At 33.6% G+C, this 72,089-nt stretch overlaps 1 pseudogene; it reads right to left on the reverse strand.

Moving 5' to 3' along the window:
- Positions 1-25,685: 25,685 nt before the first annotated feature.
- LOC140183269 (serine/threonine-protein kinase SAPK1-like) lies at positions 25,686-36,215 on the reverse strand (annotated as a pseudogene).
- Between the last annotated feature and the right edge of the window lie 35,874 nt (positions 36,216-72,089).

Here is a 72,089-nt window from a genome sequence, read left to right on the forward strand (position 1 = left end):
ATATATATTAAAAATAAATTAACTAATATATATTTATTTATAAATATATAATGACTAATTTTAAGATACATTTAATATTTTTATTCTAATTACAATAAAAATTACCGTTAAATATGCATGCAACGTTTCAATCTCACTTTTAGTTTTTCTATAGGAATCACTTATAGAAATTTAGTAGGAAACATATTATAAGAACATACTAGAGACATTACCAGAAAATAGGGGTTTAGTCACAAAAAGTTATCCACAAAATCATTAAACTAGCAAACTCATAAGTGAATCCTTCCAATTTGCTACCAACATTCATTCTGTGGCTAGGTTTTATTAGTTTGCCACATATAACGACTAATAGGACCTCTTAGACTATCAATTTCTTTATCAGCATCTCCTCTTCCCTATTTTTCATGTTTTTCTCTCTTCCTTTATCTGAGGTTGCACATTCAAATAGTGTGAACCAGATGATTAAAGAGAGAGATAGCTCTAACGAATACCCAAATCGAAGCTATTGTGAGTCCTTCTCCCTCTGCTTAGTTTCTATCTCTTTTTTTTGAATCTTTCTTGCTACTTGAATCTCAAACCTCCTTTTTTCTTCTCTGTTCAATTGATGATTAATTGTGAAGCTATCTTATTTCTTCCTTGCCACTACCTCGTATGAGTCTGCTGCTACAATCATCTCCTGGCAATCTCATTCTTTCTTCCCCTTTGGTGGTGCTAAAATTAGGGGGCAAATCTGATGAGCGGTTGAGACTCTCGACGACTCCTTGAGTTTGGATTTATTCACCGACGCTAAGCTCAGGACATGGATTGCTTCAGGGAGATATGTGTGACCTTTTTGGTGGCTGGGCTTCCAAAAGGCACTGTCTTTAGCCATGCAATGTTACTGATACAAAGTTGTTGCACAAATTGGGCAGAGATTTGTGACAAACTCATTTTTTCATGGCAAGAGTTCTATTGGGCTTTCACATTTCAGATTTTTCAATTCTGATTTTTTCCACGACCAACACTCATCGTAGCAAAGTTGGACACAATGAATATTTCTGGAATGCTTCCTACTATTTTCCCCCAATTTTTATTCAAATATTTTTCCTCTAATTTGGTTAAAAAGATTTTAATTTTTTTACTAATTAATTTGGTGTAGCACAAAATCACAAAGCTAGAGAATTGCGAAAATCTTTTTTCAGGTAAAACCTATCTATTTTCTTTTGTTATCCTCTTTCAATTCCTATGAGTATTATGTTTATTTATATTTTGTAATTACAATTTCTGCAAGGATTATACTCAATTTTGTGTCTTATACTTCTTTTCATTTTTCTAATTTTTGTTCCTGATTTATGGAATAGATTTTTCTCCATTTGTTGTTATTAGGTTGTAGAGTGTTTGCTCCTATTTGTGGATAGGTTGTTGGGAAGAACCCTGTTGTTTCTTGTTGGATTATTAATTATCCCTGTGTTGTGCTCTTGCAACGTGTGATTAAGGCCGTGTTGTGCTTCGGTATATCTCACTGCCTAGGGGTTATGGTGACTATTTGTCAAATATAATTTTAATAAGTTTTTCAGATGATTGTTGCACTTCCTATATATGTAAGCATTTGAGTAATTTTGCAAATATCTATATATAGCTGCACTAAATTCTCTCGAGTTCAAGCTTATTATTCGTATATATCTGTTACTAAAAATTCTTATTTCAACTCAATTTGTTGCAGTTTGAGTTGCTAGAGGGTGCAAGGTCACTGATGAGCGGATAATTTATACGCTTTTTGGCATTATTTTTAGGTAGTTTTTAGTATGATCTAGCTACTTTTAGGGATGTTTTCATTAGTTTTTGTGCTAAATTCACATTTTTGGACTTTACTATGAGTTTGTGTGTTTTACAGTGATTTCCGGTAATTTCTGGCTGAAATTGAGGGACCTGAGCAAAACTTTGATAAGGTGGCTGACAAAGGACTGCTGATGTTGTTGGATTCTGACCTCCTTGCACTCGAAATAGATTTTCTGGAGCTACAGAACTCCAAATGGTGTGCTCTCAACGGCGTTGGAAATTAGACATCCAGAGATTTCCAGTAATATATAATAGTCTATACTTTATTCGTGATTAGATAACGTAAACTGGCGCTCAACGCCAGTTCCATGCTGCATTCTGGAGTCAAACGCCAGAAACACGTCACGAACCAGAGTTGAATGCCAAAAACACGTTACAACTTGGCGTTCAACTCCAAAAGAAGCCTCAGCTCGTGTAAAGTTCAAGCTCAGCCCAAGCACACACCAAAGTGGGCCCCGGAAGTGGATTTCTGCACTTAGACTTATTTCTGTAAACCCTAGTAACTAGTTTAGTATAAATAGAACTTTTTACTATTGTATTTTCATCTTTGATCAGTTTATGCGATCTTAGACACTGGGGGCTGGCCATTTGGCCATGTCTGAACCTTCATCACTTATGTATTTTCAACGGTGGACTTTTTACACACCATAGATTAAGGGTGTGGAGCTCTGCTGTACCTCAAGTTTCAATACAATTACTACTATTTTCTATTCAATTCAGTTTATTCATATTCTAAGATATTCGTTACACTTCACCATGATGAATGTGATGATCCGTGACACTCATCATCATTCTCACCTATGAACGCGTGACTGACAACCACTTCCGTTCTACCCTAGATCGGGCGCATATCTCCTGAATTCCTTAATCAGAATCTTCGTGGTATAAGCTAGAATTGATGGCGGCATTCATGAGAATCCGGAAAGTCTAACCTTGTCTGTGGTATTCCGAGTAGGATTTCAGGATTGAATGACTGTGACGAGCTTCAAACTCGCGATTGCTGGGCGTGATGACAAACGCAAAAGAATCAAGGGATTCTATTCCAACATGATCGAGAACCGACAGATGATTAGCCGTGCTGTGACAGAGCATTTGGACCATTTTCACTGAAAGGATGGGATGTAGCCATTGACAACGGTGATGCCCTACATACAGCTTGCCATAGAAAGGAGTGACAAAGATTGGATAAAAGCAGTAGGAAAGCAGAGATTCAGAAAGAACACAGCACCTCCATACACTTAGAGGATGGGATGTAGCCATTGACAACAGTGATGCCCTACATACAGCTTGCCATAGAAAGGAGTGACAAAGATTGGATAAAAGCAGTAGGAAAGCAGAGATTCAGAAGGAACACAGCACCTCCATACACTTATCTGAAATTCCCACCATTGAATTACATGAGTAACTCTATCTTTATTTTCTGTTTATTATTTATTATTATTCGAAAACCCAATAATCATTTATTATACGCCTGACTGAGATTTACAAGGTGACCATAGCTTGCTTCATACCAACAATCTCTGTGGGATCGACCCAGTACACTTGCTGGTTAGTTGTGCGGAGTTGTGACTAAGTGTGATTCATGTTTGTGAGCACCAAGTCTTTGGAGCCATTGTTGATGATCACAATTCCGTGCACCAAGTTTTTGGCGCCGTTGCCAGGGATTGTTCGAGTATGGACAACTGACGGTTCGTCTTGTTGCTCAGATTAGGTAATTTTCTTTTTATTTTTCTTTTCAAAAAAGTTTTCAAAAATATTTTTCAAAATTTCTCACCTGTTTTCGAAAATTTTCAGAGTTTTCAAGAATGAATCCTAGAGTTTCATATAACATATTTTAGCTTGGCTGGCTATTAAGCCATGTCTAACTCATAGGATTTTGATTGAGGACTATGAATTCATTACTTCCTTTTTCCAAAATATGTTTTCGAAAAATTTATTAAGAAAATACAAAAAAATCATAAAATAAAAAAAACCAAAAATATTTTGTGTTTCTTGTTTGAGTCTTGAGTCAATTTTTAAGTTTGGTGTCAATTGCATGTTTTTAAAAATTTATGCACTATTTTTTGAAAATTCATGCATTCATGGTGTTCTTCATGATCTTCAAGTTGTTCTTGGTAAGTCGTCTTGTTTGATCTTGATGTTTTCTTGTTTTGTGTCTTTTGTTATTTTTCATGTGCATCTTTGCATTCATATTTTCTAAGCATTAAAGATTTCTAAGTTTGGTGTCTTGCATGTTTTCCTTGCATAAAATTTTTTTCAAAAATATGTTCTTGATGTTCATCATAATCTTCAAAGTGTTCTTGGTGTTCATCTTGACATTCATAATGTTCTTGCATGCATCATGTGTTTTGATTCATAATTTTCATGTTGTGAGTCATTTTTATGTTTTTCTCTCTCATAATTAAAAATTGAAAAATAAAAAATATCTTTTCCTTAATTTTCTCATAATTTTCAAATATTTGAGTTGACTTAGTCAAAAATTTTTAAAATTAGTTGTTTCTTACAAGTCGAGTCAAATTTTCAATTTTAAAAATCCCATCTTTTCAAAACTTTTTCAAAAATCAAATCTTTTTCATTTTTATCTTATGATTTTCGTAAATTTAAAAATATTTTTCAAAAATATTTTTCTTAATTTTATCTTTATTTTCGAAAATTATGCTAACAATTAATGTGATTGATTCAAAAATTTGAAGTTTGTTACTTTCTTGTTAAGAAAGGTTCAATCTTTAAATTCTAGAATCATATCTTTTAGTTTCTTGTTAGTCAAGTAATTAATTTTAATTTTAAAAATTAAATCTATCTTATCTTATCTTTTATATCATATATTTTTCAAAAATTTGATTTTAAAATATCTTTTCTAACTTCTTATCTTCTTATCTTTTCAAATTTGATTTTCAAATCTTTTTCAACTAACTATTTGACTTTTTATTTGTTTCTTATCTTTTTCAAAAACACCTAACAACTTTTCTCTCTTTAATTTTTGAAAATACCTCCCTCTTTTTCAAAAATTCTTTTTTAATTAATTAATTATTTTAAATTTTAATTTTAATTTTATTTCTTATCGTTATTTTTGAAAATCATTTAAATCCTTTTCAAAATTTAATTTCAAAAATTTCTCCCTCTCTCATATTTTCCTATTTATTTAATCATTTACTAACACCTCTCTTCACTTCTCTTCATCTCAAATCACTGCCCCTATCCTTACCCTTGTATTTGGATTCTTCTTTCTTTATTCCCTTCTTCTTCTACTAATAATAAGGAACCTCTTTACTGTGACATAGAGGATTCCTCTTCTTTCTCTGTTCTCTTCTTTTTCATATGAGCAGGAACAAGAAAAAAATGCATTCTTGTTGAAGCTGATCCAAAACCTGAAAGGACTCTGAAGAGAAAACTAAGAGAAGCTAAATTACAACAATCCAGAGACAACCTTGCTAAAATTTTCGAACAAGAAAAGGAGATGGCAGCCGAACCTAACAACAATAATGCAAGAAGGATGCTTGGTGATTATATCACACATACGTCCAAGTTTGATGGAAGACGCATCTCAATTCCTGTCATAGGAGCAAAAAATTTTGAGCTGAAACCTCAATTAGTTGCTCTAATGCAACAGAACTGCAAGTTTCATGGACTTCATTCAGAAGATCCTTACCAGTTCTTAATTGAGTTCTTGCAGATCTGCGAGTCTGTTAAGACTAGTGGAGTAGATCCTGAAGTCTACAGGCTCATGCTTTTTCCTTTTGCTGTAAGAGACAGAGCTAGAACATGGTTGGACTCTTAACCTAAAGATAGCCTGGACTCCTGGGATAAGCTGGTCACGGCCTTCTTGGCTAAGTTCTTTCCTCCTCAAAAGCTGAGTAAGCTTAGAGTGGATGTTCAGACCTTCAAGCAAAAAGATGGTGAATCCCTCTATGAAGCTTGGGAAAGATACAAGCAGATGACCAAAAGATGTCTTTCTGACATGTTTTCAGAATGGACTATGATAGATATATTCTATTATGGTCTATCTGAGTTCTCTAAGATGTCATTGGACCATTCTGTAGGTGGATCCATTCACCTAAAGAAAACGCCTGCAGAAGCTCAAGAACTTATTGACATGGTTGCAAATAACCAGTTCATGTACACTTCTGAGAGGAATTCCGTGAATAATGGGATGCCTCAGAGGAAGGGAGTTCTTGAAATTGATGCTTTGAATGCTATATTGGCTCAGAACAAAATGTTGAATCAGCAAGTCAAGATGATCTCCCAAAGTCTGAATGGATGGCAAAATGCATCCAACAGTACTAAAGAGGCATCTTCTGAAGAAGAAGCTTATGATCCTGAGAACCCTGCAATGGCAGAGGTAAATTATATGGGTGAACCTTATGGAATCACCTATAATTCATCATGGAGAAATCATCCAAATTTCTCATGGAAGGATCAACAAAAGCCTCAACAAGGCTTTAATAATGGTGGAAGAAATAGGCTCAGCAATATCAAGCCTTATCCATCATCTTCTCAGCAACAGATAGAGAATTATGAACAGAATACGTCTAACTTAGCAAATTTAGTCTCTGATCTGTCTAAGGCCACTTTAAGTTTCATGAATGAAACAAGGTCCTCCATCAGAAATCTGGAGGCACAAGTGGGCCAGCTGAGTAAAAAAATCACTGAAACTCCCCCTAGTACTCTCCCAAGCAATACTGAAGAGAATTCAAAAAGAGAGTGCAAGGCCATTGATATAATCAATATGGCCGAATGCAAGGAGGAGGGAGAAGACGCGAATCCCAATGAGGAAGATCTCATGGGACGTCTCTCAAGCAGGAAGGAGTTCCCTATTGAGGATCCAAAGGAATCTGAGGCTCATATAGAGACCATAGAGATTCCATTAAATCTCCTTCTGCCATTCATGAGCTCTGAAGACTATTCTTCCTCTGAAGAGGATGAAGATGTAACTGGAGAGCAAGTTGCTCAATATCTAGGAGCTATCATGAAACTGAATGCCAAGTTATTTGGTAATGAGACTTGGGAAGGTGAACCTCCCTTGCTCATTAGTGAACTAGATACCTGGGTTCAGCAAACTTTACTTCAACAGAGACAAGACCCTGGCAAATTCGTAATACCCTGTACCATAGGCACCATGACCTTTGAGAAAGCTCTGTGTGACCTAGGGTCAGGCATAAATCTTATGCCACTCTCTGTAATGGAGAAGCTGGGGATCATTTAGGTACAGCCTGCCATATTTTCATTGCAAATGGTAGACAAGTCAGTAAGACAAGCTTATGGATTGGTAGAGGACGTGTTGGTAAAGGTTAAAGGCCTTTACATCCCTGCTGATTTCATAATCTTAGACACTAGGAAGGAGGATGATGAATGCATCATCCTTGGAAGACCTTTCCTAGCCACAACAGGAGCTGTGATAGATGTTAACAGAGGAGAATTAGTCCTTCAATTGAATGGGGACTACCTTGTGTTTAAGGCTCAAGGGTCTTCTTCTTTAACAATGGAGAGGAAGCATGAAAAGCTTCTCTCAATACAGAGTCAAACAAAGCCCTCACAATCAAACTCTAAGTTTGGTGTTGAGAGGCCACAGCCAAACTCTAAGTTTGGTGTTGAATCCCCACAACCAAACTCTAAGTTTGGTGTTGGGAGTCTACAACATTGACTTGATCACCTGTGAGGCTCCATGAGAGCCCACTGTCAAGCTAATGACATTAAAGGAGCGCTTATTGGGAGGCAACCCAATTTTTATTTATCTAATTTTATTTTTATTTTATTGTTATTTTATGTTTTATTAGGTTCATGATCATGTGGAGTCACAAAAAAATACTAAAATTAAAAACAAGAATAAAAAACAGCAGAAGAAAAATCACACCCTGGAGGAAGGACTTACTGGCGTTTAAACGCCAGTAAGGAGCATTTGGCTGGCGTTCAACGCCAGAACAGAGAATAGATCTGGCGTTGAACGCCAAAAACAAGCAACATCCTGGTGTTTAAATGCCAGGAATACACCCTGAGAAAAGCTGGCACTGAACGCCAGAAACAAGCATAGAACTGGCGTTAAACGCCAGAAACATGCTACACATGGGCGTTGAACGCCCAAAACAAGCATCAATCTGGCGTTCAAACGCCAGAATTGCATGCAAAGGCATTTTACACGCCTCATTGGTGCAGGGATGTAAATCCTTGACACCTCAGGATCTGTGGACCTCACAGGATCCCCACCTACCTCACCTTCTCTCTCTCCATTCACGGTCATCCCTTCTGTTTTTCATTCACCACTCACATCCATCCACTCTTCCCCATACACCCCACCTACCTTCAAAATTCAAAATCTGTTTCCCACCCAATCCCACCCATATAGCCGAATACACACATCCCTCTATCTCCTCCATATCTTCTTCTTCTTCTTCTTCTATTCTTTCTTCTTTTGCTCGAGGGCAAGCGATATTCTAAGTTTGGTGTGGTAAAAACATAGCTTTTTTTATTTTTTCATAACCATTGATGGCACCTAAGGCTAGAGAAACCTCTAGAAAGAGGAAAGGGAAGACAAAAGCTTCCATCTCAAGGGTCCATAGCTCAGTAATAGAGCATTTGACTGCACATCAAGAGAGCCCACTCATGGACCTCATCAAGAAATCCCTGAGATGCTTCAAGGGATAAATTGTCCTCCACACAACTATTGGGAGCAACTAAGGATTGGAGCACCAAAATCACTAGGGATCATGCAACAAAACAAGGAAGAGATATAGAGGAGCTCAAAGAGCACCATTGGTTCTTCAAGAAGGCGCCACCCTCACTAAGGTGGACTCATTCCTTAACTTCCTTATTTTTAATTCTCTGTTTTTCGATTTTATGCTATATGTTTGTTTATGTTTTGTGTCTTTATTACATGATCATTAGTATATAGTAACTATGTCTTAAGGCTATGAATAATTCCATAAATCCTTCACCTCTCTTAAATGAAAAATGTTTTTAATTCAAAAGAACAAGAAGTACATGAATTTTGAAATTATCCTTGAATTTAGTTTAATTATATTGATGTGGTGACAATAATTTTTGTTTTCTGAATGAATGCTTGAACAGTGCATATTTTTTATCTTGTTGTTTATGAATGTTAAAATTGTTGGCTCTTGAAAGAATGATGAACAAAGAGAAATGATATTGATAATCTGAAAAATCATGAAATTGATTCTTGAAGTAAGAAAAAGTAGTGAAAAAGCAAAAGCTTGTGAAAAAAAAATTTGGCGAAAAAAAATTTAGAAAGAAGAAGAAAAAGCAAGCAGAAAAAGCCAATAGCCCTTAAAACCAAAAGGCAAGGGTAAAAAGGATCCAAGGCTTTGAGCATCAATGGATAGGAGGGCCCAAGGAAATAAAATCCAGGCCTAAACGGCTAAATCAAGCTGTCCCTAACCATGTGCTTGTGGCATGCAGGTCCAAGTGAAAAGCTTGAGACTGAGTGGTTAAAGTCGTGATCCAAAGCAAAAAGAGTGTGCTTAAGAACCCTGGACACCTCTAACTGGGGACTTTAGCAAAGCTGAGTCACAATCTGAAAAGGTTCACCCAGTCATGTGTCTGTGGCATTTATGTATCCGATGGTAATACTGGAAAACATAGTGCTTAGGGCCACGGCCAAGACTCATAAAAGTAGCTGTGTTCAAGAATCAACAAATTTAACTAGGAGAATCAATAACACTATCTGAAATTCGAAGTTCCTATAGATGCCAATCATTCTAAACTTCAAAGGAGAAAGTGAGATGCCAAAATTGTTCAGAAGCAAAAAGCTACAAGTCCCACTCATCTAATTAGAATTAATATTCATTGATATTTTGGGATTTATAGTATATTCTCTTTTTTTATCCTATTTTATTTTCAGTTGCTTGGGGACAAGCAACAATTTAAGTTTGGTGTTGTGATGAGCGGATAATTTATACGCTTTTTGGCATTGTTTTTAGGTAGTTTTTAGTAGGATCTAGCTACTTTTAGGGATGTTTTCATTAGTTTTTATGCTAAATTCACATTTCTGGACTTTACTATGAGTTTGTGTGTTTTTCTGTGATTTCAGGTAATTTCTGGCTGAAATTGAGGGACCTGAGCGAAACTCTGATAAGGAGGCTGACAAAGGACTGCTGATGCTGTTAGATTCTGACCTCTCTGCACTCGAAATAGATTTTCTGGAGCTATAGAACTCCAAATGATGCACTTTCAATGGCGTTGGAAAGTAGACATCCAGATCTTTCCCGCAATATATAATAGTCCATACTTTATTCGTGATTAGACGACGTAAACTGGCGCTCAACGCCAGTTCCATGCTGCATTCTAGAGTCAAACGCCAGAAACACGTCACGAACCAGAGTTGAATGCCAAAAACACGTTACAACTTGGTGTTCAACTCCAAAAGAAGCCTCATCTCGTGTAAAGTTCAAGCTCAGCCCAAGCACACACCAAAGTGGGCCCCGGAAATGGATTTCTGCACTTAGACTTATTTCTGTAAACCCTAGTAACTAGTTTAGTATAAATAGAACTTTTTACTATTGTATTTTCATCTTTGATCAGTTTATGCGATCTTAGACACTGGGGGCTGGCCATTCGGCCATGCCTGAACCTTCATCACTTATGTATTTTCAACGGTGGAGTTTTTACACACCATAGATTAAGGGTGTGGAGCTCTGTTGTACCTCAAGTTTCAATACAATTACTACTCTTTTCTATTCAATTCAGTTTATTCATATTCTAAGATAGTCATTGCACTTCACCATGATGAATGTGATGATCCGTGACACTCATCATCATTCTCACCTATGAACGCGTGACTGACAACTACTTCTGTTCTACCCTAGATCGGGCGCATATCTCTTGGATTCCTTAATCAGAATCTTCGTGGTATAAGGTAGAATTGATGGCGGCATTCATGGGAATCCGGAAAGTCTAACCTTGTCTGTGGTATTCCGAGTAGGATTCCGGGATTGAATGACTGTGACGAGCTTCAAACTCGCGATTGCTGGGCGTGATGACAAACGCAAAAGAATCAAGGGATTATATTCCAACATGATTGAGAACCGACAGATGATTAGCCGTGCTGTGATAGAGCATTTGGACCATTTTCACTGAGAGGATGGGATGTAGCCATTGACAACGGTGATGCCCTACATACAGCTTGCCATAGAAAGGAGTGACAAAGATTGGATAAAAGCAGTAGGAAAGCAGAGATTCAGAAAGAACACAGCACCTCCATACACTTATCTGAAATTCCCACCATTGAATTACATGAGTAACCCTATCTTTATTTTCTGTTTATTATTTATTATTATTCGAAAACCCAATAATCATTTATTATCCACTTGACTGAGATTTACAAGGTGACCATAGCTTGCTTCATACCAACAATCTCTGTGGGATCGACCTTTACTCACGTAAGGTTTATTACTTGGACGACCCAGTACACTTGCTGGTTAGTTATGCAGAGTTGTGACTAAGTGTGATTCATGTTTGAGAGCACCAAGTCTTTGGAGCCATTGTTGATGATCATAATTCCGTGCACCAGTCACGCTTAAAGAAAAGTTTCGTTCTACATAATTTCTGTTAGAAGGTAAGAGTACCTTTAGTGATGGTTCATTCAACTCATCGGGAAATTTTTCTTTTGTACATAACTTATGATAAATTTTCATTTATAATCTTTCAAGACTTCTAACACCATCAAGATTTTGAAAAATTGTTCCTTAAATCTTTCCTTTCAAGCTGTGTTTCTTTGGTGATGTTGCATTAATGAAAAGAAGGATATGATATGTAATGATATCTTTTCCTTCATGTTTTTTGAAAATAGTATTAGTTTATTATCAATTATGTACATTATTTTCATAAAGATATTATGTTCTTTCTATATTTGCTAAAAATCTGTAATGCATGGTTGCTGTTGAGGCTAATTTTATTTCAAAAAATGGTCAAATTCTAATTAAAGTCATAAAGACTAAATAGTATTTAAAATTTGAATAACTAAATATAAGAAAAAATTAAAGGCAACCTTTTAAGTTGCAGATTCAAGTTGCATGAATCAATTTTTAATGTTTAAACACATTAAAAACGCTAATAAAAAATATAAATGCCAAAAAACTCTAATACCTACTTATATTTTCTATTCATAATGCATTTTTTTAATATTTAGGTAATCCAAGATGGCAATTTTATCTAAGCATGGTGATACATCATTGTCTCAAGTATCACAATCTTGCAGCAAATCCTCAAATTGGATTGCTATGGAAGAAATTGAGTTTCTTGAATGTTGTGGAAGCATCAAATTTGCTAAGGAGATGGCTTCAGCCTCTCCTTTCTTCTTGTTACAACACGCACTCAATGTTGCCTCTGATGTCTGGTGTAACAAGATTAATGTCCACTCCTACCTGATAGCACTCAATACTCACATGAATATCTCGAAAAAATCACCCTTCTATCGTGCATCCTACAATAGTGCTTCATCAACTATTATGGATTCTAATCTTAAGGTTTGCCATGTTTACCATTCTTTTTGCATTTTGTTATTTAATTTAAGATAATCATTTAAATGTTAGCTGGTTAATGATTTGTTTGAAACTTATAGGAGATATATGCATTGAGCATGCAGTATTTGTCAAGGTTTGGTTCTCCATATTTTACGAATGATTCTGATTGGGATACTGATGTTATACTAATGGAGTTGAAGGTAATTTTCAAAAAGAATTTATTTGCTAAAACACTATAAATGACATTGTTAATTGAATTTGAATCATTACATTTTTCTTTGTAGATGAGTATTACAAACAAGCTAGTAAGTGAGTTCCACTTGGCATGTCGAAAGCAATTCAATATCATAGAATGACATATTGCAAAGTTTTTTTTTTCAAAAGAGAAGATACCTTCGCTCTACAATTGAATCGCCAATAATCCAAGCTGCTGTAAAAGATTTTGATTTGAATAAAAAGCCATATCCTATAGATGATTTGGATCCTATTGCGCATGAGAAAGCTCGGTGAATTTGTGAAATATGGTGTCCAAAAGAATACGATATTTGATGTACGTATGAATGACTTTTGTTGAACATAAGTCTAGCTATTTTATTTTCCAGTTTTATCTAGGCTTAGTATTTTCGTTTAATGTTATTTTTCGTTTTCGACTGAACATGTCTACTAGTAATTGCTTGTTATAACTCCTCTTAAAAATAAGTTCTTAAATTTACAACGTTCCATTAACACTATTCTTTGATAATTCCATGTCCAATAAGGATTCTATAAGATTGGATTTCATTTTATTTATGTGTAGGCAAAGCAACCATGCTCATGATACACACACGTATTCACTTGACTAACTCAACCACCCAATGGCTTACACCAAATCACTAGTAGATGCAAGAAACTACTACCCATGATTAATTTCAGAGTGCTTTTGACATCTAAACGAGTGTGGAAATGATTAATCGTCACTTCAAAGATTGAACTTAGAGATAGGATAAAACTAAAATTAGAGATCGTTCAATCCTATCATTTTCTTGAAAATTCAAATTAACATTTATTATAAAACAGGTAAAATTTTTGTGGAGGCTTAAATAATATACAAAGTATATTTAAGTTTTATTCCAATAACTAATTAAATATGTATTTAATTAAATTAAGTGTCAAAAGATTTAAGAACATTTAATTTAAGTACTTTGAGATTTTAAATTCAAAATTTGTCAAAAAAAATAAAATAAAAGTGTAACAGAGAGATAAGAGGAATGACCAAGAGATAAGATAGATGAAGATACTTCAAGCGATTCGTTACTTAGTCATATAGCTAACCCTTTGCTTAACTAATGCCTATAAACACATATCATATCAGCATTATATAAGAACTGATACTTCCTCTCATTTATTTGTATATTCTCACTATTTGTTCATTCATATTTTAATTAAAGAATTGCTTGTATTTCATTAATATTAGTTTGTTATCTTGCTACTGTGATAAAGAAAAAATAGGAGTGCGAAGAAGATTAGCAAGACCAGAGACAAAGGTAAATTATTTTACAAGGTTATACCTCACTTTATATGATTTAAGTATAATTAATATATTTTTTGACTTACGCATGGCATTTTCTCCCTTGTAGGACATTGAAAGTGAGATTGTTCAAGATAAATAAAGTGTGGAGCCAATCTTAAAATTTTTTGGGTTCCAAAGAGCCTAAAGATTATATTTTCTTAAATTTAATATTTTGTTCATTGTGCATCATTATTCTCAAATAGCTACCATACTTTTATATATATATATACATATATATATATATCAAAAAATTTTGAGTGGACCAAGAATCTTAACATAAAAATTAACTAAAAATTATTTATTATCAAAAATAAATTTATAAAAAAATTAATGTTTAGGTTTATTACTAGTACAATAATAAATAAATATCTACAAATAAAAATTATAAAGTATTATTTAATGGTACTCTTTAAATATTGAGAGATTTAAAATCTTCAATAACTGAATCAGAATTGATCCTTTTAACAATTTTTTTCTCATTGTAAATAACCAACAAACATAAAAAGAGGGATTTTTCTTGCAAATTCTTATATCCGCCTATAAAAATAGAATAATACTATTACTTATTAAACATTCTAATATAGTTATATAATATAAAAAATATATTAAATAAATAAAAAAAACCTAACTTAGATAAGAAAGTTATCGAATCTTTTTAGATTTGATTTTGTTTTTTTTATTACTTATTTTCTTCTTATAGAATAGATGATTTTAATGAGATTTAAGATGCTAACAGAGATCTACAATGAACAAGGTAACTTTGTAACTTTATATGAGTGTAACAAAATTAAGCCAACTTACATAATTATTAGTTTGCAAGAATCCTACTAATTTTTGTTATAAAAAGTTTGGGGTCATCACCCTCTTTTGTCAAACTAATGCTATTTACAACCTCAAATGCCCTTATACAGCATCATTTTGTAATAAAAATGATTTGATTTACTTGTAAATGGATCGGACTATCACTTTAGGTGAATTCTATGGTGTTTAAATTGCCTAACTTTTTTTTAATATATAACATATTTTTGGCAAACATATATAACATATTCTATTAAGGAATGTGTAAAATGTTTAAAATTTATTAATAAATATCTATTTGCCTTTTTTTCAAGTAAGTTAAGCGCCATGTTAAAAACACCATATCATTTACCATCTTTTGTATATTTTTACCTGAACATTACAGAAACTTATTTGTCTTATGATTTTCTACCTTATTAATTTATAATTTATTATGCATGATTGATTATTAAGGACAAGGTTCATTGGTTTTTCTGATGCAGATTGTGAAATTCTATAATACAATTATACCTACTCTCCAATTGATTAGTGAACAATATTAATTTGACGATCCATTTAGGTTGGTTCACTAACACTTCTTTTATACTTTATGGTACTACATTTCTGTATTTTTTTGTGTATATCAATTATTAAATAATAAACCATATGCTGATTTATTGTATCATTCATTGGTATGCGTTTCATACACTTACATTTTGGTACATTATTATATAAACAAAATCATTCAATTATGATTGATAAAAGTTAGATTGATTAATCAATTACATCAAGAGAGTATAAATGCGGGGTTGAAGGGTTTTTGGACTTTGCCTTTTCTAGAACTGTTATAGATGAAAAAATTATATGTCCATGTATCAAATATGGGTTTAACGATATGGGGACGACAGTTGGAGTATTAACTCATTTACTCCAAAAAGGATTTCTGAAAAAGTATACTTCTTATTATATGCATGGAGAAATTGTATTCTAGCTGGAAGAAGAATTATTGGGTTACGATCATCGAGAGCCTGTTGAAAAACCTCCATTGCATGATATATTAACTGAAGTTTTTGGTGCAGATAAACATAATTATGATGGCAAAGATGATGAGCCCTTTGCTCCGAAAACTGATTCCGTTCCAATGTCATCGGTATATGACACTAATGATGATTCAATGAAAATTAGAAAGTTGCTAAAGGATGGGAATCATAAATTATATCACAGGTGTGCAAAATATAGCAAGTTATCATTTATTGTTGAGTTGTATCATATCAAAGTGTTGTGCGGTGATATTGGCAAGACATTTTTCATGATACTTGACCTTTTGAATACTATTTTTTCCTATGCTAACCTGTCCAGTTTATTTTATGAAGCCAAAAAAGTGATTAAATTATTAGGTTTAAGATACGAAAAAATTCACGCATGTCCAAATAACTGTATGCTCTTTTGGGAAAAGGACAATGAGGAAAGAATAAATGTGTGGTCTGTAATGCATTTTGATATAAAGTAGAAGAGAACCCCAGCAACAACACAGAAGTTGTGAGAACAAGTAAAGATCAAAAGAAGAGGATACTAGCAAAGGTGTTGAGGTACTTTCCTCTTACTCCTAGATTAAGAAAGTTATACATGTACTCTAAAATAGCAAGACTAATGCGTTGGAATTCAGAGTTTCCTAACTCAGATGGAAAGTTATATCATCCTAAAGATACAAGGCATGGAAGGACTTTGATTTGTTACATCCAGAATTTGCTAAAGATCCTCGTAACATACAGCTTGTTTTAGCAACCAATGGCTTCAATCCGTTTGGGACTCTTAGTTCAGACATTAGCATATGGCCAGTGATGTTGTATATATACAATTATCCTCCATGGCATTATATGAAGCAAACTTCCCTTATGTCTATGATCATTTCTAGTCCAAAGATGCCTAGAAATAATATTAATATTTTTTTACAACCACTTATTAGTGAGTTGAAAGAATTATAGAGAGGTGTTGACGTTTATGATTCTGTTGATGGTAAAATGTTTCGTATGCATGCTGTATTACTTCAAACTATTAGTGATTTTTCAGGTCTTGATAATCTCTCTGGGTGGAATACACATACGAGCCTTACTTGTCCATCATGTAACTTTGATACAGTCTCTAGAAGGTTGACATTTGGCATGAAGTATAGTTTTATGGGACATTGTTGGTGGTTACCTAATGACCTCGAGTATAAGCACAATAAACACTCTTTTGATAGCCTTACAGAACTAAGAGGCCCACCTCCAACATTATCAGGCAGAAGGATTTTGTCCCAAATTGAGAGCAGTAAAAAAAGACATCAGGATGCCCTCAACGATGGCAACAACCCTCTACAATGAAAAAAGATGAGTATTTTCTAAGATTTACCATATTGAAAGGATAATCTTATTCGTCATTGTCATGACATGATGCAACATATACTGTGCTTTTTACTGTACTTGATGATAAGCAAAGGACTAAAGACAACTTACAAGCTCGTAAGGACTTGCAGTTGATGGGAATAAGAGAGCAACTCTATTCGTACTTAATTCTTCCAAGTATAACAAATACTAACAAGAATATTTTTATGGTGTTTTAAAGAGTGTACCTTTCTCAGATGGTTATTCTTCAAATATTTCTAGATTTTTCAATATTAAAAAATAAAAGGTAATCGGTCTAAAGAGCCATAATTCAAATATTCATATGGAACATATTTTGCCAATTGCTCTTAGAAGATCCTTGCCTAAGGAGGTTATACCTGTGCTTATCAAGCTATGCAACTATTTCAGAGATGTCTCAGACAAATCATTATCCTTTAAGAATTTAGATAGACTATAACAACAAATTGTTTTAACACTCTGTCACATGGAAATGATATTTCCTTAAGTATTTTTTCTGTTATAGTTCATCTAGTTATTCATCTCGTAGAGGAAGCAATGGTTGCGGGTCCAGTGTAATACAGATACATGTATCATGTTAAAAGGTAAATTTTGGAACTCTAATGAGTTTTAATTGAATATATTTATTTTGTTTATTTTTTACGGTTAACTAATTTTTTTCCTTGTTATTAGAGCCCGAGGACATTCAAAATCTTATGTCCATAACAAGGTTGCACCGAAAGGGTGTATGGCTGAAGGTTACATAATTGAGAAATGTCTAACTTTCTGCTCTAGATATTTAGAGGATGACAACATCAAGACAAGGTTCAACCAACCAAGGAGCAACAATGACGAAAATGACAACACTCCTAGTAGTTACTCTACTATCTTGTCTAAGATTTTTCCAGCCTTAGAAATATCTCGTGGAGCTCACATGATTTTTTCGTTAACACCAACTGATAAGTTGCAAGCTCATTGTTATGTGTTAATAAATTGTTCAGTAGTGGACAAATTCTGCGAGTGAGATTTCTTGTTATTTCTAACTTAGATTTCAATTCTTTTCTATAATTAATTCATAACCGTAGTCTACTTTACCGGAAAGTCTAGATGTGAGATTGTTAGAATATACCGTGGTAGAAAAAATGCAACCAAACTAGTTGAAGACTACATCTACGCCAAATTCCATGAGTGGTTTAGGGATTATGTGAGCTATTTATATTTAGTAAAACTTGTTCCTTCCTAAATAAAATTTTAGGATCACATTTTGGAATCCTAATCAATCTAACACATGTAGGTCGCAAAAAATAATGATCCAGATATCACTCCCAAAATCAAGTGGCTTGCAGAAGGGCCTAATGATGTTGTAAAGACGTTTGAGGAGTATAACGTTCATGGGTTCAAGTTTTGTACAATAGAAAAATATCAAGGATTTAAAACTCAAAATAGTGGCGTGATTATGTCTGCTATTACAAATAATGTTTCAAATGGCAGGAAACCTGTTATAGTAGTAAGCGACAATATATACTCTGGTAAAATGGTAAATATAATAGAGTTAGAGTACTTTGAAAAGTTGAAGGTTGTACTGTTCAAATGTATTTGGGTTGATACCACACTTAACAAGGAAATCAAGACAGATGATTTTGGGATCACAAGTGTAAATTTTTTCAACTTGATACATATTGGTAATAATGAAACAAATGATCCATTTATTCTTGCAATGGATGCAAGAATGGTTTACTATGTTGATGATCAAGTTGATGAAGGTTAGTATTCTATTTGTCATATGAAACCTAGAGATTTATATGATATGGGAGAATTAAATGAGTAGGAGTTAGGTGAATCTTTGGTGGAGGACATAACATTTTATGAGCAACAAGTAGATAACCTTGAAGAATTTCAATTGGCGAGGGATAAGGTTAACGAAGCAGAACAAGATGAAATGTATGTTGACGAAAATATTAATAATGATTGGGATGGTGATCATGAAATAGATGAGTTAGACGACATTGATGCATTCTAGATAACTTGTTACTCTAGAGTTTCTCTAGGTTTAAGAAAATTTAGATAGACATAAATATTGTTATAGTAGTATTATGAGATAATTTAATTTTATTATTTTGCAACTATTTACTTTGATGGTTCTATATATTTACGGTCCATTTATAGTGGTAGTGAGCAATATATCACGATATAACTATTAAAATGTCTAATAATAAGATAATCTTAAATGCTCAATTATTGCTTTTGACCAAACTTCTGAAAAATATAACAAAGTAAAAGACAATGCAAAAATTAAGGATAAAGAAAGATAAGAGGATAATTAGTTATTTTTTGACTAAACTTATGAGAAATTTATTGTATGCAGCTTATATTATAGGAGAAATTTTTTCTATTAATTCTTTAAAAAATTTATTATTGACAACTTAGATCAAATAAATTAAAAAAATAAATACTAATAATATTTGCTTAATGTGAGGCTGATTTTCACATAATAAAACTATAAAATTTAATATTAAATTAAAAATATAGTTATAGACTTGATTCTAACTAATTTAAATCAATTTTATTTGTAATTTGGTTAGTATGTAAAATGAAAAAAAAGGATTTCAAACTACTCTTAATTGACAATGTAATAATGTTCATGTTTATATCCATCGATTAAGCAAGTTCACTAGCTAGTCCAATATTAGTTGGCAGTATAGGATTATTTTTTGCATGGAACATAACCCTTAGTGCAATAAACTTATTGAACTAGTTTAACTTAAAATGCAAGATTATTCATCACATAAATTCATATATGAATTAAATTTCCAGTTTTAGTTATAAGAAAATTAATACTAATTAACTTATGAGTAATTATTCACTTATATAAAAGTTTGTAATTTTATTAAATAACAATAGAAAGTGTTTTGTAAAATTTTTTTGAACAATTTTGTGATAATTAATTTGTCTAACAAAATAAAATTTTTGTAATTGACTTAGTAATTAAAATTTATTAAAAATTAAAATTTTTAAGTAAAAACATTTACAAAACTAACTTAATGTATAACTCTTACTAGATAAATAATTAAATAATAGTGCATTGTTTGGATCATCAACGACATGAAGTGAGGAAATATTGGAGGTTCGTATATTTATTAAAGTGGTTTTGTGGTTATTTATTATTATTATAAGAAAAATTAAAGATAAAAATAATACATGCTCAAAAATTAAATTTCAATTTTTAATTGTATTAAACCGTTAAAAAACTAATTAATTATTGTATTAAAAATAAAATAATTTAAAATATATTTAATAAATAATAAATAGTAGAATAGAAAAAAAATATTTTTAGGATTAAAAAAAAATTAAAAGTTGACCTAAACAAAAATGACCAAACTGAATTTTTAAGATTTAAAAATTTAAAATATGTTTAACATTTAATGTATTTGTTGGCAAAAAATTAAAGTAACTACGAAAATGTCCAACATAACTTTCCATATCTTCTATTCACATCGTCTTTTGACTCTTAATTTCTGCAGCACCTGAATGCACTTTCTTTGACCACATTATATAAGCCCTATCATCATATGTTACAGTATTCTCCAAACCTAAACTATGACCTTTTTTTCTTCATTTTGGTATTATTTGTTGGTTTCTTCAGCAAATTTCTCATGAAGCAAAAACCTAATAGTTCACAAGAGGTACTTTTAGCAGAACTATGACAACCACAGAATATCGATAATAATAAAGAATTTGCATCGATAATAATAAAGAATTTTCAGAGTTTGGATGAAATAAGTTTCAACCAAGACAATGTTGGATCTATAGATATAAACATGACGAGTGAGCATAATAGAGTGATCATAGAACGACCAACCCAAAGAAGATCATAATGATCCTTTAGTTGTGAATGTCAAAGATATATGTAATTTCAATTTTTTTACCTGATTTTTTAAGTTCTAATATTTAGTTTATTTATTTTATTCAAGTTGGTATTCAGTTGTAGACACTTCTTCGGGAGAAATCATTACTTGCAAAATGACAGCAATTCAAGTTTGGCATTTGAAAAAGGATGAAAAAGTCATGTTGGAACTTGATGGCCATGGACAAGGTCAAGATAATGGTGCGAACTTATTGGTAAGCTTTCTAGATATAATGGCATGTAAAGCAACGTTGTGTCAAATTTCAATTGACAGATGGGATCAGATGCCTAACACCAAAAAGCAGTGAAATTACATTGAAGAGTATATAAATTTTAGATATTTTAAAATTTTTCTGTTGTATTAAATTTCTCATTATTTGTAGTTTTAAGTGGTTGGTATGTTACTTATATGTGGTACTGTATTTATTTATGGTTGTTTCCTCATATTATATAGTTTAAATTATAGATGTGCATTTAATATTTTTGTATCTATTATTTTCTCACAAAAAATAATTTTATTCTGCCGAATTTGTGTAAGATTCGCTTGCTTCTTCATTTGTTGGGTCTATTTTTTATTTTTTATTTTTTACTTAAAATACTTTATAACTTTAATTTTAATGACGGTTATAAATCATGTTAAAAAACAGTACTTTGAGAAAAACAAATGAATAGATGAACATACTATTTTAGAAATGTGAAAGGTGTCTCTTCATTTTTTAAAAAAGGGTTGGGTTGGATATATTGATGTATAAGATGCTGCAATTGAGGCTATTATCATGGTATATGTCAACCACTAGATATGTATGATCATATATTCATGTTCTATTTGCTTGTATAGTTATTGTTATGATTAATATCTACTAGATATATGTGATATGTATTCATATTTTATTTGTTTATTTGGTTATTATCATTATAGATGTGCACTAGATATGTGTGATTAAATGTTCATATCTTTTCTGTTTGTTTGACTTTGAATTTTTGTAATTCTCAACTCCTATATTGGATTTTATTATGTAACAACTATGAAAAAATCTATAAATGATAATATTTTCGATATGAATTTTAATCTTGTGTATAAATACTTTGAAGGAAAATTTCGAGTTTGATTATACTGATGGCATTAAATGGGCACTAAAGACATTAGGTGATCGATGAAAAATCTACAAATATTCATTACAGAATATTTACTTTTATCCTAATAAAACAAAAGAAGAAATTCTAACAACTAAGATTGATTCAGATATACCTCCTATTGAATGGGCGACTTTTGTGCATCCCAACACGAATCCTAAAACATAGGTAATTACTTAATTTTTTTTTAGTAGTACTGTTATATTAATTTTTTTGTTTTATTACTGTTATCTTTTATTCTTGTTATGTTTATAACAATATTATTTTTATTTTTATGTTTATAAATTTTAGAAATAGTGCTTACAAAATAGAAAGAATCGAAAGAAGCTTCAAGTATCACATGCTGGTAGTAATAAAAGCAATGCCAGAAGAGCAAGTGAAATACTAATTTAACTTTTTTTCTATTGTATTTGTGGTTATTCTAAAATAAGTGTTGACAATGCAATTGTATTATGATTAAAAAAAATTAGAAAGACCTTTATGTCGGAATGAAGTTATTCTGTCAACTCTGATGAAGAAGAATGTAAATTATATAAATGATGGGCACATTAGCTGTAAGTGCATTATGTTAATTTTAGGTTAGTGCATAATTTATTTTTATAAGTTAAAACCTTGTATACACTAATCTAATTTTTTTCTTCTATAGGAGAAAATATTAGAGCATTTACCTGAAGATCAAGAATGTACTCTTACTAAAAGAGTTCCTTTAAAAGTGTTGGTTCTTCTAAATGATGCAATTGGAAAGGTTTTTAGTGCTAAGAATGTAGGGTGTGTGTAGTTTCAGTAGTGCTATATTTTCAATAAGTTTTGACAAGTTTAAATGTATTTTTGGATTTGTAACTAGTAGAATCTTTAGCAATATATCTCAGCAACATGTCATAAATTTAGAGAAGTAGGTTGAAACTTTAAAGGAAAAGCTAAATATGCAGAAGCCAAAATCCAATTGGCACTTTTACCCAAATTTTCGTTATCAAAATATGGTGATAGAATGCCTAGTCTGTTCAGTGATATGCTAGACATTTAGTTGGTGTATTTAATAAGCTATAGTTAAAATTTTAAGTATTTTTACTCTAGAAGATGTTAAATGTTTTTTATTCTTGTTAGAATTTTTCTTATTTCTTATTATATACATGTTTAGATTTGACTTATTATTATTGTTGTTATTATTATTATTATTATTATTATTATTATTATTATTATTATTATTATTATTATTATTATTATTATTGTTATTTTTATTTTTATTATACTAAATTTTTAGTAGTATACTTTTTTACTGTAAAATGTTAAATATTATATTTTTAAAAAGTATGAATTTTGTTATTAATGTTATATATAAAAATATCATTTTAATTTAATAAAATTGTTCAATTAGTCATGGTCAAACTAAAATAAAGGCTACAAATTATAAAAAATAAAAAGAACAAGTTAGCTATGAAAAAAACATAGTAAACCAATACAAATTAGTCACGAATGGTATGTGAAAAAATAATACGAGTTAGCCACAAAAATAGTGTGATTAAATATTCGACGTTAGTCATAGAAAAAATTGTAGCTGAAAAATCCAGCCTGTATAAATTAACTACGGATGAAGTGTGGTAGAATTAACTGCAAGAAATTACCAAAAATTAGATTTCCACACACTCACCGGCAAGTGTACCGGGTCGCATCAAGTAGTAATAACTCACTTAGAGTGAGGTCGATCTCACAGGAATTGATGGATCAAGCAACTTTAGTGGGTGATTAGTCTAGTCAAGCTAACATTGGTGAATTGAAGTGAAATTGAAGCAACAGAATGTAAATAGCAGTGAATTTAAAGTTGCAGAAAGTAAATGAGCAGAATCTTAAAGAGCAAGAAATTTAAATTGACAGAATCTTAAATGACAAAAAATGTAAATTGCATCAAATGTAAAGGGGCTGGGTGCTGGAAATTTAAAGAAAGCAGTAAGCAGAACTTAGAACATTTTGCAGATGAATTAAATTGCATGAAAAGTAAAAGGAATTGGGTGTTGGGAATTAAAACAGAACTGAAAAAAAGTGAAGTGTAGTAAACTAGAGAGCTCTCAGATCAATTCAGTACCAAAACAGAAATGTAGAAATCTAGAAGAATTAAAAGCAGCAAGAAGACTTAGATCAATTCTAAAATCCTTAAGCGAAATCAACAATTTCCATGGAATAGCAAAAACAGAAAGAAATCCAAGAGCTCAATTGCTCTCTTGATCAAAACAGAAGAGAAAGTGCAAAGGAGAGAAAATGAAACAGAAAACAAAACTCAAATCTGATTTTCAATTCTTCAAATTCAACAAGGAAAATTAAAAGAGAGCTCTTTATTCTACTCCTACTCCTACTGCTTTTTAATGGAGCCAGCTTCCTTACAAAAATGAAAATGATGCCTTATATAGGCTTTTTACAAAATTCAAAATGAAATTGTAATTGAAAACAAATTACAATTAAAATAAAATTTTTAATCTAATTGTTTCTTGTGCCTTTAAGTCAATGGGCATTGCTTGCTTTGAATTTGAAGAAGAGTGGATCTAGTTGACTTTGGTTGAATTGGTTTGGAGCATGAGTCAAGGTTGCTTGATTCAAATTGGTTTGAGGTGTGAAAACCTTCCAGCGGAGTGCTCGGTCATGTAAGGCAACGTAACGCTCAATGCCTTGTGTCAAGTTTGTGGGTGTAGCGCTCAGTTAACCAAGTTGATGTATCGCCCTTATTTGCTTGCACAAGGTCCCCCTTTCGAGCCTTGGTGGCTTCAATTGTGTGTGTCATGCCTTAATTTTCTTTTGGTTGAGTCACGAAAATGCTCACTAAGCGAGCGCTGGCCTTGGTGCAAATTTGGTGCGCGCTTGTCTTGATTCAGCGCTCCCCCTTCGAGCCTTGGTGAGCGCTGCTTTGGCTAGCAATTTTTCCTCATGATGTAGCGCTCGGTCAAGAGAAACAACGCAGCGCCCTTGCTTGCTGCCCAACTTCTAATTAATGTGACGTTCATTGCCTAGTGAAAGCTAGTGTTCATTCAATTAGTTCATTGGCATTAACAATCAAGGATTTCATGCATGCTTTCATTAGATTTATTAATTAATGCCAATGCATTACGTTAAAGCAACTTGCTTTAATAATGTACTTCATGCATTCTCCCATTGGCTTTAATTAATAATGCATGCATTTCATTCATTCATCATTAATAATTAAATGCATGCACGAGCATTAACGTAACTTGATTTGCCTTATGGGCATTAGTAATGAAACTTTCATGCATGCATGCTTTAACTATTAATAATGCATGCATGAGGCATCATTAAATGCCACGGCTCCATGGTCATGGGCCACGCTTTTAAAAGCGTGGCCTAAAGCTCCAAAATGTGCTCAACTTCAAAATGTGCCCAAAATTTTTTTTTTTTTCTTTTTAGCTTATTTTGTGCTCTTTTTGATTCTTTTTTCACTTATTTCCTACAAAATTTATAAAATCAAAAGATCAAGGAAATATACCATTTAAACACAAAAGAATGCAATATTTAAGCACTAATTATCAACTTCTTGTATGAAAAAGCATAGAAAAACATGATATGATGACATGTCATCATTCACAACATTGACATTTTTAGCAGCACAAAATTTAATTCACATAGTAATTAATAATTATTGTATTGACTTATAAAACACAACCCTAAATCAAGAGAAATTAATGACAGTAACAAGTAATTTAAGGATAAAAGAGGTTCTATAGAGTCTCCACTAACATTAAGTTCCTCTTTAACTTTAGCATCTTTAGAATCCAATTTTAATCCTGGATATGGTTTTCTTGCCTTTTTGACTATACGCATGATTTCTTCAACACTCTGGCTTGGTCACTCCTCCTCTTCCTTCACACTTTTTTCACTAATTCTTCTATCAGCCTCAATTATCTCTCTAGGCAAGTTCTTCAAGAACTATGTGTGCTGTTTTATCTCTGGGATAGTAATCTTCTTTAAAAACCATCATATATAATTTATTCAAGGGATAAGTATTATCTTAGTCCCTAATGTTTAGGGTCAAAATCGAAACCGTCCCCAACGTAATTTTTTATTTAGAATCATCCTTAACATTTTATTTCGTATTAAAATCGTCCTTTTTAATCAGATTTTTAATTTTATTACTAAATTACCCCTATTCTAATAAAAGAAAAAGTTATCAAATAAAAAAAAACAAAAAAAATGCGAGGGGGAGGGGAGAAAGGAAAAGGGAAAGGCGCGGTGGTAGGGGGTGAGGGGGAGGGAAAAGGGGAAAGGGAGAGGGGGATGGGGAAGGATGGGGGGAGGAGGGACGGCACCGACGAAGCTTGGAGTTGCCATCGTCGTGGCCAAAAGAAAGAAGAAAGGAGAGAGGAGCTGCGACGGGGGAGAAGAGAAGAGTGAAAGGAGATGCGTCGGCGCGGCTTGGGCCCGCTGCAACCGTCACGTCGTCATCGGGACTTGGAGGGAGACCAGGCCGCAGAGCCGTCGCTGCTGATTCGCCCACGAGCTACCGTCGGGGAAGCGCTGGTGGTTCTGCTTTGGCTTCTCCGTCTGCTCCTTCTTCTGCATCTGCTTTCGATTCTGCCTCTGCATCTACAGCTGCTTCTTCTGCATTTGCTTCTTCTTCTGCATCTGCTTCTGATTCTACTTCTGCATCTGTATCTGCTTCTTCTTCTTCTTCTGCTTTTGCTTTTTCTTTGTTTCTATTTTGCTTCTGATTTTGGTTTATTATTTTCTGGTTTTATTATTGTTGTGTGTTGATTTTATTGTTCAATTTGATGTTTTGTTTCTGAATATCGATAATGTGTTATTATTAGTATTCTTGAATTTGATTATTAGTATTTGATGGGAGTAAGGGAGGTGGTGATGGTGAAGTAAGGGAGGTGGTGGTTGATGAGCGGATATTTTATACGCTTTTTGGCATTATTTTCATATAGTTTTTAGTATATTTTGTTTATTTTTTATTAAGTTTTTATAGGTTTTAGTGTTAAATTTACATTTTTGGATTCTACTATGATGAGTTTTTTGCTTTTGTACAATTCCAGGTAATTTCTGGCTAAAATTGAAGAGCTAGAGCAAAAGTCTGATTTAGAGACAGAGAAAGCACTGCAGATGCTGTCCGGATTTGACCTCCTTGAACTCGGAAGAATTTTTCTGGAGTTACAGAAGTCCAAATGAAGCGTTTTGAATGGCTATGGAAAGCTGACTTCCAGAGCTTTTCAGCAATGTGTAATAGTCTATACTTTCCTTCCCCCTTCTAGGCGTCCAGCAACCACAAAGCAGAGACCAGCGTCCAAATGCTTAGAGAGGACCCCCTAACTAGTGTTCAACACCCTAGAGACCTCCTAGCACGTGGATCTCATCAAAGCTCAGCCCAAACACTCACTAAGTGCCCCAAAAGTGGATTTTAGGACTAAAAAGACTATTTTACCCTTACTAGTCATTTGTTTAGTATTTAAGGGATTAAATTTATATTATAAAAAAACCTTTAGACAGAACTTTACACCATATTCGAGTTTTACATTGTATTTTCTTTCAGTATGAGTTTCTAAACCTCCTAGGTTGAGGGGAGGAGCCCTGCTGAGTCCTATGAATTAATAAAAGTATTAATATTTCTTCTTCGATCCGTGTTTGATTTAATTCTAAGATGTATACTCATTCTTCAACATGGTGAATTAGATGATCAGTGACAATCAGCTCTGTTCATCATACTAAGACAGCATGCTAGACAACCACCCGTGTCTACTTGGGTTTATGTGAATACGTGACTGGAAAGCGCAAAGCGCAAGCTTGATTATACATCTTTTAGACAGCTAATCGATGACTTCGTTGGGGACTTCTCGAGACACCAATTTAGCCGATTTTCGGGGAGATTAGGGTCTTTGTGGTAGAGGCTAGAACCCAAAGAAGCAGCATTCTCTGATCCGGAAGATTCGACCTTATCTGTGGCGTTTTGAGTAGGATTGCCAAGAGAATGAATTGCTAGAGCTTCACCCTCGTTCAGATTGGATGACCACGGCCAATGGCGTTTGATTTGAAAATAGAAGAGATTGATGACCACGGGCCATGACATTGATCAGATACAACCTGTCATAGAAGAAATCACTCACAAGCAAAGAAGAGAGTAATACCAGAGCTAATTCAGAAAGACAAAGAAACTCCAATTTTTAACCATACTCCTATTACTGATTGCCCTTGCATCAATCCAACTAACAACTTTCTGATTTTTCCTAACTAAGACCTGCAAGATAACCATAGCTTGTTTCAAATCCCAATCCTTGTGGATCAATGTAATACTCTAAATAGCCTAAACTTTACCTCGCGTCGTAAAGCAAAGGTTAATCAGAGATTACAATAGTTCTAAGATCATACATATAATTTATAGAAGAATTAATATAATCTAGAAGCCCGTTGAAGGATATAGCTCAAAAAATGGATTTCAAAAGCACAAAACGTACTAACGAAGCTACTAACTTAAGGCACAAGAAATAGATATAAGATAACAAAAGATAAGTATATAATATTATAAGAAACTAGCCACGGCTCACAGAGTTTGAGCCGGCTAGCCATATACAGACCATACAAGAAACCAGACAGTAAAGACAGCTTATACAAGTTTTGTTCTCTTAAATACAAGCTGCTAGGCAAACTAAATACAAAAGATGAGAGACATATACAAAATAAACCAAAAAACTCAAAAGATATCCGGATCCTCTGCTTCTGTCACCAACCAAACAACTCACCGGGGTGGGTTGTGACCTGCATCTGAAAAATACAACAGAAAAATGGTATGAGAATCGGAGGTTCTCAGTATAGTAATATTGCCTAGTGATGTAGGATATAAGACCCCGGGATGCCAAAGGCAATCCTAGACTCCATATCCATCACAAGATTCAATCTTAATGTATACTAAAACATTAAACATAACTTATAACCATAACATAATAACGGGGTAATCTAACTTAGGAGATTACTAACTAATCTAGTCACCGCTGTCCTCCGTGCGATCCCATCGCCACCGCCTACGTAACCTCCTCAGCACCAGACAAACACAGATAATGCAAGCAAAGAAAACACAAGTAATATTCAAATATGTAACATGTAATTCAAGAAGCAAGTAAGCATATTATACAATTAAGCAAACCCAAGTAATCAAAGCAAACAAGCACATAAGAGATGCATATGATAAATGTCTACCCTCTTGGCTCGTTATATCACTTGTCGGTCTGTAAATGCCAACCCAACACATTCTCTCAGATGTAGCCTTTTTTTCCACGCCATGGATATAGTGTCCTACACACTCATGCAACAACTCTTCTGCTATGCCAGAGATATAGTGCCCTGCACACTCATGTAGTAGGAAGTCTACTACACCAGGGATATAGGCCCTGCACACTTCCTGCTGCAGAGAAGGAACCAACCACAACAAAATCATGCAGTAGAACAATCTGCTACGCTGGGGATATAGGCCCCGTACACTCTCAATATTCAACAAGTCATACGACAGAAACATCTGCCACGCCGAAGATATAGGCTCTGCACACTCTCAACAACAATCCAGATCATCATTTCTTTTCGATTCCTCGACTCATCCCAACCACCATCAATTCATGATTTCCATTCCGAACTCATAGTTCCTCAGTTCTCAGCTCATATACCAATCCTTCTTTATGCTCCACCCAACCCATTCTCAGCACACCAGAAACCTAAGCCTCCGCTTTCTAATTTTTCATAATAATTGTCAACTAAAACCCTTTAGCTATATCTCATATCCTTCATACTTAAAATTAAGCCCAAAGGCCTTAAAATAGTGTTTTAAAAGCTTACAACTGTGTTGGGAAGGTGAAATAGTTGAAAATAAAGTTTAAATTTGTGAAACAAGGCATGTGCGTACGCACAGGTACCAAATCTTGTAAGGTTTGTTCGCTCACACAAGGTGTGCGAGCACCCCCAACAGACGACCTTTCCCAACTTGGGCATGGGCACAGGGCCGTGCGTACGCACAGGTTGCAATTCATCCTTGGTATGTGCACGCACAAGCTATGCTGCAAATAGGGAGCTTTCCCCTGCGTGTGCGTACACACAAGTCTGTGCATCCGCACAGATCAAGATTTTTACAGGGTTGTGCGTGTGCACATACCAGAAATCACAAAATTCCGCAACTTTGCAGAATTTCAGATTTTTAACACCAATTTTGAATGATCATAACTTCCTCTACAAAAACCCAAATCTTACAAACTTTATATCAAAATGAAGGGTTTTCAATAAGCTTTAATTCTAAACAAGTTTCAACGAATTTGGAAAACTGAGACAAAAGTTATGATCAGACAAAGTTTACCAAAAACTAACTTTTACCACAAGTCTCAAAACCTCAACATTACCAACATTTCCAACCAAAACCAAACCAAAATCACTCTAAACTCCAATTTCTATCATGATATATCCTTCATAGCATATTATACCATTCTCAACCATCAAAACCTCAATTATATGATACCAAAATCAATCCTCCACTGACACTTTCCTCAATCCTGATTCAATCATTACCAAACATCAAAATCAATGCCATTTCATTTCAATTTCAATCTCTCACACCATCTTTACCAATTTCAGCATCATGATTTATCAACATATTCCGAATATCATCAACTCATCATAATTCACATCATTTATCAACAATCTCAACACTCACCTTCAATATACCAACATCACTAACCATCATCAATCATCAACCATATCAACAACAATAAATCACATATCCAACATCAAACATCATAATCCTTAAATATCAACAATCATTATCAAATTCACATATTCCTCATCTCAAAACTCCATATCATCGTCATCTTCATACAAGTTATCTTCACACATCAAAATCTCATACAATCATTCATCCTCAACATATCAATATTATTCTTCATACATCAACATTCAACACCTCAACAGCCATTATAATTCATTCCTATCCTATGGGTCACTAGTCTAAGTGTCCATGAATATTATATACTACATAGAGGAAACGGAAACCATACCTTAGTCAATTTCCAATATGAACCAAAACCCCAAAGAGCACAAGTTGAGCTTCCAACCACAAGCAAGCTTCCAATATGACTCCAATAAGCACCAACAAGCTCCAAAAGCTTCCAAACTCACAACAAACAAGCTATATACACACCAAACATCACTAATCAAATTAGGGCTCAATATAAACATAATCTCACAAGAGTTTTCAAGAGTTCTTACCTTGTCCAATAGTTTTGGGTGCCAAAACCACCAACAATCAAGTGCTAGAGTGTACCTAAAATACCCAAGACACAAGATTTCCCTCAAAACCAAACCCTAAAACTCGAAATGTACAAGGGCACGAAAACTGGGCGGGAAAAGTCAAGAGACTTACCACAAAGCTTAGATAGAAACGATAGGGTTGGCGAGAGCTTCACGTAGCCGCTGACGGCATGCGAATCGGAGTACCGTAGCTCAAGATATGATGAAAAGAGTATGGAGGTGAATATTGCTTCTTCTCCCTTCTCCTTCTTCTCTCAAATCTGGTGTCTGTGTATGTGTTATGGCTGAAAGGTTCATTAATGAACTCTTATATATGTTGAACTTAGGTCCAACTTGGGCCCGTTAGTGTTTTTAGCCCGTCCAGCCCAACTTTGGGCCAAAGCTTTAACACTAGTGCCCGGTTTTTCATTTCTAATATTTTTCTAAGGTTTTCAACTATTTTCACTTTTTCTCGCGCAGTAGCAGGCAGACGTGAACCGGTTCAACTACCGATTCGCGATTTTTCACAGTATTTCGCAGAAAACACATTTTCTGACTCAGAAAAACCTACTGAGTCCAAAATTATATTTAAATCCCCAAATTCTCATCCTAACTTTCTAGAATCTAATTTGGCATTTAAATGATTTTATTCGTGAAAAATCCAGTTCTTACAATCGACCTTGACTCGCTCAGGTATTACTTGGATGACCCGGTACACTTGCTAGTACAGCTGAACGGAATGTGGAGATTCGTGCACCAGTGGTGGTGGTAAAGGTGCTGGTGGTGGTGGAGGGTATTTTTGTCTGTAAAAATTTAAAAGGACGATTTTAATACTAAATAAAACATTAAGGATGATTCTAAATAAAAAAGTTATGTTGGAGACGATTTCGATTCTAACCATTAACGTTAGGGACCAAAACAATACTTATCCATTTATTTAATGATTTGTATACAATACAATATAATAGAATCTAACTCTAAGCATTCTATCAAACATTTATAGAGTATAAAATCTCAAACTATAGTATCCAACATTTATAGACTAATATAATACTTGCCTTGGCAGGATTGGCAACAAAAATGTGAGTGAGAAGATGCCTACACTCTGAAGAAAGATGCACATAATCAGTTATAGAATATTGCACGCTCATTATTCTCTTCCAACAAAGCTAGACTTTAAACTTTACAACTACTTTGTGCTGTTAATCATCATGGAAGGAAAACTTGTAAGTTATGAATAAGACTGACCCCAATAGTCTTTTTGAAGTCTCTAGGATCTTCTGGATCTTCAAATGGGTATGCTCCAACTAATATTACATACAAAGTTACCCTACATGACCAAACATCTGCAATCTGCATAATTACCAAATAGTTATCAAGACTAAAAATAATTTTAAAACAATTGGATGATGCTAAAAAAAAGTTAATTTCCTAATATTACTCTTTTCGAATTCCAAATAACTTTGAATACCTCTCCATCATACTCTTTTCAAGACAAAACCTCTGGAGCAATATATGTTGGTGTTCCAACTGTTGACTTAGGCTGCAAATGCAGCAATGCAGACTGCAATTTTTTCATTCAATTTGCCATCGTCTAAGAAGTCAAGCATTGCCATAAAAGCTTCTGCCGGTACATCTATCTCTGGGGTCATGCTTTCACTCATTCTGATTGTGAACATCTGGAAAAGTGATGAAATACTTTATATAAGGAACATACCAAAATGTGAAACACTATCATGCAAAACATATCAGTACCAAGCATTAAATAAACATTGCATGCAGTAGAAGAAATTTAAATCCTATACAGATATAAGTTGAAATCCATGTTTTTGTACAGCATCCTACCTTGCACTGCAATGAATCAAGGCACAATACATTGCATGTTGAAACAATTTATAATTGTATTGAGGAATTAATTGGTTGTTCTTACAAGTAAAAAAGATCCGTCCAATGGCATCCTAGTATTATAACAACAGTGTATGTTGATTACCTCTCATCTCAATGTTAAACATGATAATTTTCTTGATTACCTAAAAATGTTGGTTGTTTATTCAATCTGAAAATGTAAAAGAAAATATAGTCAAGAGATTTCAGGTCCTGTTCATTGTAAAAATAATAAAATATTAAAAACTTAAAATGTAGGAAGAGTTTTGAAATTTTGCTAAAACTTCATTTGATCAAACTCTGTAATTTAATACTTTATTCATCTAAGTAGATCTTAGTGTTAGTCAGGGGCATAAATATTGCTGCATCAAATCTCCAAACTCCACCCTCATGAGTTTAATTCCCATGTCATGCCATTGGTAGCTTAAGTTCAATAAAAAAATATTGTGAAATCGGCTCACCTTGGTAAATGGGACACTCCATAAATTGAGTACAACTTTATGTGCTCGTGTAACAAGGTCGTAATTCTCAATGTAGACATTTACATCGCTGTATTGGCCAGTTAACTTAAATTGTCTAAGTTTCTCAGTGCTGATAGGAATGGAGGCCAAAGTCGATGAATGCAGCTGAATGCACGGGTATGTTAACTCCACTATCTTGCTAGGATAGACAACTTATCACCTTGCTTAAGTCACTTCATATTCTTTTCACATTGCTTCATCAGTGACATCACTTCAAATTGTAGGCTCAAAGCCCTCAGTGATCCAAGCTGATGCTGCGGAATCTACATGACACAGACGCAACACAACAACCTTGTGAATAGTAAAATACTAACAGTAGGAGTCTAGCAAGCATAGCACCCTGATGAGCGGATAATTTGTACGCTTTTTGGCATTGTTTTTAGTATGTTTTTAGTATGATCTAGTTAGTTTTTAGTATATTTTTATTAGTTTTTAGTTAAAATTCACTTTTCTGGGCTTTACTATGAGTTTGTGTATTTTTCTGTGATTTCAGGTATTTTCTGGCTGAAATTGAGGGACCTGAGCAAAAAATTTGATTCAGAGACTAAAACGGACTGCAGATGCTGTTGGATTCTGACCTCCCTGCACTCGAAGTGGATTTTCTGGAGCTACAGAAGCCCAATTGGCGCGCTCTCAACTGCGTTGGAAAGTAGACATCCTGGGCTTTCCAGCAATATATGATAGTCCATACTTTGCCCAAGATTTGATGGCCCAAACCGGCGTTCAAAGTCACCCTCAGAATTTCCAGCGTTAAACGCCGGAACTGGCACCAAAGTGGGAGTTAAACGCCCAAACTGGCATAAAAGCTGGCGTTTAACTCCAAGAAGAGTCTCTACACGAAAATGCTTCAATGCTCAGCCCAAGCACACACCAAGTGGGCCCGAAAGTGGATTTTTATGTCATTTACTCATCTCTGTAAATCCTAGGCTACTAGTTCTCTATAAGTAGGACCTTTTACTATTGTATTGATATATCTTGGTAGCTATCTTTGTTCTTATGCTATCTTAGATCATTTGGAGGCTGGCCTCACGGCCATGCCTAGACCTTGTTCTTATGTATTTTCAACGGTGGAGTTTCTACACACCATAGATTAAGGTGTGGAGCTCTGCTGTACCTCGCGTATTAATGCAATTACTATTGTTCTTCTATTCAATTCCGCTTGTTCTTGTTCTAAGATATCACTTGTTCTTCAACTTGATGAATGTGATGATCCGTGACACTCATCATCATTCTCACCTATGAACGTGTGACTGACAACCACCTCCGTTCTACCTTAGATTGGGTGAATATCTCTTGGATTCCTGATACACGACGCATGGTTGATCGCCTGACAACCGAGTGCTCGCCTGACAAACGAGCCAGCCATTCCGTGAGATCAGAGTCTTCGTGGTATAGGCTAGAACTGATGGCGGCATTCAAGAGAATCCGGAAGGTCTAACCTTGTCTGTGGTATTCTGAGTAGGATTCAATGACTGAATGACTGTGACGTGCTTCAAACTCCTGAAGGCGGGGCGTTAGTGACAGACGCAAAAGAATCACTGGATTCTATTCCGGCCTGATTGAGAACCGACAGATGGATAGCCGTGCCGTGACAGGGTGCGTTGAACATTTCCACTGAGAGGATGGGAGGTAGCCACTGACAACGGTGAAACCCTTGCATAAGCTTGCCATGGAAAGGAGTAAGAAGGATTGGATGAAGACAGTAGGAAAGCAGAGAGACGGAAGGGACCAAGCATCTTCATACGCTTATCTGAAATTCCTACCAATGAATTACATAAGTATCTCTATCTTTACCTTTATGTTTTATTCGTATATCACCCATATCCATTTGAGTTTGCCTGACTAAGATTTACAAGGTGACCATAGCTTGCTTCATACCAACAATCTCTGTGGGATCGACCCTTACTCGCGTAAGGTTTATTACTTGGACGACCCAGTACACTTGCTGGTTAGTTGTGCGAAGTTGTGTTTATGCCATGGTATTGAACACCAAGTTCTTGGATTCATTACCGGGGATTATTTGATTTGTGAAAAGTATTGATCACAATTTCGCGCTATCACGCCCCAACTCAAATAAAAGTTGCCCGAGCCAAATAATAGTAGAACAGTAGAATATAAACAACATATTTATCAGTGAAAAAAAATTAACTTTCACAAGCATGGATTATTCTTAGTACAATTAATTCTCACACCAAACAATTATTAGTAGAAATTGAAAAGATTAAAACACGTTAACAATTGGGATTTTAAAGACTATTTTACTGTTCGCAATCAACTTCTATAAAGTTTAACTCCATAATACATATTCTTTACCTAGTCAAAATATTTTTTCAAAGTAGCATATATACTTAACGTAGTCAACAAAACATTGAAAATGTGCATATTATATACTTTAATTATCTGAGGGATAACACCAATCTCCAAGAGAAAAAAGCCTAAAACAAATCTATCATCAGAACCAAGTAACCCTCCAACAGTTTCACCAATGATTTCACACAAAGCACAAAATGCAAGGTTCATAGGTGTCCATGCTATTGAGGCCTTCCATATGTAATCCAATCACCCTGTTGTGATTCTTTTCTTCTGATCCTTGTACAACTTCACTGTTTCATACCAAAACACCACAAATGCAATTGGAAACCGAAAATACAAAATGCATATATAAGATATAGAGCAGCAGATTTTATACCAAAGCCAACAAGGAGAGTAAGCATGGGAATAAAAATGCCACTATCACCAACCACCAACAGTTCTAAAAGCAAACCCAAGAAAATCAATCATTGTGGCCAACACAACCCTCTAATTCAGCTCTAATTCCTGCAACAACCAACCATTGCTCTTGTTACATTCACATACAAAATTAATAAAGTGCAATTCTGTAATGCACAACTCCAAATAAATTGTACAAACTAGAAAAACACATAGTTAAGAGCTAAGGCATTGAATCTAGGATAGTAAAACAAGAAAAGAAGAAGTTTTAAAATACAGAAATTTCAAAAGCACAATTTTGACTACAAGACCCTAAACATCTATAATCAAAGGAACAAAAAAACAGCTCTTACAATGTAAGAGAGATCAACATCAGGATCGATGCTAGCATCATCAAGCTCCTCCTCATGGTTTTGGAATGAGCATGCCTCTCCTCTTCAAGTTTAAACTCCTCCATTCTACTCCTTCCACCACCACCAAACCCTAACCCTTACCCTAACCCGAACCCTAACCCCTTCCTCGCATCACTAATTTCCACAAAATTCATCAAAAAATAATATTAAAATTACATAGAAAACAATCCTTACAACTTAAAACCTTCGCATTCAAAAGTCCCAAATTCCACCACACCATTCAAATATTTGATCAAGATCCAAATGGAGAAATTGACGTACCTAAAATCTGAATCAAACAAGGAGAAGGCGAGATATCAGAAAGAAACAAAGAATTACAAGATCAGTTGCATCTGGAATTCGAAGCCGAGATTGCTCATTTGCGAGAAGGTAGACTATGTTCTCGCACTGATTAGATACATTATCCTTCTAACAGCAACAAATGAGCATTATTTGAGGATTTAGAATATCAAATAAGTTAGTTTGAGAAGAAGTTACCTAAGAGACTGTTGTTGTTGTTGTTGTTACCTAAAAAGAAGTTACTAGAGGAGGTGGCGATGAAAAATGAACTACGCGAAAAGGAGCAATGGCGGATCAGGACGGCAAGGCCACGATCTGCAACAAAGGAGTGAGCAGAGGAGGCGGCACGACCAGAGGAGGCGATAGTGAGAAAAGAACGACATGACAATGAGGAAATCAGATCTAGACGGTGATGAGACGATCTGCGAACTCAAACCATGCCAACGCCATCGAGATCTCAAAGACGAAGGCGACAACACCGAGACCTCAGAAGATGACGGCAATGAGACCTTAGGAGACAGCGCTGCAATCAGAAGATGATGAAGACGGCGCTGTGACGAAAAAGATGGTGCTGTGTTTTCGGCGGGTAACTCAGTAATTGTTTGGAGAATACGAGAATGGTGTGTGTGAATTGAGTTAGAGTTTGCAAGGGTATTTCAGTAACTATATTATTTAATTTAAATTAGTGACCGATTTAACAACCATTACCTTAATGACCAAATTAGCAACCAAACAATTTTAACTTTATTTCTCTATCGGTAACAAAATCAGTCGCTAAATTAAAAAATAGTGACCGATTTTCTGACCAAGAATCCCAAAGAAGTTATTTCACTTGTTTTGGTTGCTAATTCGGTTACTAAATTAAAAAATAGCAACTGATTTAGTGACCAACTTTATTCTAGTTGTATAATGAACTTATCGGTTGCTAATTCGGTTGGTATTAGTGTCCGATTTTGTTGATCGCAAAAATCGGTCCCTATCTTAACAATTAGCAACCGATTTAGTGACCATTACCTTGGCGACCAAACAAAATTTCATCTTATTTTTCTATCGGTTACAAAATCGGTCGCTAAATTAAAAAATAGCGACCGATTTTCTGACAAAAAATTCCAAAGTCATTTCTTCTCTTATTTTTTTGGTTGCTAATTCGGTCACTAAATTAAAAAATAGCGATCGATTTAGCAACCAATTTTATTCTGGTTGTATAATAAACTTATCGGTCGCTAATTCGGTTGCTATTAGTGACCGATTTTGTGGGTCACTAAAATCGGTCACTAAATATAATTTAGCGACCAATTTTTTTCTGGTACTAGAAATTCTATATCGGTCGCTAAATCAGTCGCTATTAGCAGCCAAATTTTTCAGTTATTAAAATCGGTCGCTATTCTGATAATTTTTTGTAGTGATTGTACTTTTCAATTTGATTATTTTTATTTCGTTACGATATTGAGCATGGAAAATAATATACAAATCGTGGCTATTCCAAGGTCTCCACAATTTTAAAACTATGGCTAATAATTCCAAAATTATGGCAAATTGACCCTAATTAACTACATATATTCTTTCATGACCAATGTATAATTGCTATCATTAATAATCTTAGAGAACCATGACCGAACTCCTTATTTTTTGAAGTGAAAACTCAAACTGTTTGACTTAAAGTAAATTAACATACATACTTATTCATATAAAAATATTTTTATTTAAAAATAATAATAAAAATATTAATATATATTATATTAAATAATTTAATAATAGATCAAATTCTTTATTAATTTAATTTATAATTATTATTTTTACATAAAAATATCTTTATTTCAATAATCATCTCTAATTTGCACCAATAATCTATGGTGGAAAAGTTTGAAGTAATTATTAATGTTGTAACCACTCGTGCACGTGCAGGCAATCAATACAGGCAATTTCTTTTATTTATTTAATTATTGGTCGGTGGCAATCCATGAATGATGAATGCAAGCATTTTTAAGTGGGAAACACTTGCCTTCGTAAGCTAATTGGCATGCTTGTCACCTTCATCTTTGTCATCTTTTCATTCATTTTTTTTACAGGTAACTGGCATGCTGTCCATTTTATTAAGAAGATTTATAAATTAAAAAATAAATTTTGCAAACAAATATTTTAAGTCCTTTTTTAATAATACCAAAGTACATAGAAGGTTCTTATTTATAAAAGAAGTAAAATTTTAAATAAAATTAATTAAATATATATTGCATTTTTAAAAATAGGTCCTACTAAAAAAAACACTTGTTCTTTTATGTATTTAGATAAAAAATTATAAAACAATAGTGTCGAAATCTAAATATATATTAAAATTACAATTAGCTTACTTCTAGTTTGAGAGAGTATTAACAAAGAACAAAACTCATCAACTCACAAAAGTCAAGTGGTGAATTATCATAGAAAAATGTTTCAAGCAATTATTCTACCTAGCTTGTATACTTAGTTAACCTTATTTATCTCACACTGTATGCTTTGAATGATAAAAAAATATCCATTAGTTTACAAGTGTGTATGTATGAAACATGAGTTATTACAAATAACGTATATGACACTTTAATTATTTTCATATTAATTAAATAATCCTAAATAAGTGGTTCATTACAAAATTATTTATCAAAATATATTTTTTATTTAGATCAAAATATTTTTTTAAATACAAAATTAATTTATAGTGTAAATACGTTATTGTGATTGAGAATAACTATCTCTTTATTTTGAAAAGAGCAATGTTATTTAACCAGAAAATATTATCGTTTTGATTAGTATTTAGCCAACAATAATGTACATCTATATTTATAGAAGTTTTGCACATAAAAAATATATATTTTATATCTATATTTGTTAAAATTTTACACACATAAATTAATACAATTTATACTCATTTTATTTAAAATTTACATACATAAATTAATAAATTTTATTTATTAAATATAATTTAATATTTATTCTAATCAAATAATAACAAAAAATATTAAATTATTAATCCATAGGAGTTTTTCTTTTGAAAATAAATCACGAACTACTTTATTTTTTTTTTTTGGTGACTAACTACTTTATCTTATTTGGCAATTCGATATATGAAATATACTTATTTGATCACTCGTTACGTAAGTGATGAGCTTAATTTAATTCGTGGCCTGCAACTAATAAATTATTACTTATAAATTTAGCGGTGATTACGAATTGGATCTAATTTATATATTTATAAATTTTATTTAAAATTAATCTAAAAATTATGGATATTAATACGATCTGCGAGGCTATTAAATTGGATTACAAATTTTAAGTAAGTATTTATATATTTAGAAATAAAAAAAATAAAAATTTATTTTTTATATTTTATTTTAATCAATAATTATTATACATATGGTATTATTTTATTTTTAATATTTTAAAAAATATATTTAATAATATTTCAGAAATAAACATATTTGAAGAAGTGAAAATAAATTTATAAATAATTTTTTAAAATATTTTTATATTTTATAGATATATTTGATATTTTTGTAGATCAAATCCAAACTTAAAAACGTAGGTATTAGATCCAATCTGATTCAATAATTTAAATGCAAATTAAATTAAAATTTTGGCCATATCTAATCTGATTCAATTCGTGTTAGCTCATAACAAATTTGTTAATGTTATTGTAGAATTAAAAATATTAAAAATTTTAACTTATCTTTCTAATTTTTTTATTTTAAATATTAAAAAAATAATTAGGATGATTCAATTATTACTCTGTAAAATTGTTTATTCTTAAGCTAATATGCTGTCTAGGTCTCACGTGACCTTCTACGATTATAATTTCTATATAAAACTCAAAAATGAATCATTACAGATATACTTTATTTTTTTGGGAAACACTGCTAAAAAATTAGTTATTACAGGTGGATATTTTCGACGGATTTTATCCTACAGAAATATAGACGGAATTTCAAAAGAATTTTTTGTCGAAAAAAAAATTAATATAAATTACAGACGGAAAAGAGAATCTGTCGATAATTCTGTTGGAAAAATTAAATTTTTCATAGAAAATGATTATAGACGGAAAATCCGTCTGTAATTAAATAAAAAAGGATGCGTTTTATTAAATTATTATAAACGAAAAATCTGTATGTAATTTAAAATTTTTCGTCGAAAAATATTGATGTAAAACTTAACCCTATTGTCTGGAGCTTCATTCACAATTCACACACGTTCATTCACACTTCACACATGAGCTTCTTCCTCATGAGTTGCTTCTTCTCTGGTCGCACGAGCTTCTTCCACCGTTGCCACTGTTCACATCGCACGATCTTTCTGTCATCCCTTGCGTCGCACGAGCTCCTTCTGCCGCCGCCCTCGTCGCGTTTGCTCCCTTGGTCACCATCGTTGTTGAGCTCTTTCCGCCGCCGCTTTTGTCGCGTTTGCTCCCTTAGTGAATTTTAGGTATAATCTGATTTTGTGATTTTGGTGCTTAGGGCTCAATTTTTCTATGCCAATTTTAGATTTATCAACTTTTCTTTGCAGTTTCTATCTTCTTGTTGCTGTTGATGCTGATTGAGCTTGTTGTAGGTTTTATCAATTATTTTACTATCAGCGAAGAAAGAGATTTTTTTGTCGGTCATGTCTGTAGCGATTCGTGAAAAATTCAGCTAAGCTCGGTGGAAACTCGGTGGTTGTTAGGTCAAAATCGAAGTGGCGACTATTCAAGGAGTAGGGATCTTGTGGAGGGGTGCCTAATAGTTGTACTTCTGCTCTTATGGTGGAGGCTAGAGGTATTTGGTCTGACTTTCTTGTTACTATTCTCTATGAAGAGTGGAGAAAGTGTAAAAGAGGTGAATTTCATATAATTTATTGTGCTTCTTAATTATTGTAGTGTTCAAGAGTTAAATGACCTGTGTGTTTTTCTACAGTTGATGTTCCAGATGGATAATCATTTGTTGCTGGAGAAAGAATGCTTGAGTTGGTGAAGGTTTGTGCTTTATATTATGTTCATTTATTTTAAATGCAGATTAATATACAGATGTCCAATACATATACTACAATTAGTGAATGAATTAGCACATTATGTTTTTTTTTTATTCTGTTTGCTCACTTTGGGTTATCTGTATTTTTTTCTTAGAATTGCTTGCAAACATACATTAATTTATTTGCTATACCTTTCTTCGGAGGGCTTTATTATTTTTTTTGTAAAATTTTCCCCATTTTTAGAAAGAAGATAATTTGCTTGGAAATCTATTGATTTCTATATTTCCTGCAGTTTTTCTATTTTAGACTTCCTACCTATTATCCACTTTTAGTTTCCTTCTAAACTTCCTTCTTTGTTTTAAGAAAAGCTTACTAGTTACTGGTGTTTATGTTTGTGCTGCTTCAATTTTTACATTTTGATGAGTTGTTTAGCAAACTTATCTCCAGAGAACTAATTTGTATTCATTTTTCTCCCTTTCTGAAGAGGTGTTTCACTTTTATTGGATCAAGGATTCAAGACACAGACGCACTGCTTCTTTCACCCATTGTCAAATGACATGTCCATATGTAAGTCTTATGTGAAAAAGTATAACTAGTTTCCTTAGGGCAATCTCTTATGCTTTCTTACTATTTCAAACCTTTAGTAATTAGTTTGATTTAAAATTTATTGTTGAAACTTTTTTCCTCATGATTTTTCAATTTTTGGTGTTTCCTTTCACTGTACTATCTTTTTTCTTTTGCTGCTACTTCTTGCTCGTTTGATCCAGGTAACTGACCCCATCTAGTAGGAGAAGGCTTTGTTATTGTTATTGTTGTTGTCGTCATTTTTTTGTTTGTACAGTAAACTGATTTTCTAAGTAATTAGAGGGGAGAAGCTGTAAGTGAGGATGAATTTGCAACAAGCTGGCCATACTAAATCTTCTAATGGATATGGGCGTCGAAAATCTGAAAGAGAAGGAGCAACAAAGTCAGAGAATAAAATCCCATCTGGATAATTAAATTCCGCCAGATTAGCAAGTACAGGTGAACTTTTGAGCTGAATCTTGTTTCTACTAGGTGCTTTATAGAAGACCACCGAGCCCAAAAAAATATTATTTTTCTTTGTTGCAGTTTTGCCCTTCCTGATATTTGGTGTCTCTTACAGGTGTAGTGACTGGCTGTAAAGGTGGTGGCTATGAGAGTCGTTCACATGATCGTCTAGTATATGTAACAATATGTCTTATTGGGCACCAGGTGGAAGTTCAGGTGAAAAATGGGTCAATGCACTATGGAATATTTCATGCAACAAACACTGACAATGATTTTGGTAGGTTCTATTATATTCTTAACAGAATTGGTAATATTCCTCATTTTATTTTTTGTGGAATTGAATGTATACTGGCACAGTTTTTGAGCCTGTTAGTTTGGATAGTTATGCTATTTGTCTAATTTGTTAGTTATTGCTTTTTAATCTTTCGGATATTTATCTAATAATAATAACTTCACCTGCACCGCATAAAAAAAATTCTTATATATACTTGCTTCGTGTTTTTCATTATTAGTGAGGTAGAACATAGATAATTTGACTTTCTTTCCTGCTTACATCATCATTACTGTTCATCTAGGAATTGTTTTGAAAATGGCTCGCTTAATTAAGGATGGTTCTTTAAGATAGCAGAAGTCTAGTGTAGAACCTGTCAGCAAGGCTCCTTCTAAGATCTTTAATTGTTTTGAAAAGGATTTTTATGGTATATTCATATGCAGTTGTTGCTATAATCTTGTTATTTTAGCTACAGGTTTTCTTTCCCGTTTCTTTGTTTATTCCAATTTCTTCATAGGCTATCCATTTTGGTTTTAAATTGGCTATTTTCTTTTTCTATATTTTTCAAGGGGATGGGATTAGTTTGAAACAAATGAGGCCTTGTTTGGTGTAAAAAGCACATTCAGTGAGAAACTATATACAACAAAGCTTGAAAAAGGGCCTCGGACAAGAGAGCTAGAAAAAAAAAGCCTTAAGAATAGCAAGAGAAATTGAGGGTGAGGAAACCCAAGATCTGCATCTTGCGGAGGTTGGTGTTGTTTCAACTGTTAGGTTCTTTGTCCTATTTGAGTTTTAATATACTGTTTAATATATGTATTCCAAAAAAACCTGTTAGGCTATTTAAATCCTCAAACCAGACAAATTTTGTCAACAGGAAAGAGGACTTCACTTTCATGAAAACTTTGATATTGATGAAGAAACTAGATTCTCTTCAGTCACTAGGGGTAAAGGTGTTGATGATAGCAGATATGATGAAAATAAGGACATACTGTCTGATTCACTCAATTTTGAAACCATCTCTATTATTCTTTTCATTTGTTTCATCATTCGGCTCTTATTTTTCTTCTTCTTCATGAAGGGTTACTAAGATGTGGCAAGAGTTGCAGATTGAGATGGATTAACTATTTGAGAGCTGATCTCAAAAGAGGAAACATCTCTATTGAAGAGGAAGCCATCATCACTAAGTTGCATGCTTCTTTTGGCAACAAGTTAGTGTTATTTACTACTACTCTATATGTGTCTCAATGGCATTATGTATGTCCATCAGAAGAAAGAACAAAACTTGAAGCTATACACATGGACAAAGACACTGCAATTTGGTTCTTGTAATCTCAACACCTTAAATTAGGCCTCCATCTCCTCTTCAGCATCCATTTTTGATTCTTTTTATATAAGTCTAAGTTATAATTAATTTTGATTAGATGGACGGTATTTAAGTTTCACAGTTTAGTTAAGTGAATGTAGATCGTTCGTATTTCATTTAATTTGTTGTCCTAAATTCTGGTGTTAGATTTTTGTGATGGAAAATAGAGGGTTTCTGAAGACTGTGATGGTGAAAAGAATATGCTATTACGCAAGAGAAGCAATCACTTTGAGTGTACAAAATAATGTGCTATTAAAATTATGTATCATGTGGTCACTGATAAACAGCTAGGTGTTGAGCTTTTGCGTCATGCTAAACAAATTAACCATATGAACTAAGAATAGATGGCTCAGTATCAATATTATTATTACATGTGAATCTTCATTACATTTTTCTTCTGTTACTTTTCTTTCCTCTAGCTAACACCTGTTAAGCACATACTTGGGAGTGGTTGTTCATTACTAAGACACTATTTGATTTATTTGGTAATTTTAGTTAGATAGTTGAGGCCAAATTGATATGTTTCTCTTGAAACCAATTATATACATGTCAATGGTTCAATTCCTTGATAATTCAAAGACACGAAGACAAAAAATGTTGTGTATGAATTGTTATGGAATCCATGCCTGATGAGATAACAGCTTCCCTTATACAATGCTTGATTTATATAATGTAGTTTAGTGTATTCAATTGATGGTGGAGTAATGTGTGACAGTGACTTATATGGAAAGAGGGATATAGAGCATTGATCTTGATATGGCCCTGAAATCAGGAATAGGCTTTGAACTTTGAGATAATTTTGGACTCAGATACATAATGGAGATAGAATAGAATAGGATTCTATCTTCTGACACCAAAAGCTGCATTCTTATTCAATGCAAAAGTTGATGGATGATGCTGCAGCAGCAACACTAAGCTCTGTGGTGTTGCTTATTAAGCTAGTTAATGTGGCAAAGTTATTATGAACACACAAAAATTGTGCTGCATCTTACTCACTCTGCTTCACCAATTCTATCTTAGTATATGTCTTCTCTTTTTTATCTTTTTCATTATATTTAAATATATATGTTGTCAATTAGTGAACACACAAACAGTTATTAGTCATCCAAGCGTATTTTTTTCTCTTTTAGGATTTCGGAGTTTTCAATTTTAGGCTACTGTGCAAATATTCTTCTTTATTTTAACATCTTAAACAAGCAATTTCTTAGATAAACATATATACACTACTGTAATAATAGCCTCGAATAATGCTGAATTATGTTATAAAAAAATCTAATGCATTAAATCTTTCCTAAGACAAGAGCAAATGATTAAGCAGTCGACTAATGATTACGATGAAACCTATTGTTGTTGAATCTTACGATGAGATTGTATTTCCTGAACCGTCTGAGGGTTTTCTGGCGTGTGTGCAGAATCATCCTGCTGTTGTTGTGCCTAGGCTTCCTGCTGGTTTGAATTTGCCTAGCCCAGGTGAGTTCTTTCAAATGTTCTTTTTCATTCCGCACTCTGTGAAGAACCCTTTAAATGTTTCAATTATTTTGGCTTATGCAGTACCAATTGAAACTAGGAATGGAAAGGAGAGAGGTACCAATTAAGTTGTTACCACACCAAAGTGTGAATCCTTCAACTCTTCTCACGTGGGGAGTAGTAAGACTTATTTGAATTTTTTAATTGTGTCCTCATATGAAGCAAAATCTCAACCTCACCAATGCTGAATAATTCTAATTATCAGGTATTATTCTATGCAAAGGAGAGAAGCAAAATCTCAACCTCAACTTTGCATTTTTTATTACTTTTTTTAATTATTTTATTTTTGTTCTAATATCTGTTTGCTTTTGTTGTTCTCTTTGTTGTTCTTTGTTTTGATTCTTTGGCATAGATTGATTCGCTCCAATTTCAATTCGGGCTTTAATTCTATTTCAGTAAGGAGATGTCAAGATTAACTTTCAATGTGGAGCTTGATGCTGCCAATGCAACTTAGTTATCTATTAATATTTTAGATTATCCTATCTTTAAGTGCTAAGTGTAATTTGTGACATTCATGTAACATTGGGATGATCATCTTATTTTTTTTGGGTATCTTTTTATTAAGACAGTGAGATATTGGCCAATGATGTTGAAAAATAACATCCAATTTTATAGGTATCATGTAATGAATATTATGTTTATTTATGTGATTTTTGGCTTTTTTTTTTCAATTTACAGTATTTGATGGAGTAAATTTAGAAAACAAACCTAAAGTATTCATTTTGCAATGGAAAAATCTAAAAAAATTCTATTTTACCTTACTGATGGATTTACAGATGGATTTTATGTCTGTATTCAGAATTTGGATGATTTTCCAAGGTTCCAATTACCGACAGAAAATTCGTCGAAAAATCTATCTCTAATTACCGACGAAAAATTCGTCGGAAAATCCATCTGTAATTACCACGGAGAATCCGTCAAAAAATTCATCTGTAATTATTGACAAAAAATTCATCAAAAAATTTGTCTGTAATTACCGACAGAATATCCGTCAGAAAGTTCGACGCTTCAGGGAAGCGGAGGGGAGAATTTACCAAGAAAAAATCTGTCAGTAACTGGTAAAATTCGGTCAGTAATTTTCCAACGGAGAAAAATCTATTGGTAAATAATTTTCGACGAGACTTTTACAAAGGGATAAAATCCATCGGTAACAAAAAATTTGTCTGTAATATAGACTAAATTTATCTGTAAATCTATCTGTATTAAGCTATTTTCTAGTTGTGAAAATTAATAGAAAGGAGAATTAAGAATACTAATTAAGTAAAAGGAAAAACTAATATTTTAAAAATTATTATAAAAACCAAAGTGATAATTAATATGATAGAAGGACCAAATAATTTTTATATAGATATTTATATTCTTAATTTTATTATTTTTCTCCTTCAATCTTTTCCTATTTTATACGAGGATGAAGTTTATTGTGGTTGATGATGGATGCAAATTTTAAAAATTTACTACTTAGGTCTTAATTTCCTTCAAGTTATTCATTATTTGAGTCGTAGTTGATATCTTAACTCAAGTAAATCACGTACCTTTTAATATGCTAGATTTAGGTTCGAATCTTGCGAATGCTAAGTATTGAATAAGAACCCGTAAGTATTGTGTAGATGAGTGTGTAGAGTAGATGTATTGTGATATTATAATGCATAAAATTGGGAGTTGTCCAATCCATTTGACAAAAAAAATTATTTAGTTCGATATATCGAAAACTTTAGTAACATAAAGAATTAACTGTCATAAATGCTATAACAATAAAAGTTATCTCTGATACAAGCCCAATCATGCCAAATATTAGTCCAGCACCAACAAAGAAAACTGTAAAAGAGAAAAAAGAAATTGGGCCAAATGAATCAGCATCACAACAAAAAAAATACAAGGATGAAGAGGTCCCCCAATGTAGTTGTAACGCTCTGAAACTTAGAGTGAATGCATCATATTGGAATAATGCAAAAGCAAAGTTAGTTACGTAGTAGATAGTTGGTTTAAATAACAAGAAGGATGAATTATAGAGTAGTAAATAACGACGTTACACTCTTCAATAAGCATGAAATAACGACGTTACACTACAGGATCGTTGAAGCCAATGAGCAGGTTGCCAAGACGTAAATGCAGATTAGTAATAGGGTCATCGACCTGAGAGAGGAGTGGATGGTGCGGAATTTTTTAACCACAACTTACCGGCAAGTGTACCGGGTCGTATCAAGTAATCTCAGGTGAGTGAGTATCGATCCCACGAGGATTAATGGACTACGCAAGCAATAATTTATTAATTGTTCTAGTTAGACAAGTTGGAATAAGAGTTTTGAATGACAAATATCATAAAAGACAGTGAATTAAGAAAAGCAAACAGAGAATGATTGAGAATATAATATGAGAAAAGAGTTAAGGTTTTGGAGATTTTTAAATCTTAGGATTATCATTTAATGTCAACTACCTTGATCATGCAAAGATTGAGTTTATGGCAAACACTAGGTGATTAAATTCCTATTCCTACGCAATTCAATCTCTTATAATCCAACCAACTGTCAATTCTTTGATCAATCAATTGTATTAGAGGGTTAAGTTAAAATTCTGATTTATAAGCCACACAAATTCTAAGAACACAAAAATAATGCAATTATATGTCATGTATCACATTAAATCTAGAAAATTAAGGAGTTGTGAGAAAGGGTTTCAAGCTTTAATTCTAGTGATGTAACTTTTCCAAGATTCAAAAGAATTCAATTTAGATTAGAGTTATTTTCCAATACACACTAATCCGTAGGATGAAGAACGAAACCAATTCTTAAATACAAATCAATACATTAATCAAAAGTAGAAGAACAAATAATTATTAATCCATCAAAGTAAACAGAGCTCCTAACCTTAACAATGAAGGGTTAGTGGCTCATGGGTGTAGAGAAAAAGCTAGGAGTAAAAACTGTAAATTGCGAAATGAGGAATAGGGGAAGAAAAGATCTTGTAAGGGCGAATCTCTTTCCAATTTACAGTCTTAATTGTAATTGATTTAAAATTTAAATTAAAACCTAAAAAATATTTTCTAATTGTGTTTTGATTTGAAAATCAAATAAAAAAAGCCTTTCATTGATTTGTTTGCACGCGTGTGGTCCCCACTCAAATTCTTGCTCTTGGTGCTAAACGCCAGGGACTGAGCGTTTAGCGCCACCCCTCTAGCAACCTTGCACGTGAATCAAAGGCCTCGGTAGTAAACACCGCCGAGGTGGCATTTAGCGCTAACTGTCCAAAAAGTCTTGCACATTTTACGAGGTCCCATCGCTAAACACCGAGTCGTGGCGTTGAATTACCTCAAATGGAATTGGAAGAAAGTAGAAGAGAAAAGAGTAGATCTACAACATAGTATAAGAACAACATAAAGGAAATTACAACAAAAGAACTGAAGAATGATGATTGCAACAACAAGGAATTGAGAAGAAGAAGTAGAAGAAAGCATGAATGAAAACCTAGATTTAAGAACTAAACCTAATCATAATCCTAATTCTAGAGAGAAGTTAGAGCTTCTCTCTCTAGAAACTAACTCTAACTACTTCTAAAACTTAAACTATGACTAATGATCAAAATCATCTCATTTGGTTTTCTTCCTTCAATCCTTGGCTTAAATAGCATCAGAAATGAGTTGGTTTGGGCCCACAAGGCTTCTAAAATCGCTGGCCACGAGTTGCATTAAGTGAATCATGTGCAACCATCGGCGCGTACGCATACAGTACATGTACATGCCCTTATACATGATGCAACTATAGCAAATCTTATATCATTTTGAATCCTAAATGTTAGCTTTCCAACGCAACTGGAACCGCCTCATTTGGACCTTTGTAGCCCAAGTTATGATCGAATAAGTGCAAAGAGGTCGGGTTGACAACTTTTGCAATTCCTTCATTTCTTCATGAGTTCTCCATTTCTACATGCTTTTTCTTCATTCCCTCAATTCCAATCTTTGCCTCCTAAACTTGAAATCACTTAACAAACATATCAAGGCATCTAATGGAATCAAGGTGAATTAAATTTAGCTATTTTAAGTCCTAAAAAGCATGTTTTCACTCTTAAGCACAATTAAAGGAGAATTGACAAAACCATGCTATTTCATTGGATACATGGGAGAAAAGTTGACAAAATCCTCTAATTTCAACACAAGATAAACCCTAAAAATAGGGTTTATCATTGACGCGTACGCACAATTTGGCGCATTCCATATTGACGCGGATGTGTACTTGACACAGACGCGTACCATGCGCAGAAGACTATCGACGCGTACGTGTACCTAACGCGTATGCGCGACATGCGCCACGTGCAGAAATTGTAAAAAACACTGGGGGGACAGTAAGGACTCAAGAAATGCAGACTAGAGCCGGGGGACAGTAAGGACTCAAGATACATTCACACATTCTCAGTTTTTAGTTTTAGTTTGAGTTTTTGAATTTGGGAGAGAATTTACTACTTCCCCTAGGGTTCTTCACATTCATAGATTTATAGATTTTCTAGTTTTATGCTTTTGAGTTGGATATTGAGAATAGTTACTACCTCCGTGAAGCTTTTATCATTTTAGTTTGTTTCCTATTCCTTTACTCTTTTTATTCCCCATTTATCTTGTTTAGAGTTATATGGATACCTTCGAGTTTGGAATTAATTAATGCAAGGATACTTTTCCAATTAATTTCATTATTTGTTGATTATTTTCAATTGAATTTAACTGCCATGTCTTCCTCCTACTCCCATTACATGCATGCGAAAATGGCATCCATGTCAATGGAGTAGGCTTTCAACTTGGCTATAGAGTTAATTAATAGGAGACCCTTGAGTTGGAAGACTCAAGAGCTAAATTGTAATTGGAAATTGTTGGCTGGCTCTCTAGTCACTAACGTTAATCCTTCCCAAGGAAGAGGATCAGGACTTGTGAATTAGAGTTAGCTCAACTACTTGACTTTCCTTTATTCGTTGAGGGTTAACTAAGTAGAAACAACAACCTATTACCATTGATCTTGGGGAATCCAACAAGGATAGAATTTCAGATTAATCCTCTCCTAGCCAAGGCTTTTAATTCAATTACATAAAACCTCTTGTTAATTTTCACCGCTTTAATTTATAATTATTCATTTTCCCATTTCCCAAACTCCAAATTTCTGAGAAACCCTAATCAATAATTCGCACTCTCTTAGCAACTCGTTGGGAGACGACTTGAGAATTCTACTCCCAGTATTTTATTCTTAATTTTGTGACAACCCTTTTTAAATTGATACGCGGAGTTTTTATTGATTAAGAACTATACTTGCAATGTTAATTTCCATTATAAATTCTTAATCGGTAATTTTTCGCACGTCACTCAGTATCTTTAAACACTTTCATGCAAGTGTTGAAAGAGAAACATGAAGAAAATTGAAATGTGGTCGAGAAGATAATGGTAGTGAATACAGGGATCCATTTGAAGAGTATTGTAAAGGACATAGAATCAAACTTGAGAAGACGGTTCCTAAGACTCCTCAACATAATAGAGTTGCAGAGAGAATGAATCGCACTATCAATGATAGAGTCAAGTGTACGCTCTCTCATGCAAAGTTTTCTAAATCCTTTTGGGATGAAGCGATAAGGACTACAGTAGATCTGATCAAACTTTCACCTTCAGTTCCACTAAATGCTAATGTTCTAGAAAAATTTTAGAGAGAGAAAGATGTCTCCTATAGTCACTTGCGAGTGCTCGACTGTAGGGCTTTTGTTCGCATTCCAATAGATGAAAGATCCAAACTTGATGGAAAGTCACAACAGTATATCTTCATGGGTTATGGTCACAAAGACTTTGGTTACAGTTTATGTGATCCGGTGAGCAGAAAAACAATTAGAAGTTGAGATGTGATTTTTTTTAAGACCAAACTATTGAAGACCTTGGGAAGATAGATAAGGCAACAAAAACTATTAGGCGTTCTGCTGATGATGATAAACCTGGTCCTTCTACTAGACCTCTTGTTGATGGGGGAGATGTACAAGTTAATAGTGATAGTAAAGATTTGCGTGATGAACCTACACCTCAACCTAAGGTGCTAGATGCAAAAGTTCCACCAGATATTGAAGTTCCACCTGAACCCCCAATTGAGCCTGAATTGAGAAGATCTACTAGAGAGCGCCAGCTCTCTCAGAAATACTCTCCTCATGAGTATGTAATAAACACTGAGACTGGGGAGGCAAAAAGCTACCAAGATGCTATGTCTGATGTGCATAAGGAAGATTGGTTGAAGGCCATGCAAGAAGAAATAAAATCATTGCATGAGAATCATACGTTTTAATTGGTGATGCTACCGAAGGGTAAGAGAGCATTCAAGAATAAATGGGTATTCAAACTGAAAATGGATGAAAATGTCTTACGGCTAAGGTACAAAATTCGATTGGTTGTGAAAGGCTTTGAGCAAAAGAAAGGTATTGATTTTGAGGAGATTTTCTCTTCAGTTGTGAAGATGTCCTCTATTCGAGTTGTGCTTGGATTGGCGGCTAGCTTGAATTTAGAGGTTGAGCAACTTGATATGAAGACTGTATTTCTTCACGGTGACATAGATAAAAAAATTATATGGAGCAACCAGAGGGTTTTGAGGTTAAAGGAAATGAGCATCTTGTATGCAAGTTGAAGAAGAGCTTATATGGGTTGAAGCAAGCGCCAAATCAGTGTTACACGAAGTTTGATTCCTTCATGGAAGGTCATGGGTATAGTAAGACTTTTTCTTATCATTGTGTGTATGTTAAGAAATCCTCTGATACTGATTTTATAATTCTCTTGCTATATGTTGATGACATGTTGATTGTTGGTCATGACACTAAGAAGATTGAAAGTCTTAAGAAAGACTTGAATAGATCCTTTGTTATAAAGGATTTGGATTTTGCAAAGAAAATCCTTGGCATGAGTATCACTCGTGACAAGAAGAATTGAAAACTGTGGTTGTCACAGTAGAAGTATATTAAGAAGGTTTTAGAGAGGTTTAGCATGAGTAATTTCAAACTTGTTAGTACTCCACTTGCTAGTCATTTCAAGCTGAGTTCGCGGCAATGTCCTAAAAGTGAGAAAGAGAAAGCATACATGAAGAAGATTCCATATACATTTGCAGCTGGCAGTTTGATGTATGCTATGGTTTGTACTAGGCTAGATATTACTCATGCCATTAGAGTTGTTAGTCTGTTTCATTCTAATTCTTGCAAGGAATAGTGGCAAGCAGTAAAGTGGACTCTCAGATAACTTAATGGTACTTCCAGAGTTTGTTTATGCTTTGAAAGTGGCTAACCTATGTTGGATGGTTACACAGATGCGGATATGGCTGGGATCTTGACTCAAGAAAGTCTACTTCTGGTTATATGATGACTTTTTACAAGAGAGCTATATCATGACAATTTCGACTTCAGAAATGGGTCACTTTGTCCACTATAGGGGCAGAATACATTGCTGTTGTTGAAGCTTCTAAGGAACTCTTATGGATGAGAAAATTTCTATAAGAGTTAGGCATCAATCAAGAGAAGTTTGTGTTATTTTGTGACAGCCAAAGTGCTATCCATCTAAGCAAGAATCTGACATTTCATTCCAGATCGAAGCACATAGAGGTGAGGTATCATTGGATACGTCAACCACTTGAGATGAAGTCATATGCACTTGAGAAGATCCATACTGATGATAATGGTTCAAATATGATGACTAAGAGTTTACTTACAGTGAAGTTTGATTCCTACAAAGAGAAAGTGGACCTAATGGATCAGTCTATCCTCACCTGAGTTGGTGAGGGGGAGATTTATTAGTGGGTCTTCAAACCTTAAGTGGGGCCCATACAACCTTTAAAAATTTGGAAAGAAAGTGGATTATAGCCAGAGAGAGAGAGAGAGAGAGAGAGAGAGAGAGAGATTGGTGACTCTTATTTGAAAAAGAGAGAAATGAAACGGTGAGGGAGAGAGCCCCATTGTCAAAGAGAAGAAGAATTGGGGAAAAATAGTGGTACCATTTTGATCTCATTAATCTGGTAAATTTGCTCTATTTCTTATAAAAATTTAGTATGTTGTTTCTGGTTTAGAGATAAATATTAAGATTTAACTTGTCACTTGTATTGCTTTCTCTTTTGTTTGATTTGAGATACTCACTTTGTGGAGGGTTTATATTGATTCCATCAGTTTTGATGATGTATTTTGTTCATTGTTGAGATTCCCTAATGCCACTAGGAAGACTGAATGTGTACTCATTATTTTGATAGTGAAAGATTTTACTGGACTGGATCCCGTGGGTTTTTTTGTCCTTCTTTTAGGGGTTTTTCCATGATAAAATTTTAGTATTTGATTATTTAATTTTTGTCATTATATTTGTTACTTCGAATATGTTTAGTATTACCTATTTAATCACACAAATTGTGAAAAAATTATTTTTAGTGCTTTTTCTATTAGACAAATTTTTATTAAACCTCAATTTTCCTAACAACATGGATGCATAGTAGTAAATAAACTAAAAGACGGTACCATAGACGGTATTGATTAGATAAATTGCTTCAAACAGATGGAAGAGAAATTGAAATCCTTTGTTTAAGAAGAGAGAAGTTACAATATGTATGTCTCTAATTTAATGTGAGAAATGAGAAGAGAAAATTTAAACTCTGTCTCTCTAATTAAGTGGACACAAAAATTTATTATTTTAAGTTGTTACAATACTTTTTATTTAAACTATTAATTTTGTAATTTTTGCTAAGTATATATCCAAATAGAATATTTTATTGTGAAGATTTTCAAATTATTTAACAAATATATTATTGAAATAAATAGTCAAATTTATCTCTAAAAGATTCTTCTTTTTCTAAATTAGTTGTCAAAATATTTTTTAATCACATTTGTCCTTCAAAAATTTTAAGTTTGTCATATTAGTCATTTCGTCACTTCCGTTGTTGATGACATCAAAATTTGCTAATATAGTACATCAAGTGACAACATAGCATATATTTGCCAGTCCTAAGGAAGTCCTAATTGGCTACTAAAATTAGATCAAATCAATTCTAAATTGAGTGATTCAAAGGCTCAAGATTCCCCAAATTTGTGAATAATTTGATATAATTTCATAAACTTATCATATTAGCAGTCAATTAGGACTGTCACATATGTGCTGTCGTCAGTATGGTGTCACTTAACATGCCATGCCAGCAAATTTTGACGCAATCAATAACGGAAGGACTAATGTGACTAACTTAAAATTTTTGAAAGACGAATTTGATTCAAAAAATATTTTGAGAACTAATTTGGAGAATGAGTAATCTTTCGGAGACAAATTTGATCATTTACTCTATATTATTGTCTCTTATAAACGATACATTTGAACCCACTTTTAATATATAGGAATAAAAACTCATCTTTAATTTTTTTCTTTGAGTAAATAGGCATTTCTAATCATGAAAATTTTAGCACTGACAATCACTACAAGAAAAATGATAAATAACGTCGGATTTAGCGTCGGAGGTTAGTGGCAAATTTACCAGCAGATTTGGTAATAAATTCGCCAAGTAAAAAAGTTACTGTCGAATTCAATTTTTTGACGGTAAATTTGCTAGTAATAATTGGAGGAAAAAAGAAAAATTGATGTGATCATTACTGATGGATTCAGGGGAAAAAATTCGATGGAAAGGTAATTAAATGAAACACACCGTTTTGGTCATAGGTTGTGCATTACCGGCGAATTTTTCCAACAGTAAATCTGGCAGTAAAATTGATCCAAAATTCGAATTTGCGAACCCTTTTTCTCCATTTCTACAACATCACTTTTCTCCCTTTTCTCTTTCTCTCTTGCCATCAGCTCCCATCGCCACCATTTGCTACCGTCTCATCGTCGTCAACCGCTTCCCATGACTACAGTCATCATCATCGTCGAAGAGTGTCCACCTGGAGCTTGTTTCTACCATGGGGGATCTTGTTTCTCTCATACAAGTTTATGTCTCTGTCATTCACCACCACCGCCACTACTTGCCTCTGTCAGTTGCCATGCTACCCTTCCTCTTTCATCCAAGCATGTCTTCTTCCCTTTTTTGTTCTATATATATATATATATTATATTTTTGGCATTTGCTAAACCCTAACCTTAATAATTAGGATAATTTCTGATCTATTATTCTATCTAGGAGTGCTTATAAACTTTTTTATATTTATTTTTATTTTAGTTATTATAAAAAAAGGAAAAAAGTGATAAAATTTACGTTTATAGAAGCCAAAGCAAAAAAGGAAAGATAAAGAAAACTAGTAAAACAACTGCAATATAATAAAAATATACATATTATCAAGATGCATGTTGATTTGCAAGTTGTCAAAGTTTTGATGGAATAATGCTTTGTCTATTATTAAAATGCATGTTAGTTGTCTGAAGTTGTATTTAAGAAGATTTTTGGAGAAAGAAATATGGTAGCATGCTTAAGAATATTGGAATCTTGTGGAAGAAATCACATAAATAATTGTCTGCACTCTTGATTAATGGAGAGATATGAATATGTATTACATCAGTATTTTGTGTTACTTTAATTTGAATTTTATCAGTATGTGTTTCTCAATGTTTAATATGTCTAATATGTAATGCAGTTTCTACATTTTATTCACTCTAAATATGAATGTATAACAATTTCGTCTCTGTCTATCAAAATAACTAGAAATGTCTCAAAAAAAGTAGGCATACGCCTTACAAAAAGTTCACGTCCCTCTTTATCTCTGAAGATAGGATGTCCTAACCAACCGAAATGTGAAATTGGTGATTCTGTTTCTTATGTATAGGCCTAGTATTGAATCTTGAATAATTTAATATCTAGGGAGAAATATGAAATTTTTACTCTTTATATTATATTTTTGCATTTTGAGTACTTTTATTAAGTTGTGCATGCTTCAAATGGTCAAGCAATGATGTTATTGTCTTGAGGGCATATAAAAGACTAAGCAATTTTTACTTTAGCTAGCAATGATGTTTTGTCTTTGTTTCAAATGAGACTTCAATTTTTACCTTGCACATAGATAAATATTGAATAGCCACCACACCAACTCATGATTCACATTCAGCAGCACTTTAGTTTTTCTCCTTTGACAGTAAGAGAGGCGTAGTAAGGGCAAGCATTGCGGTTGTTAGCAGTGCTAGGTGACATGCAATTACATCTTTGGTAGTAGCACTACAAGAAAAAAGGCCTATCAGTACACTTTTTTCTTGCCTCGCTTTAAAAGCGTGGCCAAAAGTGGTCAATGGCCATGCTTTTATGAGGGTTGCCACAGATTTGTGATTTGGCCACGCTTTTTTGTCACGCTTCAAAAGTGTGGTGATAGAGAGATTTTGGCACGCTTTTAAGAGAGTGGCCACTCTTATTTTTGCCACGCTTCATAGAAAGAAATAGGTACGCTTTTAAAGCGTGGCTAGTTTGTCAGGATACAAGCACATTTTTAAAGCGTGCCTATATCCTCTAATTATTTGGGACCCTAAAAAATCATAACGAAAGGGTACCACTTGAAATTTAATTTCTTGCTCAAACACTTCGTTTCTTTTTCAGGACATCCATCACTCAAAACATACCTCACTTAGAAGTGAAAACCCAAACCCTCAATTCCTCTTCTCAATTAAGAACCCTAAACCTTCGCATCCCTCTCTCAGCTCATAGCTCTCTTCATCATTGAGAATCCATCTTCATCTTTCAGCTCATAGCCCTCTCTTAACTTGCAACACTCTTTCCTTCTCTTGCAACCCTTTATCCTTCTTTCGCAACTCTTGGAAACTTCAATCGGTGTTGCCTCCGTCGGCATGCACTCCATTGGCACTCACTCTCGCTTGCAAGGCCTCCATCGACGCTCGCTCTCTCTCGCTCAAACCTTACCTCTACGAACGCCGACTAAATTGCCGCTGCCTCTCCCTCAATCGTCGTTCCTCCCTCAATCGGTGCTCAACCCTCACCATAACACAAGAAGGTACATATTTAATCCCTTTTTGTTTCTCTGTTTCAACCCCCCCCCCCCCCGGGGCAAATTTTTCTATTTCAACCCTCACCATAACACTGATTAATGTTTTCCTAGATTAAATGCTATAATTTTGCAATAATCTAGTGGTAGGAAGCTAAGCATTTGACCTGAATCAAATAAGTATCCTCTGTTTATACTCATTTTTTGGGCCTGAATATATGTTTTTAATTTTTATCCTAATGTGTTCTCTGCGGATATGATTTAGTATAGAGAGAGTTTTACTAATACAAAAGGGAAATGATTTTATAGAAAAAGTGAACTTCTATGTATTTAATGCCATTGGAAAGGTTATTCAAGCTGAAACGTTATTTTCTTGAACCCTTGGCACAATATATGATTTAGCCGCAGACGATTTTAGAGAGGATGAGCATAATGATATCAGTTCCTCTTACAAACCTGACACAGATTTTGAAGGTGAACTAGACTTGTCAGGTTTGTCATGCTTACTAATGTAAATTTGTTATTTAAATTGGGTATATAAATGGACTTGTGATGAGATGATTCTAATGAGCTCAGATGTGGTGACAACAGATAGTCTTAACAAAAATATAGAGAACCGTAAGGAAACTTTTTAAGGCTGTTAATTTCTTCGAGACTCCATTGTTCCATTTTATTTATCTCATGTCTTATTTATTCAATTTTCTTTCCCGTATGGTTATTAGTGTCGTGCTGTTGTTCATATTATGCTTTGCATACTGCTTGCAATCTATTGACTTGAAAACTGAACACGATAAACTATTTTTTTGTATTGGATCAAAATTTTTTGGGGTCAATATATGGAAAATTTGGGACATAATGGAGTAGCATTTTTTTCTTCAAATTAAGAGTGACACTCTTGATGGGGAATATTGGATTTTTTCCCCTCTATTCATAATCATGAATAAATAGTTCTGTCAATTTAATTTCATCCCTTGTGGAATTGACTTTAAAAGTAAAGTCCCACATGATTTGATTAGTCTTTTGCATTATATTTTTTTAATTCACTGTGTGCTAAGTTAGCTATTTTAGGTTGTTGTAGTTATCATGATTCTTCTATTTGGAACTTGTAATGCTATGCACTAGGCAATTATTTGACTTCAAAGAGAAATTTTGCTTTTCTCAATAGCATAAATGGATCAAGCATTGTTTTGTTTTAGCTTTATGCAATTTATGCATCCTTGCTGAGACTTTATTTTCATTTACTTACTTCATTACAAAGTTCACAGGATCAATGAGACACGGTTGATTTTTCAGGACCCTTAATATCTCAAATGCATGCCATCCATGAGATCTTAGAAAGACATGAGCGACACATACGGCGTACTGTCCGATGATCGTGGTTTTAGAAAGGCATTAACAGCATTTTCAAGCTGATAGTTACAATACAAAACTACAGTATGTTTTGTGTAGTTGTGCTTAGACTTGCTGAAATCATTATTAAATGAAGATAAAATGGTTGAGTGTATTTTCATGGCATGCATTTATTTTAAACTTGTTGCAAGTAAGAAGAATGGGAAGTAAAGAAACTGCATTGATATTCATGCATAAAGAATATAAAATCCTCAAGCACTACAAAAATGATAGAAGTCTTCCAAGAGGGTCATCTCCTTTCTCTAAAGCACAATACTGTGAGCTACAAGGTTTAGTAACATGAGTTTTTGCCTATAAACCGCAAAACTCAACAATATTATGTTTGGATTATTGATATTTATTTTTTAATTTTTTTATTTTCTACACAAAAAATGACAAAGAGATAGAATAAATTAATGACTTTTAATAAGTTTTATATGTATTGATATTTTTATCCCAATGTATTTTATAACTATTTTGGTTATAAGAGATTGATATAGCTAATTTGGTTTGAATTTTATTAATGTGATACTAATTTTTATTAATTAATTTTTTTAAATGATATTCACAGATTTTTGTCAATTTTTTTTATTTTTTGGAGTGCATTAGAGTACATGTAAAAGCACATGCCAGATTTTTTTTTATAATTTGATAGGAATATAGCCACGCTTTAAAAGCGTGGCAATAGGTCCATGTTTCTTCAACTATTGGCACACTTTAAAAGCGACACCATATCTTTTGCTATTTGCCTCACACTTCAAAAGCATAGTCATATCTTTCACTTTTCGGTACACTTTTAAAGCATGCCGATAGGTTAATACATATGGCCACACTTTTAAGCGTAGCAAGAGCTAAAAGCGTGGCAAAGAAGAAAGCATGCCGATAGATCTACAAAAGCGTGACGATAGAGCAACCGGCACGCTAGCAGATGTGACCCTTTCAAAAGTGTGCCGATAGCTCAAAAAGCGTGGCGAAAAGCTATTGGCACCCTTTTTAGCACCTTTTGGCACACGTTAAAAGCGTGGCAGAAAGCTTATTTTCTTGTAGTACAGGTATTGAACTGTATGGTTACTACTCTTGGAGTTAAGCCAAGTCAAAAATATCGAGGATTATTTGTTAAATATTCATATTCGATCTTTTGTTGTGGTTTTACTTTTCTTATTCTATTAATAAAATGCATGTTAGTTTTCTGGAATTGTATTTATTATGGTAAATATATTTAATCCATATTCCACATATATATGTATAGTTCTTACAATTATAATATTGTAGATAGAATTGTAGTTGGCTTTTGCTGATTATATTTGAAGTAAGTTAGGACTTATACAAATATAAGTGAGTCTACGTATAGAATAAAATTAAATTAAAAATTTTTAAAAATTAATGTGAGAGTTTAGTGCATTTTAAATTTTATTTTCTTGTTTAATTGAATTCTCATATTTTTTAGTTTTAATATTAAATTTTGATATTTAAACTTGTTTGAACTTTTAAGTAAAAATTATAGACAAATTATAAAAAATTATAAAACTTTGAACTTTGTTAGTTTAGAAATTGTTAACTTTAAATATTTAAAATCATATATTGAATTTTTAAATAATTATTTTTTAAATTAAAGTTTAAGTTTACCATTGAATTTACCGTTAGTTACATTTGCTGATAATTATCAATTTAATTATTAACAATAAATAATATATTACCATCAGATTTACTGGAAGAAAAATCCGACGGTAACAAGCTTCATAATTTTTCCAATTAAAAGTTCATATCCGCTGCTAAATCCACCAATAATTAGTCGCGAACCAAAAAATCTACCAGTAAAAAGTTATCGACGAGGTTTTTACCGTCGAATTTATTTCACCATTAAATTTGGCAATAAACAAGTTACTGGCAGAATTTTTTGGTAAATCTGAGGGTATCTGACGACTTTCTTATAGTGAATACTAACCATGACTAATTTAAACTAGACTTGTAACTATCAATATTTGTCTCCATCTGACATTTTTAACCAAACATTAACTTCATGAGAAACGTCATTAGTTCTAATCCTAGATGGTATGTCAAGTGTCTAACGTGGCAAATGGTATTAGTAATGTCACCCCATTCCCCATCAATTTCCTTTCCTCTTTGAAAGAACTTGTTCTTCTTCTCATTTTCTTCACCCAAATAAAATCCTAAGCCCCAATTTGTGAAGGCAAAAGATAGAAGATTAAGGAGACACCGTAGATAATTTTGAAGAGATAACGTCAAGATGCCAAATTATGAACTCACCTACATCCAATGCAAGTTTTAGTATCACTGAAAATTCAATTGCAAAGAGAAAGAAGGAGAAGATGGTCGATGGGAGGTGCTTTTAGGGATTGAATGTGGTGTTAATAGAACTGACACTAGCACAAACCGTGAAAGAAGCTTTCATTCATTGTCTATTGTAGACAGTAAGTATTAAAATTCTTTACTAAATATTTCATAGAAACTATGATTTTGATTTCAAAAGTTGCCAAACCATGATGTGTATTATTTAGTTTATTTCTTGTAGAATCATGGTTTCTAATATTTTGCTTGGGTAGCTGAGATTAATCGTGGGTGAAAAAGTTTAGTAAGAGCTTTAATTAGATTGAACGATGACTGCATATTTGCTATACAAGATGCAGTGCATAATGTAACAAGAGTTAAAATGAACATGCAGCCAATTTGAAATTGGTTATAAAGATAGGAAAGTATAAAAGAGAAATTAAAATCATTAGGTAATGTTTGGAAGAGAGACAGATGCAACACCCTAAGTAAAATCCTATCCTTGAAGGCCTTCAAATAGGGTGTCACTCTTGACCGAAAGCAAATTAACTCAATCATTGTGCGAGGAAGGAGAGAAATACGCATGAAGTTTTGGGTAAAAATCAAATAGCAATGAAAAGGCAGAATTGGACACACTCAATCAAGTTCGAGCAAAAAGAATGACAACAAAAATCCCATGAGTACGGTTCTAATAAAAAAGGAAATGCTTAAAAGTAACTATGACGAAAACCCAATGCATGCTAACTAATTTCATCAAAGAAACCCCGTCCTTGTGTCACATCCTTTCCTTGGTCAGGACCCTTCAGTCTTTCATGAATTGGGGTACTAGCAGTCCTCTTCCAACACTTTTTTGTGGGGTGAAAATCCGCTTCCGTTGTGTGGGGTGAACTAAGATTTGACAGGTTGTTGAAGTGGGAGAATAGGGCACACACTCCTCCTTTGGACTTTTGCAAGAGGTCAACTTCTCCTCTGGATCCTCCTCCATTGGGTCCTCCTCCTGGTTAGGGCTGTCGGACTCCTCTTTCTCTGTCTCAGAATCTGATTCGAGTTAGACCATCTCAGGTGACTGTTTCTTGGGTGCTGAAGTGTTCGTATTTAGGATGACAGGCAGTTGGTGGCCTCCTTCTACAAAATCTCGACCTAAGTAGATAGTTTGGATCATTGTAGTAGTGGTCGTAACTACCCACGCATGTTTCGAGGGGTCATACTCAAAAGTTACCTCCGGGGGGGTGATGCGTCGTCTTTATCTACTATGCCATGCTCCTCTAGAGATAGTATGGAAAAAAGAAGGGATGAGAACTTAAAAGGTCTCAGTAGGAGTACTATGTAACACCTTAATATCTATCCTCAGCCCACATGCGGGATTTAAAAATATTATATGGCATGGCATGTATTATGAACTTTTTTTATAAAACATAAAACATGATAGGCATAAAAGAAAAGCATGTAATGTTGACATAGTCAAGTCAAATAGAAAGGATAATAACTTATAAAAAATCAACATAATCGTAACTTAATAAAAAAACCTTAAAAATATGGGAGTCCCCTTTATACTTTTTCTTTTTTAACTTATAGCTTTTATGGAAGGTATTGAGCTCAAACCGATATAAATATGGGAGACCCCTTCCCTTACCGAAGGTTCTTATCCCAAACGTTTTGGCGATCACCTTCCCTTACCAAAGGATCATCTCGATCGATCACCCTCCCTTACCGAGGGGTTATATCGTTATCATGTCTTTGGAGGTTACCTTCCCTTACCGAAGAATTATTCTCTCAGTTCAATTTACAAATAGTGTTGTTTAGGCATACATAAGAAGAAAATTATGCAAGAAAATGGATAAATATGATGATGAAAGGGACATGTGAAATAATGAGACCATAGTTATATGGCACAGGATAAGCATGTACTCTCTAATTAAAGGGATATTAGTAACATAATGGCATAAATTAAAAGATCATATTAAAGCACATAAAAATAGGGCATATTAAATAATCTAATAAAGCTTATAAAAGGGTATGCACTCTTGACCTAAAGGGATATTAATAACATAATGACATAAATTAAAGGATCATATTAATACACATAATGAAAAGAAGAGTGTTATGGGACTAGTAACTTTTGTGTTTTGTAGCCATCAAGTAGCCGTCAATGATGTTTTTAATGGTGTGAGATTTCATCCAATGGTATGGGATTACTCACTTTTCTTTTGTTGGTTATATGCTGACCAAAATTTAATAAAGTTGCTAGCCCCCTAGACTTTCCTAATGAAAACAAGGCATATTAAATAATTAAACAAAGCTTATAAAAAGGTATGTACTCTTGACCTAAAGGAATATTAATAATATAATGGCATAAATTAAATGCATATAATGAAAATAAGGCATATTAAATAATTGAACAAAGCTTATAAAAAGGCATATACTCTTAACTTTAAAAGGATATTAATGACATAATGGTATAATTTAAAGGTCATATTAATGCACATAATGAAGATATGGTATATTAAATAATTGAATAAGGTTTATTAAAAAGACATGTACTTTTAACTCAAATGGCTTTTGAGGTAGTGGTAACAGTTATAGGAATAACATTCATCACGAAACAACACACATATGAATGTACTCTTAATCTAAAGGTTTTTAAAAAAATAATAGATTTATGTATGGGAGGAACTTTGATGACAAACATGATATATGCGTGTAAAGGAAAGAAAAAAGAGGAATAATGCCATAAGACACACAACCATGATAACATGATAAGGACAACATAGATGGTTAAAAAAATTAATAAAAATAGAGTATAATGCATACCAAACATAAAAGCAAAAAGCATAACTTCCTACTCTTTTTCTAATGCCTCTTTATTGCCTATGAGGTTGACTCTTATGTTTGCACACAAAATACTTTCGTAGAAAAAGGAGAGAGATGATTAGGGTTTGAGAGGTGTGATCTTTTACCTATTGGTGTACCCCTATTTATATACCTTTGATGGTAGGTGTGGTTGGGATAATTTTAAATTTAAAAGAAGGGCGGTCGTTAGATTCCTATCCATAATTCAAAATTCTAAGTCCATCTCCTAACTGGTTTTCAAATTTCAAATTGAATTTTGTTTCCAAAAGTGGTGAAGGGCAGTTGTTACAATAGAGACTGAGAGGCAGAGACTGAAATAAGTCTCAGTATTATATTTGATATAAAGTAGGAGATAGAAACTGAAATAAGAATAAAGCTCTAATTTAATTTACACAAAGGGTAAAGTTAGAATTAATTAATTGAAATTAGGGAATTTTAAGCGATGTTATACTTTCAATGGCGATGTTATACTTTCTCACATATTTCTTGAATAATTCCATCCTCTCATACTCCATTCCCACCTACAAATGAACTTGTCCAACTAGAGCATCTGTATTTCTTTATGTCTATGTTGTTGGCTGGTCATCTTCTTTATCACTGGAAATGCTATTAGAACATTCAAACTCATAACCGTGATATCTAGGATCATCTAATGAATATTCTTCTTCATCAAGTGGTAAAAATATGCATGGAACTTTCATTGGATCCGGGTTTTGAATAAAGGTTTGACCCATGGGAGGAGACCTTCTAACATTTCTAACACTTTTCTTACTCCTATCCACTCCCTCCTTTGGAGTGCTATCTGTTCCAGGTTTAGGTTGCTTTGAGAAACTAAGGCTGAACTTGAAGTAAACCCATCTTGTTACTGCAGTCCAACTAAAGGTTCATGCACATATTGTGTAAGCAACTCATTTGTGTCATTAGATGTATTTTCATACTGTTGAAGGGTTAAGTTAATAGTGTTGCTTGATCCCGGTTCAATTTTGGGAGGTATATGAAATGTAGGAGATGTAGCATATTGTGCAATTGATGCTTTAGTGTGGGATGTAGTGGATTCTTAAGAGTTTAGATTAGAAGGATTAACGGGTGTAAGTGATACTTTAGTGGGCTGTGTGTAGGATTTTATGGGCTTAGACACACATATATTGGGCTAGGATAAAGCTTTTTGATGCACTTAGGCCTCCTTCTTAACATGTCCATTCTCATCATTTTCCTCTTCTATTATGCTCTTTATCTCTTCTATAGTGACATTTCTAACTTCAACTACTACAACAACATCTTCACTTGATGTTGCATCTTCATCCTTGGGTAGAACATGAAAACTAATTGGGTGCTCACTAAACACATCCATTTGCCTACTATGACTGATGGCAGCTTCATACATCTCAACTATGCCATTGTTAGACCTTAATAGCTTCAACCCATCTTTAAGCTCCTTACCAAGTTAGAGCCGATAACATTTATTCACAAGAGTGTACCCAATATCCCGTAAGAGACCCTTCATTTAGAAGTTGTTTAGTGTGTCAATGTTAACATGTTTGACTTCGTTAAAACCATCTCCAACATAATCAACATTTTTATCAATATATCTAAGAAACCTTCCACCATGGTGTATGAACAAAGATATGTGAGTTGTTGCTGCCATCTAAACTTAAATAATAGAATAGTAAAACTTATATAAGACAAAAATTCATCATTCATTATTATTCATTGAATCACCCATATTCAAGTTAAAGACTTTAACAAAATCAAATCAAAGTAGTCAAACAAGCCCCGTATTCAAAACAACCATAAAAATCATCAACACCCACATAAAATTCTAGACAAATATAAATACTATCTCAAAAAATATGAGTAAATTGCTAACTAACCAGAATATTATAATCTCCCAAAGAATTGTAAACCAAGACTTCAACATAGTAATGGTTGGGGGAAGAAAAACAGAGAATGAATGAGTAAATTAACCAAAACTGATATTTGCATGATCAATGCGAATAGAGAGAAAATAAGAGCATCTAAGAGAGAAATGAAAAGATAAATATGTTGATTATTCTAATTGGTTTTCATTGTACGATATCATAGTTTTGATTCAAGGCTAGAAATAGCATATTGTTAGTGTATCCTTAAGGCAAATTCAGAAGAACTATTAAATGTGTCTAATGTTGATTTTTATCCTACGAATTTAAAAATTCAATTAGCTAGAGCTAGAAGAAGTTAATGCTTTATTCCGTTAAGCAATTTACATTTTTTTTACAACGTACCACAACAATTGTAATAGTAGCAATAGTTAAGACCTCTTAAAATTTTTTGAACTATTTGTTTCTTGGTATTTTTATTTGGAAAAAATAGTTGATGTTAGGATCCCAAGTTTTATGACCTACAATTGTTTTCAAATCAAAACAACTATAACAATTTCTTACTTCAAATATAACATAGATCATCAACCAAATCACAAATTAAAAATAGAAAAAAATCTATATAATAACAACTAACAGGAGCAGTAACAGTGCAAATCCTACCCCAATTATTTGCACAGGAGAGTAGATGAAAAGCATTCAACAAATCACTTAAACTAACTACATAATCAAGTGAGAATAAAGTTTTAGACCTTACCTTATGTAACACCCTACCACACAAAACTTTACGCTTAAGTCGTAAAACATAGGTGGTGAGGTATTATGACCTTTAAAAATAATTAATTAATTAATTATATATATATATATATATATATATATAGTGGGAAGAAAATTTTATATTCGAGGAGCCTTGAAAGGAAGCTTAAGCAACAAGTCGCAAAAAGAAAAGCACATCGCTCGCATGAAACATAAACTTCCGTACGGAGAAAATTAACAACATAAGAATATAATGAGAGTAGAGGGACAAAAGATAGATAATATCAAACTCCTAGCTCGACCAGCAAAGCCAAGGCCGGCTGGAGAATATTTATGTAAATATATTTATACATATATAACCCAGTAAACCCAAAATACATAAGCAAACACTTAGTTCTCTCCACCCAAAAAGCCTCTAAGATAATCAGACTCAAAATATAGAGAAATATACACATAGAACTTGTCTAGGCTTATATACACATAGAAAAATATCAAAACCAGCATCCCAACTTTGCTTGCTGAGTAAATCTAGATGCCTAGCGAAGTGCCTCTCGACCTACATCTGAAAACAACAAATATATGAATGGAATGAGAACCGGAGGTTCTCAACATGGTAATGGTGCTTACACAACTAACATATAATGTCTCGGGAAAGCCAAAGGCAATCGTAGAACTTCCGACAATAGATTTAATCTTAAAATTAAATTGAAAACCATAAACCGGGTAGGCTATCTAAGGTTCTTATTTCTAATTCCTTTCTAACTTAAACCCTAATTTCTACCTTCCTCCAATCCTCCAAAGCTCCAGTGCACAGACAAGCAATACAGGCAAAGCAAACACAAGTAGAATACAGATACAGCAAATAGAACATATAGCAGTTAAGCATGAATATCAATTATGCAAGCCCAAGAATGTAAAACCAAACAAGACAAATAAATGCATATGATGCATGCCTTTCCTACTGGCCGTGAACTCACGTGTCGGTTACTTTGCCAAAATCCGATACATCCGGTAGCTAAGTCGGATATCGTCCTCTTGAAAATCGGTGGGTGGTACACCACCATGAACCCCATCATTGTGAGCGGTACACCACCACGAAGCTCGCAAGATCTTCGATTGGAAAAAAACAACACACACGTAGGCGGTAAACAACCACGATTCCCACCTTCTGTGAGCGGTAAACCACTACGATCCTCACAGATATTTCGACACTGGACAAGCGGTAAACCACCATGATCCTTACCAGATCAAAGCCCAAAACAATTTCATTTTCAAAATTATTATAAATCATTCATAATCATTCTTTAAGGCCATATTCATCATATACATATCACATTTCTGCACTTCTCATTCATAATTCATTATGTCTCAATCTTTCTTCACTTTCAAACCAATATTTCACTCTTTAAAACAACTCAAAGGTATTCCAAACAATTCCATAACTATTCTATCTCCCCCACAACATTCTAAGATTCAATTTTCCTCAATTCTAACCCACACAATTCAAACACAAAACAACGTAACTCATATATATACATACATATTCATCAACGTCACAATTAACAATCATCATCATCCTCTTCACTTATTATCACAAGCTCATAACAAATTCAATATTCCGCCAAACTACTCACATTAACAAGTTCACAACATTCAACATAATCATCATTAATCATGGCACAGTCTCATCATCATTCACCCATCTCATATACAAGATTAAATATCACAATCATAATGGCATCAACCACAACCTCGAAGTTACTATCCCTCATACATATCAACCAATCTCAATCATCAACATCATTAATAATTCAATCTTATCTTACGGTTAACTAACTTAAATTTTCACGACACGTTATATTTTAGTTACGAAAATCCGAAACCATACCTTGGCCGATTCCTCCTTCAGCCTAGAACACCTCAATTATCCACCATTCCACAAACTCCGAAGCTCCAACTCCTCACCAATTGAATTTTTAGCTCCAAAGATTCAATTCCAAGCTTCCAATATCTACCAATTTAACTCCAATTTAACAAGATACACAATCTAATCCATACAACATAATTAACATTGAGCTCACTAAGTTACCAATTTACAAGGGTTAGAGTTTTCTTACCTTTACCCATGAGTCAAATGGATAAAGTCTGGTAATTATCCACCGCTAGAATATCCCTAAACCATCAAAATTACAAAATTTCTCAATACTAAAACTCAAAATCACGAATTGAAGAGGGGAGAACTAGGTGAGAAAACTTTCTTCCCTTACCAAATTGTTTGATGATTTTTATAGAAAATTTTGACACAAATGCGTGGCCACTAATGGCTCGTCAATCGGAGTTCCGAATTGAAAGTTACATTGGATTGAAGATTTTGGTGAGGGTTTGGATTTCACATGCGTTCTTCCCCCTTTCTCATGCAAGCTTCAGCAATTTTCATCAAATGGAAGAGAAGGAAGAGCTGAGCTCTTTCATTTAAGTGAGTTAGGCTGGGCCTTGGGCCCGATTCGCTCGGTTCGGTTCATTCGTCTCAGTTTTGGGATAAAAGCTTTAAAATTAGTGTCAAAATTTATATTTTAATTATTTCTACCTCATTAAACTATAAAATTTAATTTTCTAATTTCTTTAAATAATAATTAATCTATTGATTAATTATTTACTAATTACTCAGGGTTTACATCCTACCCCCTTATCAAAAGTTTCACCCTCAAAAATTTCCTCTCAAATCTTTGTATATGATTCCTCAAATTCAACCGACCTTATGTCATTCATTCTGCCATTCTCCAACATCAATTTGAATACTAATTCACAATCTCCATTCTCATGTACAAGATCATAAACTTAACTAAATTCAAGCCTAAGTCATGCCCATTTATTTCATTCTTAGCTTCGTCTAGCTCTTTCTCAATAACTACACTTTCTCTTACCCTTTAAGGTTTCCATATAAATCAAAACAATCTCAAATGCTTCTCACTATCTCAAACACTAAACAATTCCTCAAACTCTTAGTCTAATTCAACCCGCTATAACCTAAATCACACACGCACACTTTCTATTTCTTGATCCTACATCAATCCTCGAAACAATCTCCTATCCCAAGACTCCTTTCTCACATCACTACAATTCTAGAGCCACCAAATCACCGTGCTTCCGCAGTGCTACTCAAATTATAAATCACTAAGAGCTTAATCCTTCGTTCTCTTCCACCGAATATCTCCTTGAATATTTTTACCTCTCTAACTAAACGGCATTGTCCTTTATTCTAGTTGCACGAGTTCTAATTCCTTGGTTTTCTTCACCACCAGGTATATTACCGCCTCTATCACCGTTTCTAGCTTGTTGTCTCAACCCATTAGCAATAGCCTGTATAGCAGGAGCCTTATCGTCAACCGTATCACCTCACTCGTGTTCACAAGATGCCTTTTAGGTCATGTCCACACTGAACAATCGTTATTAAGGTAATTAGTCTTAATATCTCAAGTCTAGTGGTTCGAATCTCCAAAAGTATGCTCATAAATATTTATGTTACATATGTCAAGAAGGCATCCTAAATAGCATGTACACACACCCAGAGTATGCTTAGAAGCATAGTCAGTCCATTCCTCAGGCTCTATAGGAACGAACTGCTCTGATACCATAATGTAACACCCTACCACATAGAGCTTTACGCTTAAGTCATAAAACAGAGGTGGTGAGGCATTACGACCTCTAAAAATAAAAAATATATATAGTAAAAGTTGGAAGGAAATTTTATATATTCAAAGAGTCTTGAAAGAAAGCTTAAGCAACAAGTCGCAAAAAAAAGCGCATCGCTCGCATGAACGTAAAGTTGCATACGAAGAAAATTAACAACAAAAGAATATAATGAGAGCAGAGGGTCAAAAGATACATAATATCAGACTCCTGGCTTGACCAGCAAAGCCAAGGCCGGCCGGAGAATATTTACGTAAATATATTTATACATATATGACCTAGTAAAACCAAAATACATAAGCATACACTTAGTTCTCCACCCAAAAGCCTCTAAGAGGATCAGATTCAAAATATATAGAAATATACACAGAGAACTTGTCTAGACTTAAATACACATAGCAAAATATCAAAACGAGCACCCATACTTTGCTTGCAGAGTAAATCCAGACACCTAGCGAGGTGCCTCTAGACCTGCATCTGAAAAACCACAAATATATGTATGGACTGAGAACCGAATGCTCTCAGCATGGTAACGGTGCCTACATAACTAACATATAATCTCCCAAAAAATCTAGAGGCAATCCTAGAACTTCCGACAATAGATTCAAATTAATTCCTTTCTAACTTAAGCCCTAATTTCTACCTTCCTCCAATCCTTCAAAGCTCCGGTGTACAGACAAACAATACAGACAAAGTAAACACAAGTAGGATACAGATACAGCAAACAAAACAAATAGCAGTTAAGCATGAATATCAATTACACAAGCCCAAGCATGCAAAACCAAACAAGACACATAAATCCATATGATGTACGCCTTTCTTACTGGCCGTGAGCTCACATGTCGGTTACTTTGCCAAAATCTGACATATTCAGTAGCTAACTCAGATATCGTCCTCCTGAAAACCGGTGGGCGGTACACCAACACCAACCCCACCTGGCAGGTGGTACACCACCACGAACCCCACCATTGTAAGCGGTATACCACCACAAACATCACAATATCTTCAATTGGAAAAAATAACACAGACGTGGACGGTAAACAACCACGATCCCCACCTTCTGTGAGCGGTAAACTA

Source organism: Arachis hypogaea, chromosome 3 (assembly GCF_003086295.3).
Source record: "Arachis hypogaea cultivar Tifrunner chromosome 3, arahy.Tifrunner.gnm2.J5K5, whole genome shotgun sequence".
Taxonomy (NCBI): Eukaryota; Viridiplantae; Streptophyta; class Magnoliopsida; order Fabales; family Fabaceae; genus Arachis; species Arachis hypogaea.